The sequence below is a fragment of the Phaseolus vulgaris genome, chromosome 8 (assembly GCF_000499845.2).
Source record: "Phaseolus vulgaris cultivar G19833 chromosome 8, P. vulgaris v2.0, whole genome shotgun sequence".
Classification (NCBI taxonomy): Eukaryota; Viridiplantae; Streptophyta; class Magnoliopsida; order Fabales; family Fabaceae; genus Phaseolus; species Phaseolus vulgaris.
The window spans coordinates 38,523,006-38,595,094 of record NC_023752.2 but is presented as its reverse complement, the minus strand read 5'-3'; the positions used below and the strand labels follow the sequence as shown (position 1 = coordinate 38,595,094).

General features: G+C 41.0%; 1 protein-coding gene across 4 annotated transcripts; it reads left to right on the top strand.

Moving 5' to 3' along the window:
• The first annotated feature begins 34,440 nt into the window (after positions 1 to 34,440).
• LOC137826353 (probable helicase CHR10) lies at positions 34,441 to 69,205 on the top strand. Of its 4 annotated transcripts, XM_068632291.1 has the most exons (11): positions 34,626 to 34,764; positions 36,154 to 36,228; positions 46,542 to 46,620; positions 46,720 to 46,880; positions 47,389 to 47,520; positions 54,732 to 54,857; positions 54,940 to 55,601; positions 59,525 to 59,670; positions 60,548 to 60,712; positions 68,725 to 68,839; positions 68,935 to 69,205. In XM_068632291.1, the coding sequence occupies exons 3-11, from the start codon at positions 46,542 to 46,544 to the stop codon at positions 68,957 to 68,959; spliced, it is 1,611 nt and encodes a 536-aa protein (XP_068488392.1). In that variant the 5' UTR covers positions 34,626 to 34,764; positions 36,154 to 36,228; the 3' UTR covers positions 68,960 to 69,205. The 4 variants fall into 4 exon arrangements, with proteins under 4 accessions (XP_068488391.1, XP_068488390.1, XP_068488389.1 ...); XM_068632290.1 differs by lacking the exon at positions 36,154 to 36,228 and having other exon boundaries at positions 34,441 to 34,770; positions 46,540 to 46,620; positions 54,940 to 55,526; XM_068632289.1 differs by lacking the exon at positions 36,154 to 36,228 and having other exon boundaries at positions 34,456 to 34,770; positions 46,540 to 46,620; positions 47,392 to 47,520.
• The last annotated feature ends 2,884 nt before the right edge of the window (positions 69,206 to 72,089 follow it).

The window sequence follows — 72,089 nt, the reverse complement described above, 5'->3', positions numbered from 1 at the left end:
GAATGCCTGAAAACACAAAGACAAAGGGCGCCCTAGCGGTCGTTTGCACTCCGATGCTCAAGTCAGTATTAGGGCTAGGAAACACCGAAACGGTGTAACTGTTACTGTGTGTGTTAAGCGGCGCAAGGGAATAGCCTACCTGGCCAAGTTTGTTACCTTACTATTTATAGACTGAAACTAGGGTTTCCTCTTTGCCCAAAATGAGCCTTTCTGATGGGGCGGGCCCAACATTGTTGTTACCTTACTCTTTGGATAACCTAGCGCGTGGGGTCCCTAACTGGAGTGCAACCTCTGACGGGGTGACCACCTGGGTGCCTCCTCGTGCACCTGATCTCTGGGGTCACCCCCCTCTGGAGTGCCCTAGCTGTTCACGTGCCATGCATGCCTCGCATGTCATATCTTTCTAGTGGCCCTACACTTTGTGTTACGCCTGAACGTGTCATCCACTCTACACGCATGGGCCCTCGTGATCTAGGCTTCTCCCTTACTGATAACTGGTGTTTGGTCTGGGATCCACCTCTCGTGGCCCAGCTCTACTGTTTGGGTTCCTGACGTCTGATCTCTCCACACTGTCTAGTGGCACGTCGGTACATCCTAATGACCGATGTTTGACCGCTCTTGGCTCTTTGGCGCACGTGCTTTGCGAGGTACTGGCTCACGCCGCTCGTGGGACCCGCTTATGTGGCACCAACATTACCAGTGGTCAACAACGCTCACGGACTGGTCGGTACAATATTAATTGATAAAATAACTATAATATAATCCCTAATTTATGAATTTAAATATTTTTATATTTTTTTTTATTATAGTATGAATAAGAACGATTTATTATCAATTTTGTGCTAATTTCAAGTTTCTAGGAAAAATGGTGATGAAAGGGCAAAAGAAGAATATATAAGATAAAAAGGGAAAGTTGGAATGCTCCAAACACTCGCCCAAACTCGCCTAAGCCAGAAGTTTCTAGAGGATCTCGCCCAAGTGAGCTCAGTCACACCCATGTGAGGTCACTCTAGAGACGTTGGGCATGTTTTCATCCAACTCACCCAAGCGAGCCCAATCACGCCCAGACGATAAGTCACTTAACCCAAATCCAACTAGGTTAAATATGAGGCTTGAGACACAATCCTAGACATCAATTGGGAGAATAAAAGGTGTTAGAAAACCCTAGAGGAGGTAGTCGTCAAGGAGAAACATCCTGAATCTTCTTTTCTTGTTTTCCATAGTTGTAATGGCAAACATGAGTGGCTAATTGTACCCTTTAGACTTGGGAGTAATCAGTTCAAAATCTTATGTATTAAGGTGATATTTAAATATAATATTTTATTCTTGATTGATGATTGATATTGTCATTTTATTTGTAATGCTTGTTTATAATGATTTAAATCCTTAGACTTGACTGGAAAGTATCTCTAAGTTTTTTACCCAAATGATAATGCTTAACATATTTAAATGCTAGGAATAGATTTGAAATGTTAATTACTATCAACATATAATCATAATGCTAAATATTTTTTATAAATATGTGAGAAATCGAAAGTTAGGAGACTCTTAATAATTTTATATGCAAGGAATCAATATAAACGAATTTTATATTGGCATCAGCATCAATCAAAGAATGGAATATTACTGTACCGCCCTGGTGGTCGGGTGTGATGACGTGGCATCCTGCTACAGTGTAGGCGTGTTGAGAAGGCGCCAGGTTGGCAGAAGGGAAGGAAGTCGGAGGGCACGTATAGTCGCCAGTTGTTAAGTTGGCGTGTTCCGATTTCCAGATTACCAGAATAGGCGATCGCCAGGTTGAAGATGAAGTCGCCTGATGTAGATTCAGGCGACCTAGTCATTGGAGATCGCCAGAGAAAGCACATCGCCGAAGATGAAGGAGAAGCAGATTATGAAGGCGGCCGGCGAGACCACAGGGAAGGTGTATGAAGGCCCCTAACTCGCCAGTTCCAGTAGAGATCGCACTCCTAAGTTAGCTATGCACTGGGCAGTACCATGCATAAGTAACTTAGCCAAAATGAGAGTAGAAGCAGCGCCAAGTCAGGGAGCCTCCAGATGATGGCACGTGTACAGTTGGATGCGAGCCACGTGTCCGAGTCTGTAACTGCCAGGAGAGAGAAAGCCACCAGGTATATAAGAGTTCTTAACAAACTCTCTGAGGTACGCACGTTCAGTTTATACACTTTACGCTTGCGAGTGATAGAGCTGACTGTGAGAGAGGATTTGCACGGTTCTTGTTCCTAGTATTTGGTGATACCGTCACTGACTTGAGCGTTGGAGTGCGATCGGCCGCAGCGGCGCCGTGCTGTTTCTTTGCAGGTTCTTGAGGTAGATCCCGAAGAGGAACGGAGGTGAGAAGCGGTGCGCACGTCGATCCCTTGACGAGGCAGTTTCCAGCGTTCCGGTCAACGGGCAGGATCATCAGGCGCCCACCGTGGTGCCGTGTAAAACTCGCTCCCATCCACAGCGTGAGTTCTTGGAAGTTTTTGAAGTTTTCTGCGTGGTTGTGTGCTGGTGCAACCATCGTTCGCTGTTTGCTTGAGTTTCGTTCGGTGAATTTGCGTTTCGAACCGTTCGTTTGGCTTTTCGATCGGTGGAGTAAGGTTTTCTGCTGCTTACGCGTAATCTGTTTGGTGGAAGTTCGAGTTCTTTCGCTTGTTTGGTTGATCGCGGGGAAGCGGTGGTTTCTGGCGAAGTTGTGGTTTTCTTTGAAGGCTTACGGTGTTCTTGAGTTTTCTTGTACAGTTTCGCACTATTTTCCCCGATTGATCGCTGATTCGATCGAGGTTGAAGTATTGTTCACTGCATTCCTGTGATTCGCTGAAGTTAATGAGAAAAATGAGAAGCAATCGTTCCAGTCCCGTGGCGCCTGTCGCTGCTGAAGGCGACGCCGCCATGACCATGGCGCAGATGGCAGAGATGATGCGCTCGTTGCAGGCAACTGTGTAAGCCTCGCGCGTAGAGCAGGCGAGGATACATGAGGACCTGGTCGCCTCTCGCGCCAGGAACGAGGAGCTCAGCAAGGTGACTGAGGAGCTGCGTCGAGCTCTTCAGGAGCAGCAAGGACGTTCTTCTGCTGAAGAGGTGGCGCCGTCGACGCCACCTCGTGTTTTCCCAATGCCTTTTGTTCAGGCGATTACCGACACGCCTATTCCCACGAGCGTGGTTCCGGTTAAGGCTGTCTTCACCGGCGTGGAGGATCCATAAGCTCATCTGACCACGTTCCACACGCAGATGATGCTGTCGGGAGGGTCAGACGCCGTCTACTGCAAGATGTTCGTAAGTACGCTCCAGGGAACGGCGATGGAGTGGTTTGTGAGCCTGCCTAACGGCCACATAACCAATTTTCAACAGTTCTCGAAAATCTTTGTCGAGCAGTACATTGTGAATAAGGCACCGCCCAGGGTGTCTTATGATCTGTTTGATATAAGGCAGTACCATGGGGAGTCCCTCAGAGACTACCTCAATCGCTTCGGAGCGCAGATGGTCAGATCGCTGCCAAGGATGAAGAAATGCTGGTCTATGCCTTCAAGAAGGGCGTGCAGCCAGGGCCATTCTGCGAGGCCTTGATCAGGGCTCATCCAGCGACGTTTGCTGAAGTCAGGCGACTTGCGGTGGCTCACATCGCCGACGAGAGTGAAGTCGCCGAGAAGAGAGGCAGCGTGACTCCCGCCAGGCCACGCGCCCAGACCAGGATCCAGCCGCAGAGGGTGCTGGAAACGGCGGCGGCGGCCAGAAAAGACCAAAGGACTCGCCATCCTTACGACAGGAGAAACAAGGGAAGAAGCCAAGCGCGCCAGCAACCAGCACGCCGGGAATACAATCGCCCGCCTAAGCACAAATTTGTCATGGGACTAGCGGACCTGATCGCCATCCCTAACATATCTGCTAGGTTGAAGGCGCCTGAGAAGGTGGGCGACAAGGTGCTGGGGTCAAAGGCGGACGCCTGGTGCGAGTTCCACCAATGTTTTGGCCACGCCTTGGACTCGTGTTTGTCTTTGGGATATCAGCTCGACGATCTGGTTAAGAGCGGGTTCCTAAATGACTATCTGCTGGATAGGAGGACGGGGGGAGCGTCGAGTTCCCAGCCAGCAGGTGGAGAAGCCCAGCAACACGAGATGCCTATCCACGGGGAGATCCACACCATTGCAGGGGGTTTTTCAGGTGGTGGATGCACCGCATCGCAGAGGAAAAAGTATGCGCGATCGGTGATGACAGTGGACATGTTTGAAGATCACTCGCCGGAAGTGGACATTACGTTCACAAAGCAGGATCTTCGGGACGTTGTGCCTCATGACAACGATCCCATAGTTATTTCGTTGGTTACAGCAGGGAGGAAGGTCCATAGAGTTCTGGTGGACCAAGGAAGCTCGGCAGACGTGATGTTCTGGCCGACTTTCACGCAGCTGGAATTGCCCCTTGACCAGCTAAGGCCCTATGGAGGGTGCTTATATGGGTTCGCTGGTGACCAGGTGGAGGTCAGGGGGTACATTGAGCTAAGAACCACGTTTACAGATGAGGCTGGGTCGAGGACGGAGAAAATCAAGTACCTCGTCGTAAACGCCCCTTCAGCATATAACATCCTGTTGGGAAGGCCCACTCTTAACAGGATAGGCGCCATTCCGACGACTCGGCACATGAAGGTGAAGTTGCCGTCCATGGAAGGGGTGGTGATCACGATCAAGTCTGATCAGAAAGAAGCGAAAAGGTGCTATGAGAATAGCCTGAAAAACAAAAGATCAGTGAGTTATGTAACAACCACCCCACCTCCCGGTGTGAAGCCCAGACCGCAGGTAACAGAGGAGGCCGCCGGAAGGGATGTAGAGATGGTAGACGCTGAGCTAGGGGAGAGGAATGCTGGCCTGGAGGAGGAAGAGGCGCGAAATCGCCCCGAGGAAGCAAGGGAACAGGGAATCGCCAGGGCGGTGATCGCCAGAGAATCCAGGCCTAAACTTGTCGAGCAGTGGCTCGAAAAGGAGATCGGAGGAAAAGTCTTCAAGCTGGGAAGATCTCTAGAGGTCGAACTCCAGGACCAGATCGCCAAGGTGATTGAGCGGCATCTGGACGCATTTGCTTGGTCCGCTTCGGACATGCCCGGGATCGATCTCGACTTCTTGTGCCACCATCTGGCGATGGACAACATGGTGAGACCGGTGCGACAAAGGAGAAGAAAATTCAACGAGGAGAGGAGGCAGGCGATCAGGGACGAGACACAGAAACTCCTCGCCGCAGGCCACATCAGGGAAGTCCAGTACCCTGAATGGTTGGCAAATGTCGTACTGGTGAAGAAGAGTAACGGGAAATGGCGCATGTGCGTCGATTTCACCGATCTGAACAAAGCTTGCCCAAAGGATTCGTATCCTTTACCAAGCATTGATGCCCTGGTTGATAGTGCTGCAGGGTGCAAGCTGCTGAGTTTCCTGGATGCCTTCTCGGGATATAATCAGATCAAGATGCATCACATGGATGAAGAGAAAACAGCCTTCATGACGGAGAGATCGTGCTACTGCTATAAGGTGATGCCGTTTGGGCTGAAGAACGCGGGGGCCACGTACCAGAGGCTGATGGATCGAGTACTTGCACCAATGCTGGGGAGGAACGTGCAAGCCTACGTCGATGACATGGTCGTGACCTCGCAGGAGAAAAGCAAGCACGTTGCCGACTTGGAAGAATTGTTCACGACGATCGCCAAATTCAAGTTAAAGCTCAATCCGGAGAAATGCATTTTCGGCGTGGAGGCTGGAAAGTTTTTGGGTTTCCTCTTGACTGAAAGAGGAATAGAAGCCAACCCAGACAAGTGTGCCGCCATCTTGGCGATGAGGAGCCCGGCTACAGTGAAAGAAGTCCAGCAGCTAACTGGTCGGATGGCAGCCCTATCTCGCTTCGTGTCAGCTAGCGGAGAAAAGGGGCATCCCTATTTTCAATGTCTGCGGCGCAATAATAAGTTTGTTTGGACGAAAGAGTGCGAGGAAGCTTTCGTCAAACTGAAGGAGTATCTGGCGAGCCCGCCGGTTCTGTGCAAACCGCTGGCGGGGGTCCCTCTCAGGTTGTATTTTGCTGTGACTGAGAGGGCAGTGAGTGCGGTGCTCGCCCAGGATCAAGATCAGGCTCAGAAGCCTATTTATTTTGTGAGCAAGGTGTTGCAGGGCCCAGAAACGAGATATCAGGCCCTGGAGAAGGCTACGCTGGCTGTGGTGTTTTCGGCGAGGAGGTTGCGCCACTACTTCCACAGTTTCACAATACTGGTGATGACTGACCTGCCCATCCAGAAGGTCTTGAAGAAACCCGACGTTGCGGGAAGGATGGTGAAGTGGGCGGTAGAGTTGTTAGAGTTTGATATTAAGTACGAGCCCCGAGGCCCGATCAAGGGGCAAATCTTTGCAGATTTTGTGGTTGAGCTCTCATCAGAGGCGACGCGGGTTGAAGGAGACGGCTTCCGTTGGGTACTTTCGGTGGATGGATCGTCGAACCAGCAGGGCAGCGGTGCTGGAGTCATATTGGAAGGACCCAACGACGTGCTGATCGAACAATCGTTGAGATTTGCCTTCAAAGCCAGCAACAATCAAGCAGAGTATGAGGCGTTGATCGCCGGGATTTTACTGGCCAAGGAGATGGGAGCTAGGGTGCTGATGGCTAAGAGTGACTCGCTGCTAGTCACGGGGCAAGTAACAGGCGAGTTCCAGGCTAAAGATCCACAAATGGCGGCTTACTTGGCGTATGTGCAGGAATTGAAGAGTTCCTTTGCCTCCTTTGAAGTAGTACATGTGCCCAGAGAGCAGAATGCCCGAGCTGACTTGCTTGCCAAGCTCGCCAGCTCAGGCAAGGGGGGTAGGCAGAGGACGGTGATTCAAGAAACTCTGAAGACGCCAAGGGCATTTGTAGCAGATCACCTGGTCCTTCAAATAAGCAAGTCGACGGAGAGAGCAGCGAGAAGCCATAAGTCCTTGACGCAAGAAACTCTGAGATCGCCGAGAATTAGGGCATGTCGAGGAGAGAAGGTGGACGTGATGCAGGTTTGCACCACCCATGAGCCAGACACTTGGATAACACAGTACAAGCGATGCCTGGCAGATGGTCTCCTCCCGCTTGACCCGACCGAAGCTAGGAAGGTAAAGAAAAATTCCAGCAAGTATACGTTGATTGATGGCGATCTGTACAGGTTTGGGTTCACTCACCCGCTCCTGGAATGTATACACGGCGAGAAGTGCACGAGGATCATGGCAGAGCTCCACGAGGGTATATGCGGAAGCCACGTCGGGGGTCGAGCTCTGGCCGCGAGGACCCTCCATGCAGGCTACTACTGGCCTTCCATGAGAGAAGATTGCAAGAAATATGCCCAATGTTGTAAACAATGCCAGCAGCACGCCGATTGACATAAGGCACCTCCCGAGGGGTTGAAGTCGATCTATAGCCCTTGGCCGTTTCATACTTGGGGAATCGACATCCTGGGACCTTTCCCGCTGGCGATCAGGCAGATGAAGTACTTGGTGGTGGCGATTGAGTATTTCACCAAGTGGATTGAAGCAGAACCAGTGGCCCAGATCACCGCACACAAGATCGAAGGTTTTGTATGGAAGAACATCGTGTGCCGGTTTGGAGTGCCTAAACGCCTGGTGTCAGATAATGGGACGCAGTTTGCAAGCCACCTGTTGAAGAAGCTTTGCGAAGGGGTGGGAATTCAACAAGTGTTTGCATCCGTCGAGCACCCTCAGACAAATGGCCAGGTGGAGTCAGCTAATCGGGTGTTGTTGAGAGGTTTGAAGAGAAGGCTTGAGAAAGCCAAGGGAAGTTGGGCTGAGGAGGTGCCCCGTATAGTCTGGGCGTACCACACCACTGAGCAGTCAGGAACCCATGAGACCCCGTTCAGCCTGGTCTATGGGAGTGATGCCATGATTCCAGTAGAGATCCAGGAGAGCTCGCCGAGATTCCAGAACTTCGTGGAGGAAGACTCGAATGAAGAGAGAAGGCTAAACCTGGATCTACTGGATGAGGTCAGGGAAGAGGCGAGGTTGAAGGCTGAAGCCGTGAAGAGAAGGGTCGAACGAAGATACAACTCAAAGGTGATGATGCCAAGGCAGTTTAGAGGAGGCGACTTGGTGATGAGGAAGGCTCACCAGTACGAGATGGAGAATAAACTGTCACCCAAGTGGACTGGACCGTTCAGAATAACCGAGGCGCTCGGGAACGGAGCCTACCGCTTAGAGACGCTGAAAGGAGGGGCGATTCCTCGCACCTGGAATGCCACACACCTGAAGTTGTACTATAGTTAAGAGCTTTGTAAGTAAAGACAAACACAAAGGTTATATTACAATGTCTCTGTTAAAACAGTTTTAAGGGGGCACTCTTTTTTCCCTAAGGAGGGTTTTTAATGAGGCCACCCAATAAAAGAAGAGTTTTCGAAGTATAAGGCGTTTTCTGGTTGCATGTTTGCTGTTTTCCAAAAGTTTTGAAGAAAAACCTTGTCACTTGTAAGTGATTTAAGGCAAGAAAAGATATATCGCATGCTTTCAGTTAAAGTTTTTAAAGTCCTCATCGTCTTTCGGCGGTCGGAGGCGTCAGTTAAAGTTTTAAAGTCCTCATCGTTTTTCGGCGATTAGAGGCACCAGTTAAAGTTCTAAAGTCCTCGTCGTCTTTCGGCGATCGGAGGCACCAGATGAAAGACCTCGACGCCCTCGCGCGTTTTGAGGCAAGTTAAAGACCTCCTCGCCGTCGAGCGAGTGCAGGCGAGAAAGAGAAAGGTCCTCAGTGCATCCAGGGGGGAGGAGATGTACACCCTGGGCAAGTTGAGGAACCAGATAAAGTCCTTCTCGCCGTTGAGCGAGCTAAGGCCAGTTAAAGACCTCCTCGCCGTCGAGCGAGTGCAGGCGAGAAAGAGAAAGGTCCTCAGTGCATCCAGGGGGGAGGAGATGTACACCCTGGGCAAGTTGAGGAACCAGATAAAGTCCTTCTCGCCGTTGAGCGAGCTAAGGCCAGTTAAAGACCTCCTCGCCGTCGAGCGAGTGCAGGCGAGAAAGAGAAAAGTCCTCAGTGCATCCAGGGGGGAGGAGATGTACACCCTGGGCAAGTTGAGGCACCACATAAAGACCTTCTCGCCGATGAGCGAGTTCAGGCGAGTTAAAGACCTTCTCGCTCACATGCGAGCTTAGGCAAGATAAAATCCTTCTCGTCTCGAACGAGTTCAGGTATGGCGCTGAGGGTGGAAGAAGTTTGGAAGGTGGCTAAGAAAGGTTCGAAGTGAACACCTAGTCAGCCGGTCTTTGTTCTGAAGTCCAGGAGGGTAGAGAGAGATCCCTAAAGGCGTCTCTGCCCCCATGCAAGGAAACGATTGCCAAAGCATGAGGCTAGGAAAGCTAACATTACCAAGAGTTCTTGGCGATCGGGAAAAGTTCAAACAGCGGCGAGCAGGTCGAGTGGGACGGTGTTTGAACCCATAACTGAGTTACGATTCGTTGCTTGAAAGGTATTCTTACAATAAGGTTAGTTGCCTTAAGAGTACAAGTTGTTTAAAGTGATTTTTGCTTAAGTTTGAAGCGGTTCGAAGCGGTTAAGTCAAAAGTCGTATTTGCAAAATCGTTAAGTTAAGTCCGACAAAGTTAAACATGCAAAGAAGGTTAAAGCGCTTAAAGAAGTCAGGAGAGGGAATATCCAAACTTTGTCATTGAGATAAGTATTTGTTAGAAGCACATATGCACGAGTTTATTACAAGGTATATACGAGGGAAATCATAAAAGTAGCAGATGAAGTGGAGTTGATTAGTCTTCAGCAGGAACGACCTTTCCATCTACTACTTCGTTGTTCAGCGACACCAGGCTGAGATTCAGATCGGGGAATAGGCAAGCGAATTGTTCCCGAGCAGCTTCGAATCCAGCAGCCAGAATCTGAGCAGAGTTTAGCTTGAGTTCCTCGATTTGCCCCTGAAGTTCCTCAATCCGCTTCTTGAGGTCTTCGGTTTGCTCTTTCAGCTCTTTGTTCTGCTGTTCCAACTCTTCAACCTGTTTTTTAAGTTGTTCGTTGGTCTCTTGAGCCTGGAGAAGGTCTTCAGTAACCTTCTTGGATTCCGATTGTGCTTGGGCCAACTCAGCAGCCATCTTTCCCTTCTCTTTGTTGGCCTCGACGAGATCAGCCATGGCGTCGTCCCTCGCCTTTTCTACTTGCCCAAGTAGTTTCTCTCGGTCGATCGACCTCTGCTCCAGTTTTTGCACCTTAGCGGCGTCAGCTTTCATAAGAGCCTCCAGGTCGATCGCCTTGGCGCGAAGAGGCACGATTTTGCTTTCCAGCTCGACCTTCTCTTGGGCAAGATCGTGAACTTTGCGGCGAAGGTCAGTAGCCTCCTTGCGCGCCAGCCTGAGCTCGGTATTCATTGCATCCTCCACCTGGGAGTGTTCGATTTCTGCGAGCGTCAGGCTGAAGGACAACTTCTCCACCTCGATCTTCATGGTGCTGTTCTCGGTTTTGAGGTTGAAGAGGTCGTCTTGGAGCCTCCTGGTTGAGCCTTCCACAGCCCTGGTTATGATCGCTGGGATATCCTCTGCTATCGTTTTCAGTTTGGCGGTCAGAGGTTCCCACATCCTTGTGACCTCAAGGGGAAGGTTTGCTGCTTGGAGAGGCGCCAGGTGGGCCTGTTGTGGGTTCTCGTCGCCACCTTCCTTAGCAGGATCTTCAGTGTTCGCTTCCTGGCGTGGCGACGGGATCGGGGATTCGGTGATTAGAATCGGAGAGGTATGAGCAACCTCATCCCCGATTGGAACATCTCCTGCAGCGGAGGCGTTTGAAGGGGGACCCCCTCCGGCTGACACATATGGTGTAGAGGCGCTCGGGGGGTCCTCCAGGAAATTTGGCTCTTGGGCCTCAGCTGCAGGTGGCGCAGTGGCCAGTGGAACCGCTTGGACTGGTGAAGAAGGAGCCTGTGGTGTTGGCGAGGGTGGAGGAGGAGCAGGCGTTGATGGTGGTGTTGAGGATGGAAGAGGGGGTGGAGCAGGTGGTGAAGAAGGTGCCACCCTCTTCCTCTTCGTAACGAGGCCATCCTGTGTGACCTCGTCATCCTCTTCTTCCTCCTCATGGATGACTTGAGGGGCTTTCCTTTTAGGTCTCTTAAGGACCAATTTTTTGCGTTGAGCGGGCTCCTTGGGTGGTGATCGCCCTTGGACAATGGCGGCCTCCACCACCGAGTTGGGCACCGTTTGGGAACCGGTTGCCAACCCGTGGTTTCGGGCGAGCGACTTTAGTTCGGCGAGCATGTTCCTGGGCAACATGTTGTCTGCAGGGGACGGAGATGCATGGGTTAACTCAAGGAAAACAGATAAGTGCATAATGAAATAAACAGCAAAGCAGATGATATGTGCAGAAAAAGTAAAGCCAAAGTCTTGCGCATAACGCACAAGACGCCCAGAAACAGCTAAACAGAAGCAGTATTAAAGCAATAGTTCAAATGACCTAACCTATTTGAAATTCTAGCTGATCTTCGAAGAATTCAAAGCTGATCAGGGAGGTGGTGAGGAAAGTTATATTGGCGTCTGCCACCTTCTTCCAGAAGAGACAAAGGTCTCTGTCCAATGCTCCCATGCTATCAGGACTTCGGGGCCTCCTAAAGCAGCTCTTGGACTCCTTTTTCCCCTTGTCCACCCAGTACAAGGGGAAGCCATCAAGAAGGGAGGTGTCCTTGTCGTTTGCACGTACTTGGACGAATTTCCCCTTCCAGTCTTTGTACGATTGCTGGAAGATGGTAAAGATGGATCTCCCAGCAATCGCATTCAAGCTGACCCACAGGCGGTCTCCTGGGTGCTTGGCTTCGAAAAGGAACAAAAACACGTCCAAGAAGTTCCCTCTCGAATCGGGTGAGAGGGAACCTGAGCTTGACCTTCTTGAACAGAGTCGTATAGACAAAGCAGAAGGGCCCGTCGGCGCTTACTTTGTCATCAGCACACACGGGCAGGTCGGCGGGGCAAGGCAGCACCATCATCTTTTCGTCGTGCTCCTTGTGAAACGACTGGTAGATCTCGTCCCCCTTAGTCAGCCGCAAGACTGCTCCCGCAGTATTCACGGAGGATGTCTCCTTCAGAAGGGTTGAGTTAGCCCAGGGGTATAAAGTTTTGAAGTCTGGCAGAGGGACGGGGGCTCCTCCAGCGTTAGATGGAGTCGCCTGGGCCAGGACAGGTTGGGAAGACGCAGGCCTCTCAGCCTGCAAAGACGAAGCGCCACGAACTTGTGTTGAGTCGTGTGCTTGTGAAGGAAGGTTTCGTGCTGAAGGAGGAGGGTTCGGGGTAATCTTTGTGCGAGTCATGATAGCAGCTGCAAAGGAAGAAGAAAGGAAAAATGATCAGGGGGTTACAGAGGCTGACTCGATCATAGAAGGAAGGTGAAAGACGAACGAATGTAAGTTCATTGCGACGATTGGCAAAGCCCTAAGTTACGCGGAAGGAGAAATGGGAAAACAACCCACAGCGTATGCACCAAGCAGTTACAGGATGATGCAAATCGGTGAAAATGCAAGGAAAACCAGCAGATGAAGGAAAGTGGTTACCTTTCGATGATCAGGAAGACGATGGAGGAAGATGATGATCTAGAGCGTTGAAGAGCGTTGAGAGTTTTCGCAGAAGGAAGTTAGAGCGTTTGCAAGCACGAAGAGAGTGATGGAACAGTGGAGCGAAATGGGTTTAAGGGTTTTCGAAATGGTTTTAGGAAGCGCAAACGGCAAGTGAAGAGAGCCGTTGATGAAGCCACGCGTCAAACGATGAGTGAGGGGTTTGGTGGGGCGTCAGAGCAGCAGAAGGTACAACCGCTTGGAATTCCGCATCAGGGCCACGTAGATCGGTGTTAACGAAGGCTCTTTCAGTCTTTTCGCTAGACAAGTCTTCGCTTAAGACTGGGGGGCTTGTGTACCGCCCTGGTGGTCGGGTGTGATGACGTGGCATCCTGCTACAGTGTAGGCGTGTTGAGAAGGCGCCAGGTTGACAGAAGGGAAGGAAGTCGGGGGGCACGTATAGTCGCCAGTTGTTAAGTTGGCGTGTTCCGATTTCCAGATTACCAGAATAGGCGATCGCCAGGTTGAAGATGAAGTCGCCTGATGTAGATTCAGGCGACCTAGTCATTGGAGATCGCCAGAGAAAGCACATCGCCGAAGATGAAGGAGAAGCAGATTATGAAGGCGGCCGGCGAGACCACATGGAAGGTGTATGAAGGCCCCTAACTCGCCAGTTCCAGTAGAGATCGCACTCCTAAGTTAGCTATGCACTGGGCAGTACCATGCATAAGTAACTTAGCCAAAATGAGAGTAGAAGCAGCGCCAAGTCAGGGAGCCTCCAGATGATGGCACGTGTACAGTTGGATGCGAGCCACGTGTCCGAGTCTGTAACTGCCAGGAGAGAGAAAGCCACCAGGTATATAAGAGTTCTTAACAAACTCTCTGAGGTACGCACGTTCAGTTTATACACTTTACGCTTGCGAGTGATAGAGCTGACTGTGAGAGAGGATTTGCACGGTTCTTATTCCTAGTATTTGGTGATACCGTCACTGACTTGAGCGTTGGAGTGCGATCGGCCGCAGCGGCGCCGTGCTGTTTCTTTGCAGGTTCTTGAGGTAGATCCCGAAGAGGAACGGAGGTGAGAAGCGGTGCGCACGTCGATCCCTTGACGAGGCAGTTTCCAGCGTTCCGGTCAACGGGCAGGATCAATTACTCTTCTTTTGAAAATACACAAAGTGAGAAGGATGAACCTCAATCCCAATTTTTCCAATTGAACCAAAAAACTCTTTTAACTTGCTTTCTTTATTCTTACAATCATAAATAACAAACTTCCAACAAACTTTATTATTTTGTTTTTTATTTAGTGAATCTTATACTTAATAATTAAATTGTTCCTTGTGGGTTCGATATCCGTCCTTAGGGACAAATTATTACTTCTGACGCGGTACACTTGCCGTAAAAAAGTCATCATCGGTTATGTATATTCTGGTGGAGGCTGATAATTCATATAATGTGATTATCATTCATCGAACACCCCCCCCCCCCCCCACATGACCATGAATCTAATATGTTCTTCATGTAATCTCAATGTGTATAAGGATCTACTTAAGTGATTTAAACAGGAAAAATAGTTAATGCTTTTAGGAAGCAAAATATTTTTGAGTATATTTTCTAGAAACAAATTGTTTTGAACCAATTCTAACACAATGAGATATATTGTAAATATTCTTGAAATAATCAAATTGAAATAAACTGCAGTTCGAACATACTCTATTTGTCCCTATTTTTTGTGCAATTCTGGAATCTGTTTTTCTTTAGCAAAATTGTTATTAAGTTTTGTAAATGCCATTCTAGCATATTGTGCATATCTCTTATTGGTTTTAAACATCAAAATTTGAAGATCTCATATAGATTGTTTTAAATCACGTTTTAGAAGGAAGAATAAAATGTGAGCGTCTAGTATGAAGAAGACAAGTTTTGGAAATATTATAGAAAACAAAGTTAATAATTTTCGAAAAGTATAGAACATATTCAACATTTATTTAAAGAATTTGAATGAGTAGAACGCGGTAAAAAAAGCCAAACAAAGACAAATTCATTTTGTTAATATATATATATATATATAAGTGTCTAATCGTCATACCTAGTGGGTTTTTCTTCTGCTCTCTGTCAGAGTGTTTTTTTTTTTGTTTTTCGAGAGTTGTCTGTTAGAATGTGTGGCTGAAACAAGAGAGCGTGAATTGTTTTCGCAGGATTTCACAAAGATTGCAGTTAGATTGAAAAGATCAATTAAATCAATCAATTGATTTATCTATTCAACTAGTTATTTAACATATTAACAGTTATGTGAAAAATATAAACATGTTGTTTGTACGAATCAACTGATTGTTTTATTTTATACATAACACACAGAACAAAATATAAAATAGTTTATCAAAGTAAGGAATAGAGAATCACACAGAGAAATTTATATTAGTGCGCTCTTAATCAAGAGCAAAATCTAGTTCTCAGCACACCACTGAGAAATCACTAAGTAATTAAAACCAAATTACAAAACAAAGAGTGTTGATCTTGAACCCTTCAAGAACACACAATACTAACAAAAACAAAAACACAGTTTTCAGAAACAATATCTTAAACTCTATTACAACAAAATACAAATTAAAATAATGAATTAAATTACACTTAGGCTTTACACAGTTGAAGAAAAAAAGATGAAATAACACAAAATCCAATTTCACACAGAAACAACGATCCAAGATGACAAGATTGATTCTCAAAGCTCTTTGATCTTCTCTTGAAAAATATTTTCAATAAAATCCCTTCTTCGTTGTTTTGGAATGATCAGAAAACAGTCTTTATATAAACTTTAAAAGATGGTTAAAATAATTTGATCATTAAATGAAATTTATTAAAAGCATTTATAAACAGTTTGAAAATCATAACAACATTATGTTAAAACTACTTAATTGATTTGTAAAATAAACAAAATATTTTCATTTTCTGTTAAAATCTCAACATAAAAAACTTGTTCTTTTCTCGAAATAAGTAACTGATTTTGTTTTACATAAAAGACAAAGTGCAAAAAGTAAAGTGCAGAATTTAAAACAAATTGCAGCCAAGCAACATAATACTTCTCCCCCTTTTGTCTTCACAAATAGACAAAGAGAAGAGATTACATCAACATAACAAAATGATAGAAAATAACAGTTCAAAAACAACTACAAGATGATACAATCTTACAAGAGTCTCTCCCATACTTGCCATGGTGTCCATGTGATTGATCATTAACCTTTCAAATTGGGACATTGGAATCCCATGATCAACAGGTGGCTCATAGCTAACAGGAGCATCCATTGAGTAATCTTCTACAGCAACAACACTTGGTCCAGCCTCATCATCAAGACCTGCATTTCTACTTGATCTAGCAAAGGGACCAACAAAATCTTCATCTTTGCTAACCCGTATGTTATTCACTTTTATAAATCCCATTTTGTTAAGTGAACCATTGTTAATCTCATGAGATGACTTTACCACCTCTATTAGTCCTTAATCTAGGTTAACTTTAAAATATTGGAGATATTTAAAAACAAGTATAACATAAGGGAAACGATAGTCACTTAACCTCACAAATTTCTGCATGTGCTCTTTGAAGACATGGATCCTATTGACCTTCTCTTTATGATGCAATAGACCAACACAAGATCTTCTTCAGTAAGCACAACGTGATTGTTCCCCCTTGAAGTCAACATCCAGGAAGTGATAAAGGCAATGACTCTCTTTTAACAGTTGAAACACACTTTTAACAAATTGAAATTATCAAAAAACTGCTTTATTTCCAAATTGATGTACATACAATGTGCTTTTGTTCATACCTTTATAGAGATAACTCCAACAGATTCAACTAAAGGTTTCTTTGAGATGTTCATTTGGTCACATGAGACACTTACATTGAGTTGAATTGTGGAAACACAAGGACTTTCTTTATTCCATATATTTTTCTTTTGAACAGCCACTCTCCAAGTACCAAAGATGTTTCTTGGCTGTCAAAGATCCCTGCAAGAATAGATCAAAGAGCAAGTTTGGTCCCCTTATAGATTTGGGTCCAATGGTATTAATTGGAACTTTAGGAACCCATTTTAAAACATATTTAGAAACAAAAAACCTTCTTGCTATGCAGAACCTAACAATATGACCCTTGTTCATACAGTAAAAACAAGTTTTAACTAGTTTAACAAATTTAATAACTGGTTTTTATTTTCAAAAAAATTGTAAAGGGTTTGTCCTCGCTATTTAGCTTGAAGCCCAAACCAGCTTTGTCAAAAACTCATTTTTGTGATGCAAGAACAGTTTCAAAATTGGATTGCCTTCTTGAAAACATATCCATAGTTTTTAAAAGATAGTGAACCTTCTTTTGGAGAGAATCACAGTTTTCACAAAAAGGTTGAATCTGTACACAAAGAAATTTATACTGATTCACTCTTAATCAAAAGCTAAATTCGGTCCTTAGCACACCACTGGGAATTCACTAAGTAATCAAAACCACATTACAAAACAATCAAGAGTGTTGATCTTAAAACAAACATTTTAAATCCTTTCAAAAACCTTAAGTATTATTCAATCGGTTGTTGTGATAACTTGTTGTAGTCACCATACTTGAAGAGAAGTTTTTCAACTGATTTAAAACACGAAACAACTAACTAAAATTAACACAAATTTGAAAAACAAAAATTTCAAAAGTGATTTTGAATCATACGAACTTGGATCATAACTAAGTGCAAATTAACAACTCAAAATTTACCAAACAACACACACAATAACAAATTCTCCATATTGCATTTGGAAATCATCAAAGTCATCATGTTCAACATTATAAATCTCGAGAAATTTTTCATTAGACGGTCTCTTTATGAGTTTATGCTTTGAGGAAAGCAAAACAATTTTATTTATTTATTCTAGTCGTCAGATGTATTAGACAACCAAAGCGTCAAACTATTAGATTCCTCATTAGATGATCTTATAAAGACATTATTGTTGAACGATCTTATAGATACTTAGACGGTTTATTGTTGTAATTGGAAATGTTACACCGTCTGGTACCTAGAATCATTGAGCAGTTAGTCAACCACCTGCAGTTGTCGTATATATCGCTAATACCAAAAATAAACGCCTCAATGTGCCCTTCAAGATTGACTTTATACTTGATAACTAAAGCGCTTATTTCGAAATCACATACTCATAAGCTTATAAATATTATTGAAGGAAGTATTCTTAACTCACTCTGTATCTTTAACTCAAATATCTTTACACTCTTGTTACTTGAATGTTGCAAAGTCTTCTGCAACTGCACTACTATCCATTTTACGATTAAAGATCGATATCTTCTCACAAGAGATCGATTCCATTGCCCAACATGAATTCTCCACTTCAGATGATTCTTATTCATCTTCGGTAAAAACATTATGCATTTAATCACAAATAAAATAACCAGAGTTCAATTGTCCTTAAGTATAAGTATGACCAAATGTATATTACTATGATCAAATATACCATTTTTTTGTATTATCTCTATGAGATAACTCGAAAAACTGATTTATTTCTCATTCTTTATTCTATTTTAAGTTTTATAATTTCCAAGTTGTTTATTCTTTAACATCCTTCTTCGTCATTCTAAATTTCTCAACCATCTAAATCTCTTAATAATATATCAAAATAAAACAGAATAAAACAAAAGTAAATAAATTATGTAGATAATATGTATTAATATACAAATATATAAAATTATAAAAATTAAATTTTAACTCAATAAAATAATGGCTTCTTTTTCCTGCACCCCTACGTTTTTCTTTGCTACTGTTCATCTTCTTCATTCATCTCTGATGGCATTTCATGAAGGTCTTCTTGAATCATGTAAGGAAAAGGGGTGCGGAAGCTATGAAGGTGTGTGAGCAAGATCCTCCTAAGAGTGGTGTTGATCTTGAAGGTGCATGATGTGTATGAAGCTAGGGAGGTTCGGCCAACCCAAGGAGAGGTGAAGGAGATGAAGTTTAGAGCCTAGAATTCTAGGGAGAAGCAAAGCTTGGCACAAAATGGCAGCATAACTTTACTCACAATAAACTTGCAAATACAAGGTGTAGGCCTCCCTATTTATAAGCTACTTGGCCGTAAGTTTTAAGCTAATGCCTAATGAAATGAAAACCAAATTAAATGCAATTCACAAAGCCATGTGCCATGTGCTCATGACCGGCCACACCTAGAGAGTTTCTAGAATGTTTCACTCAAATATGCTTTCTACATTACTCTAATTACTAAGTACCCCTAATGGGCCTTTATGCAACATGTACAAAGCTTTCTCCCTTCCATCCGTGGCTTCATTCAATTGGGCTTGAATATGCTTAGCCATTGACCTTGTGATAGGTCCTAGACGGTCTAGGTCTCCTCCTAGACGCTCCATGGGTAGCCTTTCCTCTTCACGTCCTAGACGCTCCATCCTTGTAGCTAGACGCTCATCATGGTCTAGACGCTCTTCATGGTCTAGTGTTGGGCTTTGGCTTTCATGGTTAGATGTGCTTGGCCCTCTTCCATCAATCTCAGGTGTTGGTGCATGCAGGATCTTTGTAGTTGTGCGGAGCAAGGTAGAGAAGTAGGATCGGGATTGAGTAATGTGCTACGGATTGATGAATCCAGAATTGAGTAATGTGTTACGGATTCATCAATCCGGAATTGAACAATGTGCTACGGATTCATCAATCCAGAATATTATCGAAAATAGAAATCCGAAATTTTACCGAAAACATCAATCCAAAATTTCTACGGATTCCATAATTCGGAATGTGAAAAAACATATACGGATTCTTTATTCTGTAAAACTACCGAAGTGAATTATTTGATATATTATAGATGAAAAAAATCCAAAAAAAAGATAGAAGTAGAGATCCAAAAACCATAAATTTTACTTAACTTCAAGTTGACAATATCTGATGGCATTCCTATGAGCTCTTCTTTGATTTTGATGATGATGGTTGCGGAAGCTTAATGGAGGAGAGTGGAACAAGGTCTTCCTAGGAAGTATGGGTACCTTGAAGGTGCATGAGGAGTAGTGAGGGTTGGAGTGGTTCGGCCATCTCCATTTGGGGGTGAAGGTTGAAGACTAAAAACCTAATTCTAGAGAGAATTTGGCAAGGGAGCAATTTGAATGGCACTTGGGCAGCATTTCATTACTCAAAATAGTCTTGAAAATACAAGGTGTTGGCTCCTCCTTTTATACGCTAAGGAGGACCATAATGCAACCCTAATGCTAAGCAAAATGAAATGCAAATTACATCACATGGCACATGGCCGGCCTAGTGGGGAATCGTTCTAGAACGTGACCAAATCTTTAGCAAATCTAGGTCAAGTCTCATGGAATCAAGTTTATACTATTTACACTACACTAATACTAAGCTACCCTTAATGGGCCTTTATGTAGCATATACAAATCTTCATGGATTCGCTTCGCCATGGACCTAGCAATTGGTCCTACATGCTCCTCTCATTGGCCTAGACACTCCTCCTCTTTGGCCTAGACGCTCCTCCCTTAGCCCTAGACGCTCTTGGTTTGGCTTTGGATGCTCATGTCTTGGCTCCTGTCTTTCTTGTGAGGTTGCGCTTGGCCCTTTTCCATCATCCCCTCCCTCTTGAAAAGGATTTGTCCTCAAATCCAATGCTTTTTTTCTTCAACTAGGGGGATGGTTGTGGCTGGATGGTGTCCATCATCTCCTCTTTTTGAGAAGATCTATCCTCAGATCTACAGCCTTGATCTCGAATAGCAGCCTCTTGCTTAGTCAATGTTTGTCCTCCCGGATCAAATGTCCATCTATGGGAATCTTGAAACAAAGCAAAGGAGTTAGTGTGAGCAATTGGAGAAAACTTAATTGTATGAAGTTGCCATTTTTGTTTTTCTTTTGTTTGTGGCAACTTCTCACAATATTTCTCTTTTGATGGTTGTATGTGTCCTCAATCCTCTTATGTTTTGTAAAATTTCCAAAAGTAGTTACTTTTCCCTTAGGCACAACTCCTTTAGGAGGTGGTAACAACTTTAAAAGGGAATGAGGACTATGTTCACATACAACTTCAAATGTAGAAATATGAGTAATCTTGTGGACTAGTCCATTGTATGCATGCTCAATAGAAGAAGGATACTCATCCCAAGAATTGTGGGTGTCTCTCATGATTTCTCGAAGCATAGTAGAAAGAGCTATGTTTTCAAGTTTTGGAGCTCTATCCATCACTATTTTTGAAGATGAATCATTGAGACTTGTCACTTTTCTAAGGAAGAGTTTATCCACATCCATGAAAAAGGAATCAAAACCTTTTGTTGTCCTAGGAAGCTCTAATATGAAATTTAGGCTTGTGTCTTCCCAAGGATCATTTGCAAAAGGTGAAGGAGTATAGAGTTCTTGAGACATTGCCTTAGGTGTAGTTTTAAAACAAGAATTGTACCTAAGGTAATGTCTTTGAACCTCTTTTCTCATGGGTGACAAAAGATTTCCTTTTAAAAGCACTAGAGTTTTATCAACTCTAATTTGGCCCATGAGTTCTCCTTCATGAAGAATTTTTCTCTTATGTGTAAAGATAGTCTCGTTGTTACAACCATTGTTTATGAGAATTTGTACACTTGGCAATGGTTGTCTCAATAAGACATGACAAGTTTCGCACTACCTCACATAAAAATTTGTTTTTGTAGATGCTTATAGATAACTTGACATTCACTTGGTGATATCCTAGCACAGATGAGAAATAATCTACTTCATCTTTATTTATGCAAGATTCTTTTAAAGACTCTTCTTTTTTTATTATGCTTGCAAGTGTTCCTTTACAAGAGGTAAGGCTAGGTTGTTCAACAAGTAGCATGTTTTCAATGGCATTTTTAATGTGCTTGCCTTGTTGAATGACCTTGTGGGAAGGAACACTCTTCTCCCACGCCTTTTGTTTCCCAAGGATTTTCTCTTTTTCTATTTTCTCTTCATCCCTCTTATGTTTCATTTGTATTTGGTCTTTTACCACTTGGGAATGTGGTAAAGGGCTAAGTACAAACTTTTTGTGCTTGTGGATGAAGGAAATCTCGTTAGTTAGACCATCATGCAAGGTTTTCTTATCAAATTGCCATGGTCTACCTAATAAGATGTGGCAAGCTTCCATAGGTACTACATCACATAAAACTTTGTCTTTGTAGTTACCTATAGAGAACTTGATTTCCACTTGTTTGTCTACACGTAGTTCCCCATTCTCATTGATCCATTGTAAATTGTAAGGTTTTGGATGAGGAACTACTTGTAGATTTAGTTTCTCAACCAATCTAGTGCTACAACAATTGCAGCATGATCCACCACCCACAATGAGAGAACATATATTTTCTAAAACATTGCATCTAGTATGAAAGATGTTCTCTCGTTGTGTCTCGATGGATGCACTAGGTTGATTGTGGAGAATTCTTTGAATCATCAATAAGTCCCCCTCCAAAGGATTTATCCTCCCTCCTTCCTCCTTTTCCTTTTCTTTTGTACTAGGTTCATCCTCACCACTAGTGTACTCATCTTTTCCTTTTAAGAACAAAGCTCTTTGGTTTGGACATTGTGCTTGCACATGCCCTCTTCCAAAACACTTAAAACACTTGGTGTCCCTAGCACAGATGGGTGGGTGGAGGCATCTTTTGCTAAGGGCTTGGTAGTTTCTTTGGGTTCTTCTCTAGATGTGCTACCTTCCCTTTTAAAGTCTTTCTTGGGATAAAAGTTGGAGTAAGAACCCACCCTTTGACTTGAAGTTTTGCGCAAATTTTGTTGTTCAACTTTAATGCAAAGTTGAACCAAGTCATTCAAGTCTTGGTAGGGCAGAAGTTCAACTCTATCCCTTATCTCAAGGTTGAGCCCACTTAGAAACCTAGATATGGTGGTGATCTCTTCCTCTCTAATGGATGCTCTCATCATGTAGAGCTCCATTTTCTGCCTATACTCTTCCACACTCATGTTCTTTTGTTGGAGTCTTTGGAGCTTGTCCATTAACTCCCTATGGTAGTAGGAAGGTATGTGGCGACGTCTTAGGGCTCCCCTTAGGTCATTCCAATACTCTGTGGGAGGCTCCCTATGAAGACGTTTATCTCTCTCTAGAGAGGTCCACCAATACATGGCATTACCTTGGAAACTAAGGGTTGCTAAGGGTACCTTCCTGTACCGACCAGGTAGTCGGGAGTAATGACGTGGCAGCAAGCGATAATATAGGCGTGTTGAGCGGAACAAGCGGAACACCTGGCTGATGGAAGGGAAGGACATCGGGAAGTTCGCGTAGTCGCCAATCGTTAAGTTGGCGTGCTCCGATCTCTAGCATATCTAAACTGGCGGTCACCAGGCTTGTGTCGTAGTCGCCGTATGCGAGCTTAGGCGACCAAGTGATCAGAGATCGCCGAGAGGGGGACATCGCCGAAAGATCAGGAAAGCTTGTTCAAGGCTTTCAAAGGGCACGAGTACGAAGGATGGAGTTATCAGATGATGATTCCTTAGCCGAAGGTTGAGGCAAGGGAACAGCTTACCAGAACATACACGATGAAGCAAGTGAAGCAGATCATGATGGCAGCCGGCGAGACCACAGAGAAGGTGTGCATGGTGACACCCCGTACTCGCCACACAGAAGAGATCGCGCTCCAAGGCAGCTATACACCGAGTTACTCCTTGCATGGGTAACTTAGTCGAACAGCCTGAAGAGTAAGAAGTGACGCTCAAGCAGAGGACGTTCCAGATGGTGACACGTGTACAGCTGAATGCGAGCCACGTGTCCAGAGGTGTAACCGTCAGGAGAGAGAAAGTGCACAGGTATATAAGGGATTCTAACGAACTTCTGAGGTACGCGCGTTTAGAACACTTCTTTACGCTTGTGAGAACTTGAGTACGCTGAGAGAGATTTTGCACGGTTCCTTGAGTGTTAGCTTTCTCTCTTAGAGATTTTGGTGGTTCAGTCACTGACTTGAGCGTCAGAGCGCGATCGGCCGCAGCGGCGCCACTCTGCCTTTTGTAGGTTCTTGAGGAGAATCGAGGTGTGAAGGACGGAAGCTAGCGTGGTACAAAGTCGATCACAGAGGAAGATACCTTTGACGTGGCAAGGCTCTTGCGCTCTGGTCAACCGGCAGGATCACTTCCTTTCTTCACTCACCCTATGGCAAGCAAAGAGTTGCTCTACTTTCATCTCCCAATCTAGGTATACCTCTACATCTTCTTTACCATAGAAATGGGGTAGGTCTACCCTTACTTCCCTTGGGCTCTCTTGCTCCCTTTGCCTATTTCTTCTAGGGGGTGGTTGGTAGTAGTCATTGATTCTAAGGCTTCCCTCCCCTAGAGACTCATTACTTTTGGAATGGGATGCATGAGTATGTGATTTTTTTTATTTTTGAGAATTCTCTTCCTTGGCTTTAGTCAACTCATTGATTTTAGACTCATTCTCCAATTGTCTATATGAAATTAATTGCACAGCTTGTGTAAGATCTTTCAAAAGATATTTTAAGGATTTCACATCACTTTCAATAGACTTTGCAGAATGAGAAGGAGAAGACATGACTAGAGCTTTGTGTATAGAAGTGTTTTACTTTGAGAAAAATTAGGGAAGTTAAAGAAGGTAGTTTTCCAGGAAAGAGAGGTGAGTCACAATGAACTACTTAAATACCAAGTCTTGCCTTAGCCAAAAACTATCCCCCAAAATCTTCACACAAATCTTTCTCTTGGTAAACCACTTAAACACAATGAGGTTGAGAAATCAATTTTTTAATGCAAGAAACAATACAAGTTATCTAACAACCCAAGCAAAATATCAAAGCTTAAACAAGACAAAAACAAACAAAATAAGCGTAGCTAACTAAGGCAATGGATGTAATTAAAGCAATTAACAAATGCTAGGCTAGATAGTTTTAAGCTAGTCGGCCCTAGGTGAGGCTTCTTGGACACTTGGAGCCCTTGAAGACTCACTCACCGACTAATTGCGTAATTAACAAGTAATTAACAAGAGTTAAATTGCAAAGAAATTAAATGACACTCCCTTTGTTGTTTTTTTTCCAATTGCACTCCTTTTTGTTGTTTCTTCTTTGTTGGGCCTTCCAAGGTATGTGGTGTATTTAGTATGTGTTTGATTCTGCCCCTTGCCTTTGATCCTCTTGGGATTAGGTAATTAATTCTTCAATCCAGAACCTATTAAGCAAAACTAGACTCCCCTCAAGTCAATTCCCACTCAATCAAGTACCAAATGATAATTAATCCACCACCAAGCTTAGAGGTAAAAGAAATAAAGCAAGAAACAAATTAATTTGAAAAATAGTACCACACAAATGGAATTAAATGTGACACAACTTAAAAAGAGTTCAAATGAAATTAGACAAGCAAATAAAAAGGCACTCAAAGAAATGGATGGCACACACAAACGGAATCCTAAGGAATAACACTAGATTTGATTAAAAACCAAAAAACAGTACCACTGAAACAAATTGTTGTGGTCCAAAATGCGTGATTTTCACAGATTTATGTTGAGCTGGCTTTTTAATATTTGCTTCTAAAAATTGATACTCAAACAAATCAAGATCTTAACAAATTTTTGGCTTTGGTTTCACTCCAAACGCATGCATCATTTAATTTTAATAATTTTTTTAAAATCAGTGCTCAGTACTGCCAGATGTAGCGTCAGGATTGCACACTGTTTTTGTCAGATTTATCTTTTTTTTCAACTGATTCCTTTTTTGTTCTTTTGCTAACACCTCAATCTAGTGGAATCCAGAGGCTCAGAATTTTCTTATGTGGCATTTAATTTTCATAAGCAAAATCAGCCAAAACAGAATGGTGGAAAACAGAGGATTCTGAAAATCTGGAAACAAAAAACAAAATGATATACCAACAAAAACACAATGGAATTTGTGTGGATCTAGCACACAAATATGAACTCAAACTAAAAATTAAAAAGCACCAAAGGATCAAAACAAAGCAGATTTCAGATCAAGCATTCAAACAAAAACAAGAAACAAATAAGCCAAGAAAAGTACTACTAGGATTTGTTGACAAATATAGAAACACATGACTTGACAAAACTTATAGATTCATAAAATAAAATGACTCAAACATATTAATATGAACCAAATAGAATTTCAATCAAGACTCAAGCAACCTAAAAATGAAAAACAGCAACACAAAGTACCAAGAATCCTACACAAAAATTGAAATAAGATGTTCAAGCACAATTTGAACAAAAACTACCGATTGAATTGAATAGAAAAGCATTCAAATCTGATCCTGCCTGTTGACCGGAGCGCTGGAGAATGCCTCGTCAAAGGATCGATGTGCGCACCGCTTATCACCGAAAGGTAATTACTTTCCTTCATCTGCTGGGTTCCCTTGCATTTTCACCGATTTGCATCATCCTGTAACTGCCTGGTGCATACGCTGTGGGTTGTTTCTCCATTTCTCCTTCTGCGTAACTTAGGGCTTTGTTGATCGTCGCGACGAACATACACTCGTTCGTTTTTTCACCTTCCTACTGTGATCGAGTCAGCCTCTGTAATTCCCTGATCGTTTTTTTTCTTTCTTCTTCCTTTGCAGTTGCCATCATGACTCGCACAAAGATCACCCCGAACCCCCCTCCTTCAGCACGAAACCCTTCTTCACAAGCACACGACCCAACACAAGTTCGTGGTGCTTCCTCTTCGCAGGCTGAGAGGCCTGCATCTTCCCAAATTGTCCCGGCTCAGGCGACTCCATCTAACGTTGGAGGAGCCCCCGCCCCTCTGCCAGACTTCAAAACGCTATATCCCTGGGCTAGGAGGTCTTTTACTTGCCTCAGGACGCGCGAGAGCGTTGAGGTCTTTCATCTGGTGCCTCCGATCGCCGAAAGACGATGAGGACTTTGAAACTTAACTGGTGCCTCTAATCGCCGAAAAACGGTGAGGACTTAAAAACTTAACTGGTGCCTCTAATCGCCGAAAAACGATGAGGACTTAAAAACTTAACTGGTGCCTCTAATCGCCGAAAAACGATGAGGACTTAAAAACTTTCAGAAAGCACGCGATATATCTTTTCTTGCCTCAAATCACGTACAAATGACAGGGTCTTTCTTCAAAACTTTCGAAAACAGCGCACATGCAATCTGAAAACACCTTATACTTCGAAAACTCTTCTTTTATTGGGTAGCCTCATTAAAAACCCTCCTTAGAGAAAAAAGAGTGCCCCCTTCAAACTGTTTTAACAGAGACATTGTAATATAACATTGTGTTTGTCTTTACTTACAAAGCTCTTAACTATAGTACAACTTCAAGTGTGTGGCGTTCCAGGTGCGAGGAATCGCCCCTCCTTCCAGCGTCTCTAAGCGGTAGGCCCCGTTCCCGAGCGCCTCGGTTATTCTGAACGGTCCAGTCCACTTGGGTGACAGTTTATTCTCCATCTCGTACTGGTGGGCCTTCCTCATCACCAGATCGCCTTCTCTAAACTGCCTTGGCATCACCTTTGAGTTGTACCTTCGCTCGATCCTCCTCTTCACCGCCTCAGCCTTCAGCCTCGCCTCTTCCCTGACTTCATCCAACAGATCCAGGTTCAGCCTTCTCTCTTCATTTGAGTCTTCCTCTACAAAGTTCTGGAATCTCGGCGAGCTCTCCTGGATCTCCACCGGAATCATGGCGTCACACCCATAGACCAAGCTAAACGGGGTCTCATGGGTTCCTGACTGCTCGGTGGTGTGGTACGCCCAAACTATACGGGGCACCTCCTCAGCCCAACTTCCCTTGGCTTTCTCAAGCCTTCTCTTCAAACCTCTCAACAACACCCGATTAGCTGATTCCACCTGGCCATTTGTTTGAGGGTGCTCGACGGATGCAAACACTTGTTGAATTCCCACCCCTTCGCAAAGCTTCTTCAACAGGTGGCTTGCAAACTGTGTCCCATTATCTGACACCAGGCGCTTAGGCACTCCAAACCGGCACACAATGTTCTTCCATACAAAGCCTTCGATCTTGTGTGCGGTGATCTGGGCCACTGGTTCTGCTTCAATCCACTTGGTGAAATATTCAATAGCCACCACCAAGTACTTCATTTGCCTGATCGCCAGCGGGAAAGGTCCCAGGATGTCGATTCCCCAAGTATGAAACGGCCAAGGGCTATAGATCGACTTCAACTCCTCGGGAGGTGCCTTATGCCAATCGGCGTGCTGCTGGCACTGTTTACAGCATTGGGCATACTTCTTGCAATCTTCTCTCATAGATGGCCAATAGTAGCCTGCACGGAGAGTTCTCGCGGCCAGAGCTCGACCCCCGACGTGGCTTCCACATATACCTTCGTGGAGCTCTGCCATAATTCTCGTGCACTTTTCGCCGTGTATACATTCCAGGAGTGGGTGAGTGAACCCACACCTGTACAGGTCGCCATCAATCAATGTATACTTGCTGGAATTTTTCTTTACCTTCCTAGCTTCTGTTGGATCTTGCGGGAGGAGGCCATCTGCCAAGCACCGCTTGTACTGTGTTATCCAAGTGTCTGGCTCATGGGCGGCGCAGACCTGCATCACGTCCACCTTCTCTCCTCGACATGCTCTAACTCTCGGCGATCTCAGGGTTTCTTGCGTCAAAGACTTATGGCTTCTCGTTGCTCTCTCCGTCGACTTGCTTATCTGAAGGACCAGGTGATCTGCTACAAATGCCCTCGGCGTCTTCAGAGTTTCTTGAATCACCGTCCTCTGCCTACCCCCCTTGCCTGAGCTGGCGAGCTTAGCTAGCAAGTCAGCTCGGGCATTCTGCTCCCGGGGCACATGTACTACTTCAAAAGAGGCAAAGGAACTCTTCAATTCCTGCACATACGCCAAGTAGGCCGCCATTTGTAGATCTTTAGCCTGGAACTCGCCTGTTACTTGCCCTGTGACTAGCAGTGAGTCACTCTTAGCCATCAGCACCCTAGCTCCCATTTCCTTGGCCAGCAAAATCCCGGCGATCAACGCCTCGTATTCTGCTTGATTGTTGCTGGCTTTGAAGGCAAATCTCAACGATTGTTCAATCAGCACGCCGTTGGGTCCTTCCAATATGACTCCAGCACCGCTACCCTGCTGGTTCGACGATCCATCCACCGAAAGCACCCAACGAAAATCGTCTCCTTCAACCCGCGTCGCCTCTGATGAGAGCTCGACCACAAAATCTGCAAAGATTTGCCCCTTGATCGGGCCTCGAGGCTCATATTTAATGTCAAACTCTGACAACTCCACTGCCCACTTCACCATTCTTCCCGCAACGTCGGGTTTCTTCAAGACCTTCTGGATGGGCAGGTCAGTCATCACCAGTATTGTGAAATTGTGGAAGTAGTGGCGCAACCTCCTCGCCGAAAACACCACAGCCAGCGCCGCCTTCTCCAGGGCCTGATATCTCGTTTCTGGGCCCTGCAACACCTTGCTCACAAAATAAATAGGCTTCTGAGCCTGATCCTGATCCTGGGCGAGCACCGCACTCACCGCCCTCTCAGTCACAGCGAAATGCAACCTGAGAGGGGTACCCGCCAGCGGTTTGCACAGAACCGGCGGGCTCGCCAGATACTCTTTTAGCTTGACGAAAGCTTCCTCGCATTCTTTCGTCCAAGCGAACTTGTTATTGCGCCGCAGACATTGGAAATAGGGATGCCCCTTTTCTCCGCTAGCTGACACGAAGCGAGATAGGGCTGCCATCCGATCTGTTAGCTGCTAGACTTCCTTTACTGTAGCCGGGCTTCTCATCGCCAAGATGGCGGCGCACTTGTCTGGGTTAGCTTCTATTCCCCTTTCAGTCAAGAGAAAACCCAAAAATTTTCCAGCCTCCACGCCGAAAATGCATTTCTCCGGGTTGAGCTTCAACTTGAACTTGGCGATCGTCGTGAACAATTCTTCCAAGTCTGCAACGTGCTTGCTTTTCTCCTGCGAGGTCACGACCATGTCATCGACGTAAGCTTGCACGTTCCTTCCCAGCATCGGTGCAAGTACTCGATCCATCAACCTCTGGTATGTGGCCCCCGCGTTCTTCAGCCCAAACGGCATCACCTTATAGCAGTAGCACGACCTCTCCGTCATGAAGGCTGTTTTTTCTTCGTCCATGGGATGCATCTTCATCTGATTATAGCCCGAGAAGGCATCCAGGAAACTCAGCAGCTTGCACCCTGCAGCACTATCAACCAGGGCATCAATGCTTGGTAAAGGATACGAATCCTTTGGGCAAGCTTTATTCAGATCGGTGAAATCGACGCACATGCGCCATTTCCCGTTGCTCTTCTTTACCAGTACGACATTTTCCAACCATTCAGGGTACTGGACTTCCCTGATGTGGCCTGCAGCGAGGAGTTTCTGTGTTTCGTCCCTGATCGCCTGCCTCCTCTCTTCATTGAATTTTCTTCTCCTTTGTCGCACCGGTCTCACCATGTTGTCCATCGCCAGATGATGGCACAAGAAGTCGAGATCGATCCCAGGCATGTCCGAAGCGGACCAAGCAAACGCGTCCAGATGCCGCTCAATCACCTTGGCGATCTGGTCCTGGAGATCGACCTCCAGAGATCTTCCGAGCTTGAAAACTTTCCCTCCGATCTCCTTCTCGAGCCACTGCTCGACAGGTTTGGGCCTGGATTCTCTGGCGATCACCGCCTTGGCGATTCCCAGTTCTCTCGCTTCCTCGGGGCGATTCCGCGCCTCTTCCTCCTCCAGGCCAGCATTTCTCTCCCCCAGCTCAGCATCCACCATTTCCACGTCTCTTCCGGCGACCTCCTCTGATACCGGCGGTCTGGGCTTCACACCGGGAGGTGGGGTGGTCGTTACATAGCTCACTGATCTTTTGTTTTTCAGGCTATTCTCATAGCACCTTTTCGCTTCTCTCTGATCAGACTTGATCGTGATCACCACCCCTTCCATGGACGGCAACTTCACCTTCATGTGCCGTGTCGACGGAATGGCGCCTATCCTGTTAAGAGTGGGCCTTCCCAACAGGATGTTATATGCTGAAGGGGCGTTTACGATGAGGTACTTGATTTTCTCCGTCCTCGACCCAGCCTCATCTGTAAACGTGGTTCTCAGCTCGATGTACCCCCTGACCTCCACCTGGTCGCCAGCGAACCCGTATAAGCACCCTCCATAGGGCCTTAGCTGGTCAAGGGGCAATTCCAGCTGCGTGAAAGTCGGCCAGAACATCACGTCTGCCGAGCTACCTTGGTCCACCAGAACTCTGTGGACCTTCCTTCCCGCCGTGATCAACGAAATAACTATGGGATCGTTGTGATGAGGCACAACGTCCCGAAGATCCTGCTTTGTGAACGTGATGTCCACTTCTGGCGAGTGATCTTCAAACATGTCCACTGCCATCACCGATCGCGCATACTTTTTCCTCTGCGATGCGGTGCATCCACCACCTGAGAAACCCCCTGCAATGGTGTGGATCTCCCCATGGATTGGCATCTCGTGTTGCTGGGCTTCCCCACCTGCCGGCTGGGAACTCGACGCTCCCCCGTCCTTCTATCCAGCAGATAGTCGTTTAGGAACCCGCTCTTAACCAGATCGTCGAGCTGGTATCCTAAAGACAAACACGAGTCCAGGTTGTGGCCAAAACACTGGTGGAACTCGCACCAGGCGTCCGGCTTTGACCCCAACACCTTGTCTCCCACCTTCTCGGGCGCCTTCAACCTAGCAGATATGTTAGGGATAGCGATCAGGTCCGCTAGTCCCATGACGAATTTGTGTTTAGGCGGGCGATTGTACTCCCGGCGTGCTGGTTGTTGGCGTGCTGGTTGTTGGCGCGCTTGGCTTCTTCCCTTATTTCTCCTTTCGTAAGGATAGCGAGTCCTTTGGTCTTTCCTGACCGCCGCCGCCGTTTCCAGCACCCTCTGCGGCTGGATCCTGGTCTGGGCGCGTGGTCTAGCGGGAGCCACGCTGCCTCTCTTCTCGGCGACTTCACTCTCGTCGGCGATGTGGGCCACCGCAAGTCGCCTGACTTCAGCAAACGTCGCTGGATGAGCCCTGATCAAGGCCTCGCAGAATGGCCCTGGCTGCACGCCCTTCTTGAAGGCATAGACCAGCATTTCTTCATCCTTTGCCGGCGATCTGACCATCTGCGCTCCGAAGCGATTGAGGTAGTCTCTGAGGGACTCCCCATGGTACTGCCTTATATCAAACAGATCGTAGGACACCCTCGGCGGTGCCTTATTCACAATATACTGCTCGACAAAGATTTTCGAGAATTGTTGGAAATTTGTTATGTGGCCGTTAGGCAGGCTCACAAACCACTCCATCGTCGTTCCCTGGAGCGTACTCACGAACATCTTGCAGTAGACGGCGTCTGACCCTCCCGACAGCATCATCTGCGTGTGGAACGTGGTCAGATGAGCCTCTGGATCCTCCACGCCGGTAAAAACAGCTTTAACCGGAACCACGCTCGTGGGAATTGGCGTGTCGGTAATCGCCTGAACAAAAGGCATTGGGAAAACACGAGGTGGCGTCGACAGTGCCACCTCTTCAGCAGAAGAACGTCCCTGCTGCTCCTGAAGAGCTCGACGCAGCTCCTCAGCTACCTTGCTGAGCTCCTCGTTCCTGGCGCGAGAGGCGACCAGGTCCTCATGTATCCTTGCCTGCTCTACGCGCGAGGCTTCCACAGTTGCCTGCAACGAGCGCATCATTTCTGCCATCTGCGCCATGGTCATGGTGGTGTCGCCTTCAGCAGCGACAGGCGCCACGGGACTGGAGCGATTGCTTCTCATCTTTCTCATTAACTTCTGCGAACCACAGGAATACAGCAAACAACACTTCAACCACGATCGAACCAGCGATCAATCGGAGAAAACTCAAGAAACTACGCAAGAACTCAAGAACACCGCAAACCTTCGCAGAAAACCACAAAGAACTCGAACCTCCACCAAACAGATTGCGCGCAAGCAACAAAAGACCTCACTCCACCGATTGAAAACCAAACAAACGGTACAAAACGCAAACTCACCGAACGAAACTCAAAGAAACCGCAAACGACGGTTGCACCAGCACACAACTACGCCGAAAACCTCGAAAACTTCCACGAACTCACGCTGTGGATGGGAGCAAGTTTTACACGGCCCCACGGTGGGCGCCTGATGATCCTGCCTGTTGACCGGAGCGCTGGAGAATGCCTCGTCAAAGGATCGACGTGCGCACCGCTTATCACCTTCGTTCCTCCCCTGGATCTACTCCAAGAACCTGCAAAGAAACGATACGGCGCCGCTGCGGCCGATCGCGCTCCGACGCTCAAGTCTGTGACGGTATCACCAAATACTAAGAACTAGAACCGTGCAAATCCTCTCACAAACAGCTCTGTCACTCGCAAGCGTAAAGTGTATGAACTGAACGTGCGTACCTCAGAAAGTCTGTTAAGAACTCTTATATACCTGGTGACTTTCTCTCTCCTGGCAGTTGCAGACTTGGACACGTGGCCCGCATCCAACCGTACACGTGCCATCATCTGGAGGCTCCCTGACTTGGCGCTGCTTCTACTCTCATTTTGGCTAAGTTACGTATGCATGGTACTGCCCAGTGCATAGCAAACTTAGGAGTGCGATCTCTACTGAAACTGGCGAGTTAAGGCCTTCATACACCTTCCCTGTGGTCTCGCCGGCCGCCTTCATAATCTGCTTCTCCTTCATCTTCGGCGATGTTCTTGTTCTGGTGATCTCCGACTGCTTGGTCGCCTGAGTCTACATCTGGCGACTTCACCTTCAACCTGGCGATCGCCTATTCTGGTAAGCTGGAAATCGGAACACGCCAACTTAACAATTGGCGACTACACGTGCCTCCCGACTTCCTTCCCATCTGCCAACCTGGCGCCTTGTCAACACGCCTACACTGTAGCAGGATGCCACGTCATCACACCCGACCACCAGGGCGGTACAAAATCATATTAAAATCATAAAAACAGCAAGACAAGATGAACACATGATGAACAACCTGGAAATAAGAAGAACTCAAAAAGAAAAATGCAAAGAGATACTCATCTTTGAAGAACCATAGCTCTAGATACCAAATGATGGCATTCCTATGAGCTCTTCTTTGATTTTGATGATGATGGTTGCGGAAGCTTAGTGGAGGAGAGTGGAACAAGGTCTTCCTAGGAAGTATGGGTACCTTGAAGGTGCATGAGGAGTAGTGAGGGTTGGAGTGGTTCGACCATCTCCATTTGGGGGTGAAGGTTGAAGACTAAAAACCTAATTCTAGAGAGAATTTGGCAAGGGAGCAATTTGAATGGCACTTGGGCAGCATTTCATTACTCAAAATAGTCTTGAAAATACAAGGTGTTGGCTCCTCCTTTTATAGGCTAAGGAGGACCATAATGCAACCCTAATGCTAAGCAAAATGAAATGCAAATTACATCACATGGCACATGGTCGGCCTAGTGGGGAATCCTTCTAGAACGTGACCAAATCTATAGCAAATCTAGGTCAAGTCTCATGGAATCAAGTTTATGCTATTTACACTACACTAATACTAAGCTACCCTTAATGGGCCTTTATGTAGCATATACAAATCTTCATGGATTCGCTTGGCCATGGACCTAGCAATTGGTCCTAGATGCTCCTCTCATTGGCCTAGACGCTCCTCCTCTTTGGCCTAGACGCTCCTCCCTTAGCCCTAGACGCTCTTGGTTTGGCTTTGGATGCTCATGTCTTGGCTCTTGTCTTTCTTGTGAGGTTGTGCTTGGCCCTCTTCCATCAATATCACCCTAAAGCATAAAGAGATGTGGAATTCTGGAATGACGTCGCACGGAATGAAGATCTGGACTGGGAGTTGCGGCTGCGCTGAGAAGAAGAAAATGAAAGTGAGTTTTAGGGTTTTTAGGAATTAGGAGCATTTTAGGGTTTTTAAAAAATAATAAAGATAGTTTAGTCTTTGCATAACATTGTAGGGGTGCAGGAAGAAAAACGTAAGATGCAGGAAGAAACTGCCTAAAATAAATTAACATATACACGTAATAAATTAACATATACACGTAGTAATGTAGTTATATTAAAAGTGTGTTGAGCATCAGTATATTTTCAAAACAACAGAGTAGCCGTTTCATTCTCTCACAACTTCTTCGCTTAAAAAGCTTCCTAGACTACCGACGCACATCGACGCCATGAATCTTAACTACGAACAGAAACTTCAAGTTGTTGCCAAATTCATCCTGGACCACGAGGCACGCGCCAGCGACTCGCCGCCGTTTGAGGAAGAGCTTGGGATCAGGGCGACCCTCAAGCCGCACCAGGTGGAAGGGGTTTCCTGGCTAATACGGAGGTACAAGCTCGGCGTCAACGTCGTCCTCGGTGAGACTGTAACCCTTTCAATGTGTTTCGTTGCTCTTAATGTGTTGGAATGTGAAAGAAACTATGGCTGTATCCATTTTTATTTTGTTCCATTTCCAAACATTCTTTTGGGGAAAAATATAAATTCATTATTCTTGTTGAGATTGTAAGGTTTAATCTCCAGTTTGATGAGTTTGTCTGCATTAAAATTCTGAGAGTTTGAAAGAAAGTCTGGGTTAATTTTGGTCCGGTCTGGCCTAATTTGTGTGCATACATAATATTATTACACACGTGAGCAGATTTTCAATTTGATCCTATAGTTAAACACTTATTACATTGATTATTGAATTTCTTACATATTCTTCATTTGATCTCCTATAGGCTTATACATGTTTTGGGCATCCTTATTCTGGTCTCTACATGTATGTTACATTCTTAATTTGATCCCTATGCAAGGAAATAACAGTGGTAGGGGCCAATCTAATAATACATAGGGACTTAACTTTTACTTGTAGGGATCAAATTGAGAATGTGACACTTATACGGATTAAATTTTATGTTATAATGTATAATCGTAAAAAATATGGAAAATAACTAAAAAATATAAAATTTAGTGTAAAGGTGTATTTTTACCCCTTCAAAATATTGTAACAAGCAAGGCTAGCAATATATTCTTTAAAATATATTTTTGGATGAATTTTGTGTGGTCTCGTCCTTCTCTTTGTGGGAACTACATGGACTTCAACTGACAGTAGATATTATTGAAAAAAAAATGTGCTGCCAACATCTAGTAGGTAGTAACACATGGCGTCATGTTACTCTTACTTTTTTAAATGCATAAAATTAGTCCTTTAATGTCCATTTATAATATCTAATTAGATGGAATATTCTTTGAATGGATAAAACAAATATTTACTCTGAAATTATAGTTATGGACTTTTTGTTTATTCATTAATTTAAGAGTTTGAGTGATATCCATATGGTATTCTCAGTGTTTGGTGAGGAGGAACTTTTCTCCGGGGAATATCAATCAAACATATTGATGTTTGGGTACAATAAGCCATGTTGTTGCTTAGTTGTTTCACATTTCTTTGTAACAATGGGGTGTCCTAGGGCATGAGGTTCTGACTCGGTGGGTGGACAGGCATAGTCTTAGCCTTGTAAGCCAGAGGCTGATATGAAGATTTGAAACCTGTGACCAAGCTGCACAAGTCAGCAATTGCGTCAAGTTTAACATTTAAATTTTTTAATTCTTTGAAAAACTGAAGGCAAAATATCCAATGTTGACAGATGATGTGGTTTTATTTTTGTTATTCTGTTTTGAAGATTTTAGACCTAGCGGATTTGATAGTATTTATGAAGCAACAATTTTTTATTAGGTTATGACTAGAATTTTTCTATTATTTGCAGGGGATGAGGTACACTCTCTTCAATTCTGTTTCAGAGCTTGTGTAAACTGAAAGGACAAATTTTGTAATCTAATTGGTATTATAGTCATGAAATTCATCTTTTAAACTTGTTACTATTATGTTGGTTTATTTTGGCAAGTGGACCAATTTAATTGAAGTTGACAGTTAGGATTAGGGTTTTCGAAGCTCATGTACATGGCAAATATCTATCTTTGGCAAAAGTTTAACTCTTGTCAATTGTATTTACAATAAAAAACTGACTTGAATCCATTTCTTTGAATTGAAATTTACAATGGTTCAAAAATTCAACTTTGAATCCTAGTGTTCCACATAGCCTATCTTAGTCAAGTTCTTTGGGACTATTATGCCACCATTATCAGACACTTGTTAGACGATCCATGAATATCTAATCCCACACTCGAGATGTTCATTCCTCGACGTAAGGGGTGATGTTGGAGATCCCATATTGACTAAGAATAAAACCATATTGTAATATATAAGTGAGGTGCAATTCTCACTTTACAAGCCAGTTTGGGGAGGTTGAGTTGAGTTAGGCATAAACATACTTATTAAGATGCATAACTACATGTCAAAACCGTGTTGCTCACTATGTATTTTATGAATTTTTTTTATTTTATCCTTGCTATAATTTTATCTTGCTATTAGTACTAGGATTATGTATTTAAAAACAATCCCAAGAATTAGCCTTCCTAAATAACAAGCAGACTCATGTATTTATAGGTCTGATAGCCTCATTATTGAAATATAGAAGAAATATATTATTCTTTCTAAATCTGAGATAGTATTAGAGCCATTCCTAAGTCAAATTCTTTGGGATTATGCCACTGCTATAGGGCTCTTGTTAGACCACCCATAAATATGTAATCCCATGCTTGAGATGGTCATTGCTCAGCGTGAGGGTGTGTTGGAGATCCCACATTATCTTGGTGTAAGTCCAGATGATAATATATAATTGGGGTGCAATCCTAACCTTACAAGATGGTTTTGTGAGGCATAAACCCACTTACTAAGATAGTATCAGAGCTTCTGTTCTTTGGGAGTCTCTAATCGTGTTTATCAACCCTAAAACATAACCTTCATTGCTGTGCCACCTTGAAGCAGGTTACATACTTCATTGATGTGCCTCTTTGATACCTATTGTAGCCTTTATTGCTCCATATTCTTCTTATATGGATGAGCTCGTGAATTCTGAAATGGAAACTGAGGACAAATCGCAGACTGCTTGAGAATTACATAATGTCCATTTTGCTTACAGATTCAATGGAAAAAATTGTCTAAAATGGTTTTAACTCATTAAGACCATCTTAAAAGGAAATGGTACACTTGACTTATCATGCACCTGATGAAAATGATGTCAAGTTCAAATCCTTGGATGAAGAAGATTCCATGATCATGGAATGGATGTGGAATTCAATGGTTCTAGAAATCAGTGATACTTGCATATTCCTTAGATCAACAAAAGAAATTTGGGAGGCAATAGAACAAACCTATTCTAAGGCCAAGGATGCTGCCCAAATTTATGATGTAAAGGTGAAAATTGTGGGAGCCAAACAGGGAAGCAATGCCAATGAAATTAAGTCCCTATGGATGAAATTGGATCACTATAGAGTTATGTTATAAAAGCAAAGTATTCAGAAGACTCAACAATCTTGAAAGAGTATATTGAACAAGATAGAGTCTATGATTTTTTGGTAGGCTTGAATCCTAAATATTAGTGTTTGAGTCCAAATTTAGGAATAAGAGAAGTTTCAAGGAATGAATGAAATCTGCACTTAAATTACAAAATAATTCTCCTGATTATGCAATACTCCCCCTCAACTGAAGTTGGTGAATGTATATCTATCATTCCCAACTTGCAAGTAAGATCTTTAAATTGTTTTGTGGGAAGTCCCTTAGTAAACATATTTGCCAATTGGAGTCTTGAAGGGATATACTTGGTGGCTATAAGATCATTATCCAGCTTCTCATTAATGAAATGTCAGTCTATCTCTACGTGCTTGGTTTGGTCATGTTGAACTGGATTGTGTGCAATACTGATGGCGGACTTATTATGACACTCCAAACCCATAGGAGCTTCATATTTTATTTTGAGATAATCGAGTATGATCTTCATCCATAATAGTTCACAAACCCCTTGAGCCATGACTCTAAATTTTGCTTTTGCACTTGATCTTGCAACTACATGTTGTTTCTTGCTCCTCCATGTCACCAGATTTCCACCCAGGATGCTATAAGACCATTATCCAGCTTCTCCTTAATGAAATGTCGGTCTATCTCTACGTGCTTTGTTCGGTCATGTTGAACTGGATTGTGTGCAATACTGATGGCGGACTTATTATAACACTCCAAACCCATAGGAGCTTCATATTTTATTTTGAGATAATCGAGTATGATCTTCATCCATAATAGTTCACAAACCCCTTGAGCCATGGCTCTAAATTCTGCTTCTGCACTTGATCTTGTAACTACATTTTGTTTCTTGCTCCTCCATGTCACCAGATTTCCACCCAGGAACATGCAATAGCATGTGGTGGATCTCCTATCTACAATTGATCCTGCATATTCAGCATCAGTATATATTTTCATGGATAAGTTTTCGCCTTTTTAGAATAGCAATCCTTTCCTTGAAGAGGCTTTTAAGTACTGAATAATTCTATTTACTACTTGCAAGTGTCTTTCTCTTGGATCATGCATGAATTGGCTAACCACTCTAACTGCATAAGCTATGTCTGGCCTAGTGTGTGATAGATAAATGAGTAGAGTGAGTTTACCATTATGAGAATGTTTTATAAATCGAGTATGGTCACCTGGGCTTTGTTGGTACCCCAAAGATACCACAACTTGAGTAAACCTTCCAAACCAAACACGAGGTGATTATTATCTCCCTGGCAGCACACTTTGGTTGGGCGATGCATCAATTTGATGTTATTGTTTAAGACCATATAGGGCCTTCTTAAGTCTGCACACCTTATTCCCTTCATTAACAACACCATAACCAGGTGAATCTCCATGTATACATTTTCCTCCAAGCTTCCATGCAAGAAGGCATTTTTAACATCAAATTGATGCATCGCCCAACCAAAGTGTGCTGCCAGGGAGATAATAATCCTGACTGTATTCATTTTTGCCAACTGAGCAAAAGTTTCCTCATAATCGATCCCATAGGTTTGAGTATACTCTTTTGCAACCAACCTTGCTTTATACCGATCTAGTGTGTCATCAGACTTATACTAAACTGTGTATATCCACCTACAACCCACTTATTTCTTATCTTTTGGTCTCTCTACAGTCTCCCAAGTCTTATTCATTTCTAATGCGCTCATTTCTTCATTCATGGCTCGAATCCAGTTCTTATCTTTTAAGGCTTCTTGGAATGATGTAGGGATTCTGATAGAATCAATAGTCCAAAGAAAACTCCGGTGCTTCCAGTGTTATCACTTATCGGCCATGGCAGATTTCGGTGGCGGTTTTCCTGACCATCGCCACAACAAGGTGGTGGTGAATCGGATTTTGCATGGCGGCCCATGGCGGCCGCTATGACCATGTCGGAGTTCTAACGGATATTAGAAATATCCAAAATATCGAAAAAAAGGTGACAACGCCAGCAGCGGAGCATGAAGAAGAGCTGCGACGGCAACTGAGCATGAAAAAGAGCTGCGGCGGCTGCGGGGAGCATGAAGAACAAGAGCTGCTGCAGATGAAGTAGACCTAAACCTAAACCTAGTTTTTAGGAAACAAAAGTTTGGGCCTTGACCCATTTCAGTTTAAAAAAACCCTAAAATTTAAATAAAAAACCCTAAAATTTAAATAAAAACCCTAAAATTTTAATACTAAGTGTGCCGTGTGAGTGGTGTGCGGCTGGAAACCTTGGAAACCCTAATTTAACCATGAAAGCTGACTTTACTTTAGGGTTTTGGGCCTATTTTGGGCCCATGTAAAACTTATATAATTATTCTCAACAGTAATTTTATCTATGCACAACCACTATTACTTATTATTTCTCCCTGCCACCAACAGTTATTTATATATATAAATATTATATTTCTTTCCATCGCCATGCTTCCGCCATAACCCGTTATGATTTCCGTTATAACTTTATAAAGGGTTTTTGGGGTCTCCGATATGATCCGTTATCCGATATTGATAACACTGGGTGGTGCATAGAAAGTTTTTTGTAGACACAAGTTGACATATAGGATATTTGGCACAAGATCTTTTTTCTTTTCTCAAGGCAATAGGTAAATCATTTAGGTTAGATTCAAAAGCAGTATTTCAGGTGTCCTCAAGAGTCTCACAAGTATGAGTTCTTACCTCCGGTTCAGACAATTGAAGTTGTTGTTCGACCAAGACGGGTTGTTGTTGCCTTCACTGATATTGTTTTCCAAAATATTTGTCCTCATTATTCTTCTCTAGTAATGATGTTAGTGCATGGTCTTTGTCATCCTCCCTAAGAATGAAATCCAGCAACAAAGGAAAAGGTGTCAACTCAAGATTCTCAGCTTCTTGAATACTCCCCACTGAAGCTTAGAAGTACGAAAGAAAGACTCTGTTTCATGAAAGGTGACATCCTTGGAAACATAGACTTTACGACTTTGAGGGTGATAACATTTGTACCCGTTTTGGTTGGGGGCATAACCGATGAAGACATTTGATGGTGCGAGGATCTAACTTACCCCGATAAGGACTATGAACACGGACAAAAGCAGGACAAGCAAAGACACGAATATGAAGACTAGTCAACATGGGAATAGAAGGATAGAATGTGGTCATAAGCTGAATAGGAATAACACCCTGTAGAACCCGAGAGGGTAATCTATTAATCAAATAAGTGGCAGTCAAGACTGCTTCCCCCTAATAAGATCTAGGAACAGATGTTTGGAAAAGTAAAACTCTAGTAACCTTAAGGAGATGACGATTTTTCCTTTTAGCAACCCCGTTTTGTTGAGGAGTGTCCACACAGGTTAATTCATGAACAACTCCATTTTCCTGAAGGAACTTGGAAAAGTTTTGGTTCACATATTCTCTTCCATTATCAGAATGCAATCTCTTAATTGGATTTTCAAATTGTGTTTGAATTATTCTGTAAAACTTTACAAACATGTGAAAAACTTCAGAATTATTTTTCACGAGGAATATCCAGGTAACCCGAGTACAATCATCAATAAATGAAACAAACCATTTTGCACCCCATACATGTGAATGAATAAGATCAAAAGGTTTAGAACTTCTATTACCATTGGGAAGAAAAGTTGTCCGATGGTGTTTAGCAAACTGACAAAGATCACAATGAAAAGACTCAACAGACACTTTTGTAAATAAAACAAGAAATAAGCACTTTAGGTTACTAAATGGAGGATGACCAAGACGTCTGTGTTGAAGCCATATCTGAGAGGATGGCCAAGATTCACGGCCTTGCTGAAGATTAGAAGTGTGTGCCTGTAGTCTAGCACACTTTTTATTTTCTTCATGCTGTAAATAATATAATCCGCCCTGCTCTTTAGCAATTCCAATAGTCTTCCCTATGGCAAGATCCTGAAAAACACAATGGGAATGAAAAAATACCACTGCACAATTTAAATCTTGGGTAACCTTTTGAATAGACAAGAGGTTATTGGATAGTTTGGGAACATGAAGCACATTTTTAAAGGAAATGAAGGTTGAAGGTGAATGTTAGCACAACCAATAACGAGGGTATTGGAACCATTAGCAATAGTAATATATTGGTTACCAGATAAAGCAGTGTAGGATGAAAAATAAAGGAATGAGGTGTCATATGATCAGTAGCACCAGAGTCTATAATCTAGATATTTTCTGTACTAGAAGCATTAAAGGATGAGAAACTAGAACTCTTACCACTCATAGTAAAGGAACAATAGCTAGATGTCTTACTAAGGGAGTCCATGAGAGTTCAAAACCAACTGAGCTTTGCAGATTGGCAAAATTTTATCCTAATCACAAAAAAAATTCGCTGGAAATTTTTTCCGGCGGCGGTTTCCGGTGATCGGCGGTCGGTGGTGGCGGTCGGCATTGGTGGTCGGCGGTCGGTGGTGGCTGTTGGCGTTGGTGGTCGGCGGTTGGTGGTGGCTGTCGGCGTTGGTGCTCGGCGACGATCAATGGCGGTGGCAGTAACGATCAATGGTGCAAGGTGGTGGTCAATGGAGAAAAGATAAGGAAAAAACAGTTGTAGCAATTATGGCTGCCCAAAAAAATAATTGCAGCAATGAAGGCTGCCCAGAAAAATAATTGCAGCAATGAAGGTTGCTAAAAAAAGATTATAGAAGCAGAGTCTCCCAGATTAGGAGCTCTGATACCAAGTTGAAAGAAATAGATGAAATATATTTTTGAGATGATTTACAAATGTGATTACCGTCTCAATTTATAGAGTGTTTACAACCTAATTAAAGAAAGAAATAATAGGTAATGAAAGCAAGAAATAATGGGTGATTAAAGCTTTACAAATAAAATGAAATCAAATCACTAACAAATCTGTCCTAATAAGTAGAGAATGAAATCTGCACTTAATTACATAATAATTCTCTTGATTATGCAACACATTCTCTTGCATGTCCAATCGTCCTTTTGAGCTCTTGTCATGTAAAATACAAAAGTTGCTATAAAAAAGAACAGTACATGAAAGATCTTTGAGTTTTTGTACCTAAATCATATTAGGGGACAATCTAGGGACATGAAGGACAATTTTTAAGGTTATGGATTGACTTATTTGTACCTCTCCTTGTCCTCCTCCTATGAGATTTCCATCTATTGTGGAAATTTTCTTGCTGCTAGGATATGGAGAATATGTGGAGAAGTATTTGGGGTGGTGGGTTCATATGGTTAGTGGCTCCAGAGTTTAGTATCCAATAGTGAGAAAAAGGTGTATCTGAAGTATTAAGACAAAAAATAAAATAAAATGGAAACTTACTAGAATGTAAGCGAGAATGTACTGTGGACTGGACATTCTGCAATTCTCCAACAGTTTGGAATCCGTCCTTAGTTTCCATTCCAGAAATCACAATGTCATCCATATATAGGTGGATTATGCATCAATAAAGGTTGGAATAGTGATCAGAGTGGCGCATCAAAGAAAGCTAGAATATGTTCTTGGGGGTAAACAATGAAGGATGCGATTTAGGGATGTAGACAAGGTCAGAGCCTCCCAAAGATAGGAGCTCTAATACCATCTCAAATTAGAACAAATAGTATATTTGTTTTGTATTTCAATAATGAGGCCATTGGATCAGTAAATACACGAGCATGTTGGTTTTAGGAAATATAGATAGCTAATTCTAAGGAAACAAACACTTGTAAACGTGGGATCGTTTTTAAATACATAATCCTAGTATTAATAGGAAGATACACCTGCAATAAAGAATTAAATTATAACAAGGATAAAATACAAAACTTCCTAAGGATTTGACTAGCATGGACAACATGAAGTTATTGAGGAAGCTTAGCCATTTGCTTTCTTAAGGATTCACCTTGTTATCATAGAATCTTGTTCTGTGCTAGAATGACATCTTGAGTGCTGGATCAAGCAAACCTTTCTTTTGATCAAATTGTTTGTTGTGTCCATTTTGATAATTTGTAGAAGCAAAAGCGTATTCATCATAGTTTTGCCAGTTGTTGCATCTACTATATTTTTGTTTGAGGTTTCAATCCATGATTTGAGCTACATCTTCAAAGCCATGACTTGGGCATTTTCCGAGTAATGTTTTAAACTACTCCCATGTCTCACGTAATGGTTTATTTTCTCCTTGCTTGAAAGTAGAAATTTCAGATTTAGCACTTATGTACCTGGATGGTGGGACAAATTGATTCCAAAATTTCTCTTCTACAACACTCTAGCAGGTGAAACGTTGATTTAGATGAGATTGTAGCCAAGACCGAGCTTTCCTTGCTAGAGATAATGAAAGAGCAAAGATAAAAAAATTCATCTCCTTCTGGAATACCCATAGTGCCACACAATTCAAAGAATGTAGACAAATGAGTGTAGGAGTCTTCATGATCCATTCCTATGAATTGATGTGTGGATATCAAACTTAAGAAAGTTGGCTTCACCTCCATTGCCTTGGTTGTGGGTGGAGCTAGTATACTGGAAAATTATCTAGGCCCTTTTTTCATAGCATAGTACCCTAGAGTCCTTTTGGGTTGATTTGGTTGACCTTGATGTGGATCCATTTCAGCTATGGTATTAGAAAATATGGGTTGATGGTGAGAAGATTGATCTTGCTGCTCTTTCTATTGTGCTTCTCTTTCTTCCTTTTTTTCCTGGCTGTTTTTTAATCTTTAGATCAAATTGTAATTAATATGTAGGTGGCTCAATTGCATACGTGACTCACAAAAGCAAACAGATTAGTCGAAAATATGAAAAAAGAATACAACTACATATAAACAAAAAGGTCACTAGTTATAGGTTGAACTTATGAAGAAAATAGTTTAGGACACAAGTCGCGGACAATGGCACTAGAAAACTTATTGGTTTATTTTGGCAAGTGCACCAATTTAACTGAAGTTGACAATAAGGGTTAAGGTTGTCGAACCACATGGACTTGGCAATGTATCTATCTTTATCACAAGTTTAATTCTTGTCAATTATATTTATAATAGGAAATTCATTTTATTCCATTTGTGTGAATTGAAATTTACAATGGTTCAAATATTCAAGTTAAAGGTTGTTTGAATGACATTTAAAATTTAGTAGATAGAAAGCGGTGATTGGACTTTATTCACCTCATCCATATTCCAGTCATCAATATCAATATACAACATTTTTCCATTGATATAAGTGCACATTCTAAAATTTCTTTAATTGATTTCTCAAATATAATTAGTCTAAGAATGATTTTTGAATTTTGATTCCTCGAACATACAACAAACATTCGAGCATTTACGATTGAATGTTAGACTATATTGAAATCTATTCCTAGTTTTTGAATGTTTCAACAAATCTCATTGATTTTAGAGTTTAAGAACTGCTTTATAACCTGAACTTAGATTTTAAATCTTAAAACTATGAATAAGATAAATTTAAGCATTAAACACAATGAAATGAACAATATATATAAAATGGAAATGAACAATATATATAATATGGAAATGAACAATTTGATATATTATATATATATATATATATATCACTAGAATATTTCAAAGATGAAGATTACATCCAATCCTAAACGGGGAGGTCTAACTGCTCATGGCACAATTACAAATTAGAAAATCTAAGGGAACCTAAGAAGGGAGCAGTTCCTTACACAAATCCAAGCTTTCCTTTCTCTATCCTCAGATCCTTTCCCCTCTCTACCTTTCATTCTATAGTCATTCAACGGTATGTGTTGGAATCCCGCATCGACTAGAGATAAGGACATTTCATAGTATACAAGTGAATGCAAATTTCATCTTATAAGTCAGTTTTATAAGGTTGAGTTGGGTTTAAAGTATACTTCTTAAGAGTATGTTTGCAAATTAATGAATTTTCGCTGAAGTGAGATAGGTACTGTAAGATGAAAAAGGTATTTTGCTTAAGTGAGAATGTTTTACTCAGGTAAAAGTAATGCAAAAACAACACTTCTTTTTTAGCCAATTTTGCTCAAGCGAGAAAGTGTTGCTCAAGGGAAAATTGTTTTGCACCAATGCTTTCTTAGTGGAGACCCTCTCAAGCAAGATTAGGGATGCTTTTCCTTCATGGTTGCTTGAATTATCTTCTTTGACTTACTTTGTTTTCCCACTTGTTTTAATCATGTTAAATTTCCATTGGTATGTTTAATATTTCTGTCGTTTCTGGAGCCAAATCCTGCATAAAGATTTGCACAAAATTTTGTTTTAAGTCGGGATTAATTATACTAGAACTTTAAAACATATAATAAGTAGGTGTCCTCTTAAGGTTCTGTGTTTGTAATGAATTTTGGCACTTATCAGTTACTTTGACAATTTTTTCTGCATTATTGTCATTTTGTTATGTTAACTCAGCATATTTTACCCGGCAAAAGGGCTGGCTGTTTAATGTTTATCAGATATCCTTTGCTTCTTGATATTGTTGTTTTACTTGCTTAAGAGTTTCAGTATTTTTAATGAACTAATAGTGGTGAATTTAGTCATGTCATGTAAACATGTATATTTTTTTGTTGCTTCCTAGCTGCATGATTATTTATCATTGTTGTTTGATATCTTGTTTGTTCACATACAAAGGCTGTATTATCATAAAAATTGTTAACTTGTGCATGCTTTTGAATTTTGCTTCAGTCTTGTTTTCCCCTAATTCACCAAATGTAAAGCTGAATACAAGGTTTACCATATTCTCATTCAAATACAAAATCACCGTGCAATTCTATTTTTGTTTATTTTGATGTTTGTTATGGATATGGACAGATGGGACTGGGGAAGACTTTGCAAGCTATCTCCTTTTTAAGCTATTTAAAAGTGTGCCGGTTGTCTGATGGGCCATTTTGTGAGTGAAGGAATCTTTGTTTAATTTGAGAATTTATATTTTTATCTTGAAATTCATGTTTTGAAATATTTACGTCTTATGCTTTTATTTTATTTTCAGTGGTTATATGCCCTCTAAGTGTGACTGAGGGTTGGGCGTCAGAGATAGTCAAATTTACCCCCAAACTAGAAGTCTTCAAATATGTTGGTGATAAAGAAAATAGGTGCAATCTACGCAAGAAAATGCATGAACATGTAACAACACAGCCATCAACGATGAATGTGAGTACATATGGAAGTTGTTACATGGGAAAACCATAGAAAACACAACTTATTTGTATAACCTGGTGACCTGCCAATTCTAAAAGTATGATCTTTAGCAATCAGCAAGCACAAATGATGCAATTTGAGTGTACCATATTCTCTCTCATTTTGTGGAAAAGCCAATAGGAGGAAAAGAAAATAACAATGTTATTGGAATCAGACCTAAATGACAATGACATGAAAAGTCTTTTTCATAACGTAGAATTAAGAGTGTTAGAATGTCTACTAATTTCATTTGCTGGAACTTTTATCAGGTCTGATTGCCTTTTGATGTGTGCATTGACATGAAAAGTCTTTTTCGAAACCAAGTATTAAGGGTGTTTGAATGTCTAATAATTTTCATTTGCCAGAACTTTTATCAGGTCTTATTGCTTTTGATGTGTTCAATTGCATGAAAAGTCTTTTTCAAAACCTAGTATTAAGGGTGTTTGAATGTCTACTAATTTTCATTTGCTGGAACTTTTAGCAGGTCTTGTTGCCTTTTGATGTGCTATTAACTTCATATGACATTGCACTGATGGATCAGGATTTTCTTTCTCAAATACCATGGCAGTATGCAATCATTGATGAAGCTCAAAGACTTAAAAATCCATCTAGTGTATGTTGAAAAAACTATTTAATGGCCTATGTTTGGTAGTGTTTGTTAAAAATATGCTTTTGTATATAAAACTTGTTTAATTAGGTCCATTTCAGTAATGTGGTGGTAGTTATTACATATGGTACGTTTTGGAGATACTACATTGATTAGAAATATTTTCAAACTATTTATAGTACGTAAGTGAGTGCAAACTTTATCTTACAAGTTAGTTTTGTAGGGTTGAGTTAGACCTAAATGACTTTTGTAAGATGATATCAAAGTATATTCTAGCGAAGTTTGTTAGGTCTATTATGCCAGGTGCTATCAGATTACTATCCGACCATCTACAAATATCTAGTCCCATGCTCGGGATGTCAAGTCTTGGGCGAGGGGGTGTGTTGGTGATCTTATATTTATTAGAGATATTGCCAAATTATAGTATATAAGATGATGCAAATCTTATCTTATGAGCTGGTTTTGTAAGATTGAGTTACGTAAATTCACTTTCTAAGAATATGAAATTATAAGGATGAATGATTTCAGTCTCTAAACAAATCCAAGTCTAGAACACAGATTCAAGCCCTAGAATAAGGCTAGCCAGCAACTAAACAATGGGAATCTATCCATGAAATGATTCAATCCTCATAAGGAAAGGAAGTTACAATAAAAACCTCTTATGAAATGAGAACAAAATGGTTATGTTGAAGAAAAAAAAACTTATTGTCTTCATTGAAACATTTTGCACAATTATATACATCTTCTAGAAAAAAAATCTTGAACATATTTTAGGTAATTGACCCTTTTGAATTAGCTTGAAAAAATCTAAGCATCAAAATCATAACTGACAGTGAAATAGGAAATAAAAATATGCTCAAATAAATAGGAAGATTCTGTAGATATTTACCCTACAGTTTGTTTTTCTTGGTTTGTCAACAACCTCCCATGATGAGTTTCTTTCTAATGCATCTATCTCCTGTCTTATAAATTGAGTCCAATGTTCACTTCTCATGGCTTCTTGGATTGAAGTAGGAATTTTTATAGCATCAATAGTAACAATAAAGCTTTAATTTTTATTAGAAAGATTGTAAGTTCCAACACATTGAGAAATAGGATATGTAACACATATGGTTGTTGTACCGTCCTGGTAGTCGGAAGTGATGACGTGGCACCAAGCTACAGTGTAGGCGTGTTGACGAGCGCCAGGTTGGCAGAAGAGAAGGAAGTCGGGGGGCTCGTGAAGTCGCCAGTTATTAAGTTGGCGTGTTCCGATCTCCAGCATACCAGGCGATCGCCCAGTTGAAGGTAAACTCAGGCGACCAAGCGATTGGAGATCGCCGGAGCAAGCACATTGCCAGAGATGAAGGTGGAGCAGATTATGAAGGCGGCCGGCGAGACCACAGGGAAGGTGTACGAGAGCACCCTAACTCGCCTGTTCCAGTAAAGATCGCGCTCCCAAGTTAGCTATGCACTGGGCAGTACCATGCATAAATAACTTAGCCAAAAAGGGAGTCAGAAGCAGCGCCCAAGTCAAGGAGGCTCCAGATGATGGCACGTGTACGACTGGATGCGAGCCACGTGTCCCAGGTCTGTAACTGCCAGGAGAGAGAAAGTGACCAGGTATATAAGAGTTCTCAACGAACTTTCTGAGGTACACACGTTCAGATTATACTCTTTACGCTTGCGAGTTCTAGAGCTGACTGTGAGAGAGAACATTGCATGGTTCCTTGAGATTTCTTGAGTGTTCTTGCTCTTAGTATTTGGTGGTTCGGTCACTGACTTGGGTGTTGGAGTGCGATCGGCCGCAGCGGCGCCGCTCTGTTCTTTTGCAGGTTCTTGAGGTGGATCTTGAAGAAGGACGGAGGTTCGAAGCGGTGCACAAGTCGATCCTTTGACGAGGCAGGTTCCAACGTTCTGGTCAACAGGCAGGATCAGTTGTCAAACTCGCGAGTCTATGTAGACTCGTGAGAGCTCCGTAGACTCATAAACTTGTAAGAGTTTACTTTTGTATTAAAAAAAATTAATAGTGTAAATAACTACATTTAGTCCTCCAAATTCAATTTCTGCCAAAAAAAAAAATTTGCAGCAACTATTCCCAATTAAAAAAAACAGACTTCATTCTGCAGCTTAATTAAATAAAAAAAAAACCAATTTGGAGCCCATCTTCTATTCTGCAGCCCAAGAAAAAAAAAACAGAACCCTAATCCCTTCCCTACCCTAATTTCACACCACCCATCTATACCCTTATATGATGAACGACAATCGCACGAACCACCTAAAACCCGCAACCACCGACAAACCACCTGCAACCCGCGACCACCACAACTACCGCACGAACCGCTTTCAACCCGCGAACGCTCCGCTCGACGCCTCACTCCACAGAAGAAGACGCAGTCCACAAAAGAAGCAAATGCAAATGAAGATGAAACGCGAAACCCTAAGGTCAGTTGGTTTCATTTAATTTCCCTATTCAGAACGACACCGTTTTGGGTTAAAAAGAAAACCTAGTTGAACTCGCCAACTCGGACTAGAGTCGCGATTCCGCTCCGATTTCACTGAGTTTACGCTGAGTCTGCCGAGTTTACTCAAAAAGCGAGTCTACTACCGAGTTAACTCGGTAGGACCAAGTAGATACGTAAACTCAGATGAGTCAACGAGTTGACTCGCAAGTTTGATAACCATGGTAACACATGCTCTTCTACCTTTTCTTAGCAAAAAGGATTAATATTAGACACTGACCTTGTCACTGTTGCCTTTAGGGATCCTCACATCCAAGTCAGACAACTTTTGCTCCAAAGTCAAAGTGGGTCGTCACTTTTTCCTGTAGGTTGGTTCGATCCCATTTGTGGCGGCATCATTACTTGGATCTTGACCATCAAGCAAAGATAAATATGGTAATGACAAAAAGGAGACATCCCCCGGATTAAGTGTTTTCTCCCCCTAGAGCTTAGGGCTGACAAAAATGGATTCTGTTGAAAGGTGACATCCATGGTGATATAGATGATCCTGCCTGTTGACCGGAGCGCTGGAGAATGCCTCGTCAAAGGATCGACGTGCACGCCGCTTCCCGCCTCCGTTCCTCCTCTGGATCTATCTCAAGAACCTGCAACGAAACGATACGGCGCCGCTGCGGCCGATCGCACTCCGACGCTCAAGTCAGTGGCGGTATCACCAAATACTAAGAACTGGAACTGTGCAAATCTCTCTCACAAACAGCTCTGTCACTCGCAAGCGTAAAGTGTACGAACTGAACGTGCGTACCTTAGAAAATCTGTTAGGAACTCTTATATACCTGGTGGTTCTCTCTCTCCTGGCAGTTACAGCCTTGGACACGTGGCTCGTATCCAACTGTACACGTGCCATCATCTGGAGGCTCCCTGACTTGGCGCTACTTCTACTCTCATTTTGGCTAAGTTACCTATGCATGGTGCTGCCCAGTGCATAGCTAACTCAGGAGTGCGATCTCTACTGAAACTGGCGAGGTAGGGCCTTCATACACCTTCCCTGTGGTCTCGCCGGCCGCCTTCATAATCTGCTTCTCCTTTAACTTCGGCGATGTGCTTGTTCTGGCGATCTCCGACTGCCTGATCGCCTGAGTCTGCATCTGGTGACTTCGTCCTCAACCTGGCGATCGCCTATTCTGGTAAGCTGGAGATCGGAACACGCCAACTTAACTATCGGCGACTACACGTGCCTCCCGACTTCCTTCCCAACTGTCAACCTGGCGCCTTGTCAACACGCCTACACTGTAACAGGATGCCACGTCATCGCATCCGACCACCAGGGCGGTACAATAGACATGATGACTCTTAGGATGATAAGTTTTGTACATTTTTTTAGGAGGATAAACAATAAATATACATTAACGAGCTCTAGAATCTAATCTACTGCAATTAGGCTTTTTAGAGTGAACAAAAACATAATTAAATACTCAACTAAGGTAGACTTGACATTAAAAGAGTAGAGGGAACAAAAGACAAAAAGGACATCATAGGAGTAACGCAATTTAAGATACAAGTGGCTAACTTGATAAGCCATGTAGTAGTTAACATAACTTCTGCCCAATAGGTTCTAGTAACAAACATTTGGAAAAGGAGGGCTTTTGCTACCTTTAGAAAATGATGATTTTTTCTTTCTGCAACTCCATTTTGTTATGGAGTGTTAACACGTGTTAGTTCATTAACAATACCATCACAAAACAAATTTGGAGACTTCTTGCTTTACATATTAAGAACCATTCTTGATTTTGGACCAGACGGAAAAAATTAACAAAAATTTGAAAGACCTCATTTATTTTTCACAATGTATGTACACGTGAAATCAACAAACAATTTTGTTCCAGAAATAGATTCTAAAATAAGTCCCCCAACATCAAAGTGAATAAAGTTAAATGGGAAATTACTACTTTACCATATATGATATAAGATGCACGATGATGCTTTGACAGTTGACATATATCACATTTCAAAGAATCAACAAACTCGGTAGAGTTTGAATATAAGTGATTAATTCTTTGACAAGTGCGACAATCGTGCCATTGCAAGCTGGGTAGAAGGAATGTCAATGAGGTGGTGAAGATAACCAATATTTTGGTGTATTTTGATGGTTTTGTAGCTGCAGTTTGCAGTGCTTATAGCATTCCAATACTAGCACGGTGCTAGCTGGAATAGGATGTCTAGCTTATGCAGCAAACATTATCTATCTATTGCTTCTGGGGTGTTTGTTCATCTCTTTATTCTTGGAGATTCTTAATGTGGTTTGGTTTATGTAAAAGGGTTGGGATACCCCTTTTGTATCCCTCTTAATTTAATTTCATTCTTTGCTGATAAAAAAAAAAAATATCCCTTCATTTAAAAAACTATATATCTTCATTAGTGTCACCTTCACTAAAACTAAATCTTTTTCCTCCAATGCTGGTTCCCAAGAAGTTCTTTCTGAAGATTGTGCGACCACCTTGAAACCGTTTGTTATGTCATATACTCGAACTAAACCCTCCAAAAATGAACCTACGACTTATAAACTGAAACAATAATATCATTGATACTACTGAATGCAATCAGAAAATACTGCAGCAGTTAGAAATTCAACCTCAAGAGAGTACCTATAAGTTTTCCAAGATTCAACGACATCTACCCAAGGAAGAGTATTCAAGACATGTGGCATGTCCATGAATCCATTCCAAGTTCTGAACCTAAACCTATAGACAATGTTGAACTAGAAACTAAGGACACTCTCAACTCTCCAAATGACCCTGATCTGTCAATACCCATAAGAAAAGGTACCAGAAACTGGACAGAACAACCTCATTATTCTTTATCAATTTATGCTTCGCTTGATAGATTACTGATGAGCCATATGAGATTCATTGTTGGTTTGAATTTTATTGTTGTCCCTAACACTGTTACTGAAGCTTTGACAAAGAAAGAATGGAGAGATGCCATGAAAGTGGAGAAGGCTGCATTGGGAAAGAATAGTACTTGCAAAATTGTTGACAAACCCAAAGAAAAGTAAATAATATTGTTGGTTGCGAATGGATATTCAAATTAAAATATAAGGTGGATGGGTCTATTCAAAGGTACAAATCAAAGTTGGTCGGCAAGGGATACACTCAAGCTTATGGAATAGACTATCAAGAGACTTTTGCACTAGTTGCTAAGATGAATACGGTAGGGATTATTTTTTTCCTTAGCTGCCCATTTTGATCAAAAAATTCTACAATATGATGATAAAAATGTTTTTCTCCATGGAGACCTAGAAGAAGAAATCTACATGAATATTCTATCTGGGTTTGAAGGAGATAGAAAAAAATAAAGTGTGTAAACTGCGGAGGGCTCTTTATGGAAGGAAACAGTCTCCTAGAGTTTGGTTTGGAAGTTTCACGAAATCTATGAAGGAATTTAGCTACAAAAATAGTCAAGGAGATCACACTTTGTTCACTAAATGTTCAGGGAAAGAGGAGGTAACGGTTCTTTAAGTTTAAGTTGGTGATATTATAATGACTAGAAATGATGAAAGAGAGAGAAGGAGGAATCGAAGCAGAGACTAGTCCAGGAATTTGAATGAAAAGAGTTAACAAGGTTCTCTTGTTGATAAAAGATCAACAACTGCATATTGTACTTTTTTAGGTGGGAACTTAGTGACATGGAGAAGCAAAATGTGATAGCAAGATCATCAGTTGAATCAGAATTCAGGTCCATGGCACAAGAGTTATGTGAGCTATTGTGGCTAAAAATGATGTTAGATGGCTTGAAGATTAATTTGGAGGGACCGCTCTTTTGTGATAATAGTCAGCAATAGACATTGCGCATAAAACAAAACATATAGAAATAGATAGACACTTCATTAAGGAAAAAATAGAAGAAGCTTCAGTATGCATGTCATTACTGTAAAGGGTAGAGTTCTCTATATATCCTCTTGTACTGATTTACATTGATTTAATTCAATCAAGATCTTTTTCTTCTCATATAGCTAACCCTTTTCAAGTGATTAATTTTGAATGGTTAAAATTAGTCTCATATAACAAATGGTTATTTGAACCAAATTATAGCTGGTTATGAAAACTGGTTGTATATTGAAATTAATAAGTTATTTTGGACTTTAAAAAATAGTTTCAACCTTTAAAATTGATTTTAATAAAAAAAACACAATTATTGATGAATAAAACCAGTAGTCAAAACTTATTTTTAGAACCAGTTATATATCCATGATTGGTTATTAAGGTGGTAAGGAGTGTAAGACTGGGTGTAGGGTCGGTCTGTGCTCTCAGTAATTTTTTCTGCTATCATTTACATTTCCATCCTATAAGGAGCATTGAATATGTTATCTGTTTGTCATTTTTGTTTTTGTTATTACTTGGTCATGCTTGGGTTAAGAGAGGATATTAAAAATGTTCATAACTTTTTCCTACTATTTGTTTTGGTTCTTAACATGGTGGACCGTTTTTTAAAACATTGCAAATAAGCTCTTCCAACCAGACCTATTGTCTTGTTATTTTCTTAAACATGAATTTCATGTTTGTCATCTTAGAGGTGAACATATGGTTGTGATATGCACTAGCATGTTTGGAAACCATCCCAGAATTATGGGAGAATGAAAAGTAACCTTTTAAGTGAACCATCAAATTCATCGGAATAGGACTCTTGTTTCTTTAACTGACTGGTTTAGCATTGTAAGTTTAAGTTATCATCTGCAAGTTTAAAATATGTGACAATTTACTATTTCATGTCATTCTCTAGGTTATATTCTACGAACAAGATTGGAATCCTCAGGTGGACAAGCAAGCTCTGCAGAGAGCACATAGAATTGGCCAGATGAACCATGTGTTGTGCATAAACCTTGTTACAGAGAAGACAGTAGAGGAAGTATGTTTGTGTTTGTTATAAGTTTTTATTTTGTGATAATGTAGGTATTACATATACTCTAGGAATTCATGTTACACTGTAGGTAATTATGAGGAGGGCAGAGAGAAAATTGCGTCTAAGCATCAATGTTATTGGTGATAACATTCTCAAACATGACGATGAAGAAACATCTGATGTTGGAACTGGTGATTTGAAATCCATCATATTTGGGTTACATATGTTAGATCCCAGTGAGATCATTGATGGAAATCATGGGGATATAAACTTACCAGAAATTAGTCTTATGGCTGACAAGGTGCTTGCCTTGCGTGGAGAACAAATACTTGAGAAGGATGAAAGGAAATTTGAGGTCAATCCAAGAATCATTTTACAAGGTCATGATGTTAAGGAAGGAGGTACTACTTCTCTCTCTCATGATCTAGGTCTTGACGAGGCTTCATATCTTTCTTGGGTTAAAAATTTTGAGGAAGTGTCTAAGTCAAGTTGCAACTCAATGATGGACTGGAGGAGCAGAAGAAACCTAGAAGAGGAAAAGAATCTAAAACTTGAGTCTGCAAGGAAGAAGGCAGAGGAAAAGAAGCTATCTAGGTGGAAAGCTCTTGGATATCAATCGTTGAATGTAAAAGACACTCTCACCCAAACAGACAATGACATCACATCAGCTACTGGGTCAGTTCATTTTGTGTATGGAGATTGTACAGCTCCATCAAATGTTTGTTCATCTGAACCTGTTATGATTTTCAGGTCAACCTTTTTATTTGCCTCACTGCAGCTTTTGGCTCTAATGTCTAAGCTTTCTGTTTGAGCTTTCTTTGGTTTTTGTAGCATTCTCTGTTGCATGATAAACATTTTATAGTAAAACTGTAGATTCTTTTCTTGTTTGATTTCCTAATTATTCCCAATCTCAAGGAGATTTTGGAAGCATTTTGCAGATTCACTATTGTTGAGCATTATTGTATATAGACTTTAGGATAGGATAGGCCCTTTTTTCTAAATAGATTTTTTTTTTCTTTATTTCCTTATGTTAAGCTCCCAGTAAGCTTTACTGTAGGCAAGAAGTTACTGGCATAAGTCTATAATGTAAATATTGAGAAAGAAGACAAGAGAACATTGGAGAGATAGGTGCAAAAGAACTATACAATCTTGTAGCTTGAAATGTTTAATCCTAGGTGTAAAATGATGTGTTGAGATCGTATGATGACTAATACTATAGATATAGATATGGCCAATGTAAATATTGGAGATCCCAAATCAACTAAATATATAGTTAACTTATAGTATGTGTATGTAAGTTCCCAAATCCCAAAACCCACGTAAGAAAAATGAACACAACCTAAACATGGAATAAAGGAAATTGGTGTCTATATGGAAAAAATCCAAACTAAGACAAGGAGGCATAATAGAGTACCAAAAGAGTATGCAATACTCGCATCAAAATGATTTTCAATAAACACTAAAAGTAACTAGGTTAGAACAAACCTATGTTCTTTTCACGGAATCATTAGTCATTAACAATCACATTTAAGCGTAAGAATTGCAACATAAACATAGGGGATTTTTACTTAGAGTTGAAACAGAAATTTGAATTTGAAAATAAGAAACAAAATTGAGAAGCAAAATTATGAAATATAAAACACACAATTCTTCATTTAGATTCAATGATCAACTAAATGTGGAACTGTAGTGAAGAATTGGGTCCTAGGCTTTCAAGCTTCCATGGAAGAATGCATGATCCTTGATGATAATGAACAATGCATGAAAAATAGAAGACGAACATAATAGAATATAAAAGACAAGGAGATAAAAGAGAAAAAATAAGAGAAAAAGAAAGAGCTCTCAAATCTAAAAATAGAAAAATGTATTAAAAGTTCCTATTAAGAGCTTGATTAGTCTATTTATAGGCTTTGATTAGTGATAGAATGGGCCTTAATTGTAGTTCTGAGAATTGTTTTGACATCAAAATTATATAAGATTTCAGAATCTGTCTTAACTTCTGAAAATCCTAAAAAAATACCTGGATGTTCTAAAATATGAAAGTAAAACATTTATGTCAAACAAGCCCAAAGTTGAAAGAAAGAAATAGATGAAATGTATTTCTAAGATGTATTTACAAATGAGATTACAGTCTCAATTTATAGACTATTTACAACCTAATTAAGGAAAAAAAATAAGAGGCAATGAAAGCAAGAAATAATAGGTAATTAAAGTTATACAAATCAAATCACTAAAAGATATCAAATTTGTCCTAATAAATAGAGAATGAAATTTGCACTTAATTACGGAATAATTATCTCTTAATTATGCAACACTCCCCCTCAAGTTGGTGAATGTATATCTATCATTCCCAACTTGCAAAGATCTTTGAACTGTTTTGTGGGAAGTCCCTTAGTAAACATATCTGCCAATTGGAGTCTTGAAGGGATGTACTCGGTGGCTATAAGACCATTATCCAACTTCTCCTTTATGAAATGTCGGTCTATCTCTACGTGTTTTGTTCGGTCATGTTGAACTGGATTGTGTGCAATACTGTGTGAGATCCCACATCGACTAGAGATTAGAGCCTTTCATTGTATATAAGTGGGTGCAAACCTCAACCCTATGAGCTGGTTTTATGGGGTTGAGTTAGGCTTAAAGTCCACTTCGTAACATGGTATCAGAGCCATTTTCGAGCCTATCCTAGCGAGTATTTGTTGGGCCTATCGTGCCACCCGCTATCGGGTCGCTATCGGACCACCCATAATATATAGTCCCACGCACGAGTTGGCAGTCTCGGCGTGAGGGGGTGTGTTGGAGATCCCACATCGACTAGAGATTAGAGCCTTTCATTGTATATAAGTGGGTGCAAACCTCAACCCTATGAGCCGGTTTTATGGGGTTGAGTTAGGCTTAAAGTCCACTTCGTAACAAATACTTATGGCAAAGTTATTATCACGCACCAAACCTATAGGAGCTTCATATATTTTTTTGAGATCATCTAGTATGATTTTCATCCATAATAGTTCACAAACCCCTTGAACCATGACTCTAAATTTTCCTTGTGCACTTGACTTTGCTACTACATTTTGTTTCTTGCTCCTCCATGTCACTAGATTTCCACCCAGAAACATGCAATAGCCTGTGGTGGATCTCCTATCAACAATTGATCTTGCATAGTCAGCATCAGTTTATATTTTCATGGATAAGTTTTCCCCTATTTTGAATAGCAATCCTTTCTCTGGTCAAAAGTGTCCTCATAATCGATGCCATAGGTTCTAGTATACCGTTTTGCAACCAACCATTTGTTGAGAAGTGTCCACCAAGTTAATTCATGTACAACTCCATTTTTCTGAAGGAACTTGGAAAGGTTTTGGTTCACATATTCTCTTCCATTATCAGAATGCAATCTCTTAATTGGACTTTCAAATTGTCTTTGAACCATTTTGTAAAAATTTACAAAGAAGTGAAAAACTTTAGACTTATCTTTCATGAGCAATTCCAATAGTCTTCCTCGTGGCAAGATCGTGAAAAACACAATGGGAATGAAAAAATACCATTGCACAATTTAAATCTTGGATAACCTTTTGAATAGACAGTAGGTTATTGGATAGTTTGGGAACATGAAACACATTTTTTAAAGGAAAGGAAGGTTGAAGGTGGATGTTACCACGACCAGTAACGGGGGTATTGGAACCGTTAGCAACAGTAATATATTGGTTACCAGATAAAGCAGTGTAGGATGAAAATAAGAGGAATAAGGTGTCATATGATCAATAGCACCAGAGTCTATAATCCAAATATTTTTAGTACTAGAAGCACTAAAGGATAAGAAACTAGAACCGTTACCACTCATAGTTTAGGAACAATAGCTAGATGTCTTACTAAGAGAGTCCATGAGAACTAAAAACCCTACTGAGCTTTGCAAATTGACAAAATTTGGCCCCGTTCACAAAAAAAAGTTCACCATGAAAACTTTCTGGCAGCGGTTTCCGGCTGTCGGTGCGGTTTCCGACAGTGATGGATGGTGGTGGGCGGCGGTGGCGGTCAGTGGCAGTGACCGTCAATGGTGCAAGGTGGTGGTCAATGGAGAAAAGTGAAGGGAAAAAAACCATTGCAGCAATTAAGGTTGCCCAGAAAAAATAATTGCAACAATGAAGGCTACTCAGAAAGATAACTGCAGCAATGAAAAAGGCTGCTAAAAAAAGGATTGCATAAAGGGTCTCCCAAATTAGGAGTTCTAATACCAAGTTGAAAGTTGAAAGAAATGAAATGTATTTTTAAGATGTATTTACAAATGTGATTACAGTTTCAATTTATAGACTATTATTTACAACCTAATTAAGGAAAATTAATATGTAATGAAAGAGCGAAATAATAGGTAATTAAAGATATACAAATCAAATCACTAAAAGATATCAAATCTGTCCTAATAAATGGAGAATGAAATTTGCACTTAATTACAGAATAATTATCTCCTAATTTTGCAACACCCAATTTATTACAATGGATAGAAAATGCTAAAGATACACAAAATGAAACATCAAAAGTCAATTAAAGGTACAATAAACTAAAGAAAGACAGTATGGTAATAAAAAAATTAAGATTAGAAGTATCACATGCTCCAATAACTGTGATTCACAAATTTTTTTGTGTTGACGAAGTCATTCATTTTATATAGTCTGGTTTTACAGTTGTGTTGACACCTCTGGACATTGGGGTCACGGTGGAATGTTTGATGCACTGTCCAAACTTTCTACAAGCATTGGTGATGCATATGAACAGGCTTCTGAACATGGGGATCTGCATCTTGGTGATCTGCATCTTATAAGGCTTGATGGTGAGCACTAAAGTGATTCAAAATAATTATGTTGAGTCTATATAGATTGAATACATGATGCTTCACGCCAGTGAATATATGTCAACCCTGGCCTACAAGTGGGCAACCTTCCTTGCATTTTTGTAGCAAAACAGAAATTTTCTCAATTATTATATAACAGTCTGTTTCAGTGTCTGGATGTTATCGCCTATTACAATTTTTCACATTGTGCAAGAATACATTGTCTTATTCTGTTACCATAATTTGTTTGGTAGTTTCAGTGAAGTAGTTCAGGCTTTGTTAGTGAAATATTGATCTCCAAAATAACTAATGCTGACTGCTGAACTTCCATGAAAGGTGTTTACCTACTGTTGTCTGGAGTATTTGTGTATCCTCTGAAAGGTGGGGTGGGACTTGTTTCTGTTAATACAAACTTCACGATGAATTATGTGATTATGTTCGTTAATGATCTCCAAATTAACTAGTGCTGACTGCTGAACTTCCAGTAAAGGTGAGTATTTGTGTATCCTATCCTATGAAAGGTGGGGTGGGGTGAGGCGGGGCTTTTTTGTGTACTACAAACTACGTGATGAATTATGTGATTAAGTTCTTTTTATGTTAGAAAATGCAACATTACCCAGTCAGGTTTAGTGTCTTTGGAGTATTGATACGTTTGACTGGATTATTTAGGGGAAATTGCTTCCTTTTTTAGATTCTGACTGATGCATTATGAACTGTTTTATACAAAAATAAGCTAGCTTAGATTTACTTATTTTCTGTTCAAAACAGCTTATAGTAAATAATTTCTTAAGAGCTTTTCTTGCATCTGTTTAATCTGTTAAGTGGACAATATGTGTGTATGGTTGTTGCCGCTATATTGGTGCCTTGTTACTTGTAGATGGCTGTGAAGAACAAGATATGGATGGAAATACTCCCAAGATTGTTGCTTTAGCTGTGGTTCAGTCATATAATCTAAGGCGCAAAATTCCACGAAGTGAAATCTCACTTCCCCATTTGGAAAGCTGCTTATCAAAGGCAGCATTCTCAGCCGCTCAGAATTCTGGTAACATGCTTCCACATTTACTTAATTAATATTTAATCTTCCATTTCCTTTTATAATTTATTATATTGTTGTTTTCTTTGATTATTGCATACATGCATGTGATCATTAACGATTTTGTTCGAAGCATAATGTATTATATTCTAAAGTTTTGGGATTTGATTAATATTAATTGGGATTTAATTAGTTAGGATTTAATTAGTAATTTCTATCATTTATCATTTATCTTTAGTTGGGATTTAATTAGTTAGGATTTAATTAGTAGTTTCTATCATTTATCATTTATCTTTAGTTGGAATTTAATTAGTTGGGATTTAACTAGTTAGGATTTAATTAATAGTTTCTATAATTTATCATTTATCTTTAGTTGGGATTTAATTAGTAGTTTCTATCACTTATCTCTATCATTTGTAATCTTTAGTACTCTATAAATAGAGTATTGATCTATTATTTGAGATATGAATAAATATATGCACCTTTCCTCAATTCTCTATCATTGTTCTTGTTTTTGGTATAATCGGAAGCGACCTAGGGTTTCCGTTGTCCAAAGCCTAATCGCTCTTCGAAATCTCTTACGAGAGGACCTAGACGCTTGTACACACGATCACTCATATCAATTGGTATCAGCTAGGACCTTCCAGTACTTTCAATGGTAGATTCAACACGCTCCGCTCAAGCTGGTAAGGAGATAGAAGATCGAATCTCCCAAAGGATGGATAATAGGTTGATGGAACTCGCGAATACGTTGAAGGAAACCTTACTCTTTCTATGAAAGACACCATGCAGGAATTACTTACTCAATCTCGAGGTGAAGGCCCCCCTGGGCTCTCAAATGACAACATGTCATGTGGACCACGAACGGGATCTTCTTATGTTTGTGGCACGAGGTTGGCACGCATTGAGTTCCCCAGATTCAATGGAGAAAATGTTAATCAGTGGATTTATCAATGCGAAAATTATTTTCTCATTGACAAGACTCCAAACGAATTCAAGGTACAATTGGCAATTGTGCATTTAGAAGGCAAGGCCTTGCAATGGCATACCGCACTTATGAAATTCGGTTTAGATATTGATGCACCTTCGTGGCCAAGATTCACGAAAAGTCTAATCGAGTGGTTTGGTTCAATTGGCGATGATCCCATGGTTGCGTTGATGTGTCTACGACAAAAGAATTCAGTTGATGCCTATCATGAAGAGTTCGATTCAATCATTACAAGATTGAAGTTATCTAATGATCATATTCTTAGTTGCTTCCTTGGGGGATTAAAGAAAGAAATCCAAATGATGGTATGAATGTTCCAACCTACGTCTCTACAATATGCATTTACTTTGGCCAGGACGTATGAAGCAGCCAATTCCAGCAATTCGATGGTCAAATTCCACAGGGGAGTCTTAGGTCCAGCCCTAGTGCCTCCTAAACCCATACGCCACTTAACGCCGGAGTTCATAGCAGAACATAGAGCCCAAGGCCTTTGTTATTTTTGTGATGAACCCTACTCAATGGAGCACTGTAGGGTACACAAGAAATTACAGCTTCACGTCATGGAGATGGAGGAAAAAGATGAGTCACAGGATAATCCTCCCAGTGACGCGACTGAATTATTGCAATGGAAGGAGCCACAAATCTCAGTCAACGCATTAACAGGGGTGGCTGGGTTCAGAACTATGAGAATACCTGGATATCATAAAAAACAACCTTTACATATTCTCATTGATAGTGGCAACACTCATAATTTCTTCGATACCCAAATGGCTCAAAAATATGGGTGCGTAATTGATACAATTGCCCCTTTGAATGTCGTGGTAGCAGATGGGTCAAAGATAAAGATATCTCCCGTGGTAAAACATTTTAGTTGGACAATTCAACACATAACTTTTACTGCTGATATGCTCCTCCTTCCTTTGGGGTGTTGCGATTTAGTGTTGGGAATTAAGTGGCTCATAACATTGGGTGATATTTTATGGAATTTCGACAAACTCATTATGGAGTTCAATGTACAAGGAAGGCGACATGTTCTACGTGGCTCTATGGCCTATAAGATTAAACCTGCACACAAGCAATAGTTGAGTATTGAAGGTGTGCATTTATCTATGGTGCACATTGGTGCAGAGGAGATGTTGTTGCATTCCTTGACTACACATGCTGCACAAAAGGAGATTCCAACTGAGATCGCGAATCTATTACAAGAATTTCTAGATGTCTTTCAGGAACCACAATAATTAGCACCTTTTCGACCAGACCATGATCATCATATTTCATTGATTCAGGGAGTTAATTTCGTCAACAAACGGCCTTACAGATATGCCACAAACCAAAAAGATATTATTGACCAACTTATACATGAATATTTGCAATTCGAAATTATTCAGGAAAGTTGCAGCCCTTACGCCAGTCCCGTGGTTCTTGTGGGCAAAAAAGATGGCTCATGGAGACTTTGTGTTGATTATAGAGATTTAAATAAAGGCACAGTCAAGAACAAATTTCCCATTCCCTTAGTTGATGATTTACTGGATGAATTAGCAGGATCTACTGTTTTTTTGAAAATTGATTTACGTGCAGGATATAATCAAGTTCGGATGAATCCCGACGATGTGTGGAAGACAACTTTTAGAACACACTCGGGACATTATGAATACCTGGTGATGCCATTTGGACTCACCAACTTCCCGTCTACATTCCAAGGATTAATGAACTCCATTTTTCAGAGGTTTTTAAGGAAATTTTTGCTGGTGTTTTTAGATGATATTCTAGTCTACAACAAAAACATAACAAAGCACATACAACATCTAAAAGAAGTGTTGCAGACTCTCCGTATCCATTCTCTTTTTGCCAAGAGATCTAAATGCTATTTTGTTGTTCCCGAAGTGGAGTACTTAGGCCATATTATTAATGCACAGAGAGTTTCCACGAACTCCAACAAAGTTGTTGCCATGGTAAGCAGACCTCTACCACGAACCTCAAAACAATTAAGAGGGTTTTGGCCTTATTGCTAATCCCTCAACTGATATGTTTAAGGACAATTTCATTTGGTGTGAGAGGGTTGAACAAGCTTTTCACGACCTTAAGAAGATGATGAGCAGCACTCCCGTTTTAGCACTACCTGATTTCTCAAAAGTCTTTGATGAGAATCAAATAAAGAAGGCTTTTATTAATGAAGGGAGAGGTCATTCACCTACACATTTGAAGTTCTTCCTTCTAGTCTTTTCAAAATTAAAAAGAAGACATAAAATAAAGAGAGGATCAAGCCATAAAGCCAAAGAAGTCTACAAGCTTTCAAGAATAGGCTTCATTTAAATATCTCTCTTTATAGTTTCTTTTATAAATTTGTAAATAATATAGAATGTTTAAATATATAGTTTTTAGGAAAGGTGCTTAGAGGGAAACCTTAGATACCTCTTTTGTAAAAGCATCTTTAGGCATTAGTTTAGAATTTTCTAGAAGGTGACTCTTCATGCTTCACTTTAGGTGCTAGAAGTGAGTAACATGCAAGGGACTTTTGGTTAGCTTGTTTTGTAAGCTTCATGACCAGCCCTTGCTCCTATAAAAGGAGGGCTTAGGTCATTCACAATTCAGATTTGGAATTTGTAGTAAAGAAACTCTCCCAATTTGGTGATTGAGTGAGTGAGATTTGATTTCTCCTCTTCCTAGTCTCATCTTGAGTGCCTTGGTTCTCTCAAGTGGCGGCATTGCACACTTATCTTGGAGCATTCACACTTCAAGTGGCGTGTTCATCAACCAAGAACTACAACCACATAAGTCCTCTTTCTTCTCCATCTTCTCATTCCATTTCCGTGCCTATTTGAATTCCTAAACATGTCTTAGGTTCCTTTCTTGCTTTCTATTCGGTGTTCTTGCTTATTTTCATGTTTCAATCGGTTCATCTTCTTTCTCCTTGGATTTGTTCGGTGCATTTCAGTTTTGAAGCATTTTAATCGGTTCATTTCATTTGTTAAGCAATTTAATCGGTTCATTTGCATTTTTACATCTTTTAATTGGTTCAATTGGCAAGAAATGGGTCTTCCATGTGAGTTTGGTGTTTGGTGCAAGTTTTGGTGAGTTCTTGAAACTTAGAACGTTGATCCAATTTCTATTAAAAGTGCCTATTCATTCTCCAACTCAAGTTGATTCCATAAAATGTCAAAGAATCATCTATATCTTGCTATTGGAATCACATCATGTGGTATCATGAGTCTTAGGTTTGTTCTTGTTTAATTTTGAGTTGTGTTGCACTTTTAATTCAAGAGCTCTATCTTCTTGTTGTTTCTTTTCTGTTTTTAGGATTATAATTGAGTATTCTTGCTGTTTTCTTAATTGTGCCTACCAAGTGTTTGTTTTTTTTTCCTTTTTGAATCCATACAAGTTTTGTCATAGTCATGTTTTTCCAAGAATGTCATCACTTCTTGTAGTACTTTTATTGCATTTTTTGTTTCTTGCTTTGGTGTAATACAGTTTTCTGCATTTGTATCTTGATCCTTTGTGCATTTTCTGTTTTAGAATTGAGTTCATACTTGTATTATAGACCTATACAAGTTCCTATACATCATTTTCCATTATGTCTTTGCTAGTTCTTAATTCTGTTTTTCATTCCTGTTAGGATTCCTCTATTTTCTGAAAACGTGCTTACTGTTTTTCCTTATTGCAATTGATTTACTCACTGGAAAATTCTGAAATTCTGGATTTGTGTTCTTCAAAGTGTTATAAAAGCATAGAAAAAAGAAGTACTCAAAAATTCAAAGTACACAAAAAATGATAAATAAAATACAAAAAGCATAGAAAAGTCTTTGTTGTGGAAGTAGATGCTTCCGGGCAAGGCGTGGGAGCAATATTGATGCAAGACCACCATCCCATGTATATTAGTAGAATTTTTAACCTTCAACAACAAGCTTATTCGACGAACAAAAAGGAGTTGGTGGGAGTAGTCTTTGCAGTGCAAAAATGGCGACATTACCTGTTGAATCGTCATTTTACTATCAAGACAGATCATTACAGCCTTAAATACATCTTAGATCAAAGGTGGACCACCGAATTTCAACAAAAATGGCTAGTCAAGCTAATGGAATTTGATTTCACAATAGAATATCGACGAGGAAAAGAAAATGTTGTGGCTAATGCACTATCTCGAAAGGACGTAGTGGAATGCAAAGGTTTAATTACCTTGCAACTACAATCTGAGTTAATACAGGAGGTACAACAATCATGGATTACAGATATTCACTTACAGAAACTCATAACAGAGTTAAAGGCGAATACAAGTTCCCATAAACATTATACATGGGAAAACAATGAACTTAGAAGAAAAGGCAAGCTGGTGGTAGGGATAGATGGGACATTGAGAAAGAAGATTTTGCAATGGCTACATGCCTCAGCGGAGGGAGGTCATTCGGGTATGAATGCAACGGTGAAAAGGGTCAAGGCAGTGGTTTATTGGAAAGCCCTAAATAAAGATATCAAACATTTTATCCAACGGTGTTCTGTGTGTCAGCAAAATAAATATGACACCACTGCTACTCCAGACCTTCTATAACCTCTACCCATTCCATAGACCATTTGGCAGCTCATCACCACGGATTTCATAGAAGGCTTGCCGCATTCAAAAGGTAAACAAGTAATTTTTGTGGTGGTAGACAGGCTGAGCAAAGCTGCCCATTTTATGGCCCTAACTCACCCATATACGACTGAGCAAAGCCTAATCGCTCTTCAAAATCTCTTACAAGAGGACCTAAACGCTTGTACACACGATCACTCATATCATAATGGTCTAAGTTAATGTTTATGAATAATTTGCATTTAATTACTGAATTGTTTTGCCCCTGCTGCAATACCTTGATCTTACATATTTATCATGTATCATATCGATCATATAAGAGAATACAAAACCTGAAAGGGAAATTATATCTACTGATGTTTCGAAGTGCAGCTTAATCGCACTATTGTGATATGAACGATCGTGTGTAGAAGCGTCTAGGTCATCTCGTAAGAGATTTCGAAGAACGATTAGGCTTTGGACAAAGGGAACCTTTAGGTGGCTTCCGATTATACCAAGATCAAAAACAATGATAGAGAATTGAGAAAAGGAAACAAACTGCATATATTATTCATATATCAAATAATAGTTCAATACTCTATTTATAGAGTACTAAATATCATAAAATCCCAATAAAATCCTAATAAAATCTTAACTAATTAAATAAATGATAAAATCCTAACTAATTAAATAAATGATAAAATCCTAATAAAATAAATAAATGATAAAATCCTAACTAATTAAGTCTTAACAACCCCATAATAATATTAATCAAATCCCAAAACTTTAGCATATAACAATGCCCTCCCCTCAACAACATTCTTGCCCTCAAGAATGGAACAATGGTACTTCGTCTTCAAATGAAATTATCCTTCTTAAGCATATCAGGTGTAGCAATGGCGTCATACCCACGAACAAATCTTCTATAATATCCAGCTAAGCCCAAAAACCTTCTTAATTTTTTTAAGGTTTGTGGTAGAGCCCAGCTTACCATGACATTCAAATGGGCAATCGTATCAATTATGCACCCATATTTTTTATCCATTTGGGTATCTAAGAAATTATAAGTGCTGCCACTATCAATGAGAATATGTAAAGGTCGTTTTTGTTGATATCCAACTATTCTCATAGTTCTGAACCCAACCACTATGGTTAATGCGTTGACTGAGATTTGTGGCTCCTTCCTTTGCAATAATTCAGTCACATCACTGGGAGGACTATCATATGAGTCATCTTCCTCCATCTCCACATTGATTGAAGCAGACGACAATATAGGGACTGGTGTTGGATCCAAGACTCCCCTGAGGAATTTGGCCATCAAATTGCTTGAATTATTTCCTTCATACGTCCTGGCCAAGGTAAACACATGTTGTAGAGACTGAGGTCGGAACATGCTTACCAACATCTGGATTTCTTTCTTTAATCCACCAAGGAAGCACCTTAGAATATGATCATCAGATAACTTCAATCTTGTAATGATTGAATTGAACTCTTCATGATAGGCATCAACTGAAGTCTTTTGTCGTATACGCAACAACTCAACCATGGGATCATCGCCAATTGCACCAAACCCCATGTTGTCATTGGAGAGGCCATGGGGCCCTTCTTCTTGAAATTGAGTAAGTAATTCCTGCATGGTGTCTTTCATAGAAAGAGTCAAGGTTTCCTTCAACGTATTCGCGAGTTCCCGAAACTTATTATCCATCCTTTGGGAGATTCGATCTTCCATCTCCTTAGCAGCTTGAGCGAAGCGTGTTGAATCTGCCATTGAAAGTACTGGAAGGTCCTAGCTGATACCAATTGATATGAACGATCGTGTGTAGAAGCGTCTAGGTCATCTCGTAAGAGATTTCGAAGAACGATTAGGCTTTGGACAAAGGGAACCTTTAGGTGGCTTCCGATTATACCAAGATCAAGAACAATGATAGAGAATTGAGAAAAGGAAACAAACTGCATATATTATTCATATATCAAATAATAGTTCAATACTTTATTTATAGAGTACTAAATATCATAAAATCCTAATAAAATCTTAACTAATTAAATAAATGATAAAATCCTAACTAATTAAATAAATGATAAAATCCTAATAAAATAAATAAATGATAAAATCCTAACTAATTAAATCTTAACAACCCCATAATAATATTAATCAAATCCCACAACTTTAGCATATAACATATTGTTAAGTAATCTTTATCTCGTTATTGTTAGGAAAAATGTTTGGGAAAAGCAATTCCTATAGGTTACGTTGTATCTGAGTTTTTTTTTTTTCAGTCGAGATGGTGTACATTCAATTCAATTTAAGTTGGAGAGGTGTTTGCCTTTTACCCTTTTTTTTCTGTTTGTGGCTTGGAAATCATTCTTCAGAAATTCAGCTACAAGTTCTTTCTGACAATTACTTCAAAACAATATCTGTTAGTCTATGATTATAATTTTAGTTGACAATGAAACATACTGATACAAAATTCTTTTAATCATTGTGTAAAGCATCAATACACATGCCACGAATTGGTTATCAAGATGGATCTGATCGTTCTGAGTGGTACACAATAGAACGACTCCTCAGAAAATATGCTTCCATTTACAACATTAATATATATGTGTAATGCTCTCTCACTCTCTCCATCCATGCTCACACATCATCAGATTTATGTGAACATATATTTATTTGGATACACTATCTTCAATTTCTTACAGATATTATTATCGAAGATCAAGTTAAGGCTCTAGGCTTTCTCACTTCCTAAACTCTCATGAGGAGACAGCTGAAGACGTGTTGTTGTAGTAAGGAGTTCTGTATGTACACATCCATGCGTATAATAAAGGCAATTTAGACTATTGAAACGAGTTTAGTTTCTTGCAAATCAAATTTGCAAGCAATTTAGACTATTACTCCTTCTAGACTCAAATGTATGTAAAAGAAAATATGTAATGTGGATTTAAATTAAATAGATTTCAATTTCCTAAATCCTCGTTAATATTGCTATTTCAAAATTATTTATTTTAAAACGTAATCATCATCCTCAATAAAAATATTTCAGGGTAATGTACGAAATATACCTCTCAATTATATGAAAACAAAATTAATATATAAATTAAATCACTAATGTTTGACCATGTAAAAGTAGTTAAATGATTACTCTTTGTATGCTCTTCTCATATCGGTTCTCTCTCTCTATTTCTCTTTACGTTTGATTAATATTCATGTACAATTAATCATTATTTATTTTTACTTTTGAATTATTAAACATTTAAAATTAATTTTCTAATTATTTAATATTATTTATAATTTTTACCAAAATTAATTTCGAATTATTAAATTTTTAAAGAGTACATAATATTGAAATTTTAAAATTTCAAAAAATAAATTTTGTTTGAAGGAAATTAACTTTTCTATTCAAACTAAATTTGAAACTTAAAATTTTGAAGTCTAAACTAGTTATTTATAGTATAAATGAATTTAAAATAAATAATTTAATTTCAAAATTTTAAATTTTTTGCAATCTATTTTTTTTTCTTTTCAAACAATCATCACACAAACACTCCTTTAAGATGGTTCAAATTTATAATATATAAGTACTTTTAGCTACATAAATTTTAAATAAATTGGAATTTAGAATAAATATATAATTATAAACACATAATATTGAAGTATAAAAAGTTTAAAACATCATTTAAAATGTTATTGTATGGTGGAAACTAATTTTCCATCCAAACTAAATTTGAAGTGTAGGAAATTCTAGCTCCAAGTGCATCTGGCGCGTGAGGTGACTTCCGGGGTGCCAACTCATGCGCCCCAACCTCTAGTCACTCGCCCTGGGAGTGTATCTACCTTCCTCTCGCACCATGCACATGGTTCACCCCGGGCATGACCCTCTCATGGGTCGTATCGATCCCGGGGGTCTCCCTGAGGTGGCATGGGTACTTCACGAGTCAGGTTACTCCCTACTGGTACTAGAACTGTGGCCCTGAAGCCATCTTTCTCTTCTCCTTGTTACTGTTCTGGGCTGTCGGACCTGAGACCTCCGAGCGGTGTCGCCCCCTCCAAGGTCTTTCCTTCCCATGGGTATCTGGGGGTAACACCGTCGACGTCTCACCTTGGCTATGTCTTGCCTTGGCGACGCCTTTGCATGGTGACGCCTTCTCTTGGCGACGCTTTTGCATGACGACGCCTTCTCTTGGTGCCGCCTTAGTGAGGCGACGCCTTCCCCTAGCAATGTCTTATCTTGGCGACGCCTCAAGGTCCCATCATACGTTGACTTTGACTTTGACTTTGACTTTGGTCGATGCCCCGGGACGGAACGGTACACAAGCCCCCCAGTCTTGAGCTGATAACTTGTTCTCAGCGAAGAGACTAAGGCCTCGCCCTATTATCCATGTGGCACTCTGATGACGTGTCATTCTCTGAACAACCGAGCTGACATTCTCCGTACCGCTGACGTGACATTCTCCATACTGCTGACGTGACATTCTCTGTGCTGAAGATGTAACATTCTCTGAGCGGGAAAAGTGACGCTTTGGGTCATGCTCTAATCTCTTGACACGTGGCTCAATCGTAGGGCCAGCGCTTGGTGCCTCTTGCGCTTCAAGTCAGCGCTTAATCTCTCGACACGTTGCTCAATCGCACGGTCCCAATCTAGCACCTCTTGCACTTCAGTCGTAACGTTTAAGTCTTCGAAATCACGCGCTTCAACTACTGTTCTATTCACTCTTGCGTTCTTCTTCACTGTTCACTCTTCTTTTCTCTGAAGCTCTCACGATCCCTCCCTTCTTCGTTCGCCAAAGCTCGTGCCTTTCCATTTCCAAATCACCAAAGCTACGGTTTTTCTGCTATCATCTCCCTCATACAAAATTGTACTGCTCTCTTAACTGCCTGGGCCTGTTTATGTTTCTTGTATTTCTGTGTTCTCGCCTTTTCTCCACGTTTCTTCGTTCTTCCTCCTTTTTGGACTTCTCGCGTGGGTAGGGGTTCCCTAGGGTTTCGTCCCATTCGCTTCTTCAAAACCTCTTCACTAAACCTTTGCTTTTTCTTCCTCCTTCAGCTTCTCCGTACCGCTGACGTGACATTCTCCATACTGCTGACGTGACATTCTCTGTGCTAAAGATGTAACATTCTCTGAGCGGGAAGAGTGACGCTTTGGGTCATGCTCTAATCTCTTGACACGTGGCACAATCGTAGGGCCAGCGCTTGGTGCCTCTTGCGCTTCAAGTCAGCGCTTAATCTCTCGACACGTGGCTCAATCGCACGGTCCCAATCTAGCACCTCTTGCACTTCAGTCGTAACGTTTAAGTCTTCGAAATCACGCGCTTCAACTACTGTTCTATTCACTCTTGCGTTCTTCTTCACTGTTCACTCTTCTTTTCTCTGAAGCTCTCACGATCCCTCCCTTCTTCGTTCGCCAAAGCTCGTGCCTTTCCATTTCCAAATCACCAAAGCTACAGTTTTTCTGCTATCATCTCCCTCATACAAAATTGTACTGCTCTCTTAACTGCCTGGGCCTGTTTATGTTTCTTGTATTTCTGTGTTCTCGCCTTTTCTCCACGTTTCTTCGTTCTTCCTCCTTTTTGGACTTCTCGCGTGGGTAGGGGTTCCCTAGGGTTTCGTCCCATTCGCTTCTTCAAAACCTCTTCACTAAACCTTTGCTTTTTCTTCCTCCTTCAGCTTCTCCGTACCGCTGACGTGACATTCTCCATACTGCTGACGTGACATTCTCTGTGCTGAAGATGTAACATTCTCTGAGCGGGAAGAGTGACGCTTTGGGTCATGCTCTAATCTCTTGACACGTGGCACAATCGTAGGGCCAGCGCTTGGTGCCTCTTGCGCTTCAAGTCAGCGCTTAATCTCTCGACAC

Coding starts and splice junctions, on each gene's coding strand:
- LOC137826353 (XM_068632288.1), top strand. CDS start 34,578: ATGAATCTTAACTACGAACAGAAACTTCAAGTTGTTGCCAAATTCATC. Junction 60,713..68,724: donor CTCAGCCGCTCAGAATTCTG/GTAACATGCTTC, acceptor CATTGTGTAAAG/CATCAATACACATGCCACGA. Junction 68,840..68,934: donor TACAACATTAATATATATGT/GTAATGCTCTCT, acceptor AATTTCTTACAG/ATATTATTATCGAAGATCAA.